This window comes from Camellia sinensis, chromosome 1 (assembly GCF_055761805.1).
Source record: "Camellia sinensis isolate YWXY chromosome 1, ASM5576180v1, whole genome shotgun sequence".
NCBI classification, from domain to species: domain Eukaryota; kingdom Viridiplantae; phylum Streptophyta; class Magnoliopsida; order Ericales; family Theaceae; genus Camellia; species Camellia sinensis.
Genome location: NC_138961.1, coordinates 29,375,340 through 29,447,428, shown reverse-complemented (window position 1 = coordinate 29,447,428; position 72,089 = coordinate 29,375,340). Strand labels below are relative to the sequence as shown.

Below are 72,089 nucleotides of genomic sequence, written 5' to 3'. Positions count from 1 at the left end.
ATAGAGCGTAGATCTGAGAGAGAAAATGGTCTAGGAAGGAGGAGAAGGTAGTTTCAGAGCTGAAGTTATGAGGAAAAGAGCTTTGGCTTTGTATATTTAAAGAAATGAGAGCAAAAAGACCAAACTGCCCCGGATTTGGGCTAGGTGGTCGGCCGACCACCTTTTCTGGTAGGCCGACCACCCCCTGCACTCAAACCTGGTCGGTGGCCTCCCCCTGGGACCAAACCTGGTCGGTGGTGTTTCCAAAGTGGTCTCCAAGGTCTCTGCAAATTTTGGTAGTCATCGGAGTCCCCAGCACCCGAGAAAGTACAAGAAAAGTGCACTTTTCGTCGCGAAATCCCTCCGCGGGAATTCCAACTCCAACTTTCGATGCGCGTTTCATCGTCACTCGTCAAGAGCAAGATGTATCCTTTTTGAGCACGTTGTGACCCTTCCGGGAGGTAAACTGGAGGTCGCGATTGAATTGCACTCGTCGAAACTTGCATTTCTTTGCTCGTTGTTTCGTGTCAAACACGCATTCGAATTTGCACTTATCCTGTATTGTTATGCACGTCACTTGCATTCTCATGCATACCACTTGCATTGTTGTGCACGTTTCATTGGTATTGTCATACCTCCATGCTTAACTTGCATTGTCATGCGCGTGTCTCTCGCATTGCAATGCAATCTCCCATCGGCACCCTGTTTGTCTACGTTCGATATAGCGTTGAACATGTGTTGCTAACTATGTTATGCTTGTTGAGTTTCTCTCTTTTGCAAGCACGATATTGTATGTACGGTTCATTCGAGGCTGGTGTGACCAGACGAATCGCACAGGTATTGTAGCTTCTCCGTGTGAGACGTGGCGAGAATTGAATAATTCTCCGCATTCTTAAACTGCATGAAATGTAGTTGTTGCTTTGCATTTTTGCTTAAAACTATTGCGTGTGCCCTTCGTTACAGCTTGCTTCTTTGCATGATCATGAGTTACGTCCGGCTTTGTGCATATCATTTTGCATCTTGCCCCCTGCCTGCGGTCATGCCTGCGGGCACATCTGTGATATCTTGCCTGTTTGTCTAAGTCTTCGGCCTTGTCAAAAATGGGTCGTCTCTGGGCTTTGACATTCACTCCCGTCACGAATGACTTCCGAGTTCTATCAAAGAGGGGCAACTGTAGACACCCCATTTTTGACCGACCTTAAGACTCAGACGTCACCAACTGGGCGCTCGGTGATGTTGCATATTGTGCTCGTTCTGAGATTTTAGAGTCTCGGCTGCGAGCCTTGCCTCCGGACTTCGGGGCTCTTTTGTGCTTTGCCTCGGTTTGCGAACCAGGTCTTGTTTTCTCTGTTTTCTCTTCCCGAAGGGAGGGAGAGGTCTCGTAGACCATCTCTCAGTGGCCGTAGGCTACGTTTCGTGGTCGTAGGCCATTTTTCCCGTTTGGAGCCCAGTTTCCGATTTTCAGAGCCGTCGGCCGTGTGCCTCGGTTCGGGACCGCTGAACTACCTCCGATTGCTCCGGTTTTTGGCACACATCTTATTTCCTCCCTTTAGAGGGACACTGTGGCCCGGGAGACCACCTTCATGGTCATACGCCACTTCCGGTGCCTAATAGCCTGTTTTCGGGGCCCCGAACCGCGCGTTTTGGCCCCCGAACCTTTGTTTTGCATCCGTTTTGGTCTATTTTTGGTAGGGACCCGATTTTCATTGCTAGGGAGGTGGTAGGATGATGGCCGGCCACCCTTTCCCCTGAAAAGCCAGTTTTCTCATTTTCTCTCTCCAAAAGTCAGTTTTTCTGACAGAAAGCTGGTTTTTCTCACTTTTGAGCCACATTTTCTGGCTTTTCATACCACCATTGTGTTGTACTCATCTGGGAGGCCACCAATATGGGTAGGCCGGCCAGAAATTCATCTTGACCCTTTTGAACCTTGCTTAAAAGCTAGCTTTTCTCTCTCCTGGGTCACATTTTCTAGTTTTTAACCACACAGCTGTATTCTACTCATCTGGGAGGCCACCTTTCTAAGTAGGTCAACCAGCAATTTTTGTTGACCTTTTGACCCCTGGTCGGCCGACCAGGGGGGGTGGCCAACCGGCCACTTGAACTGGCCGGCCTGCTTCTTGCTTTTTGCTTTTTCTGAGTGTAGTCCAACTGTGCCAGCTGGAGGCCATTTGGTACATCCTCCATACACGTGTATGGAGGATACTTGGGGACCTTTTTGGATATTTTGGAGCCTCTCCTCTATAAATGAGAGGCTTGGCTTCATATCAAGAGGTTGAACAAAATTTCTTAAGGCATATAACCTCCCTCCTCCATTGTCACTATTCCAAGCTCCAAAACCCTAATTTTCTTGGTCCATTTGCACTACAACCCTTAGCACCACACCTCCATCATCCATTCCAGCACCTTGGAAGTCATTTGCAGAGGTTAAAAGCTCACCAACTTGGTCCAAAAGCTGCTGGAGGTCGGCTCTTCAAGGGTAAGTGTCTATTTCCCTTAAACTTGCATTTTTTTGCTTCATTACTTAGCTTCACTTGCAAGTATTTTTGGGCTTTGTCATAAACTAGAAAGTGTCATATTTTGAGCTCCTCTTCAACTTTGTTTAAGGGCACTTTACTGTTTGAGGTCATCTACTTCCCCTTACCCTCTATCTCTCTTTTAGGGCCATTTTTGCATCATACTTTAGCCTTACTTGTGAACATTTTCGAGATTTTTTATAAACTAGAAAAAGCCTTATTTTGACCTCCTCTTTAAGTTTTCTTGAGGTCACTTTTCTGTTTGGAGTCATCTCCTTCTTTGCATGCTTCATTCCTTCATATTTAGGGCTATGCATTAGAGCATTTGCATTGGACTTGTTTTGGCCTCTTAGCCACTGAAATCCAGGAGATTTTCAGTGGCTTTGGTGAGGTTTTGAAATCATAGAGGGGTGACCCTCTCACCCCTCATTTTCTTTACTAGCATCATTGGCTTTCCAAAGGGGCTCTATTTTGCATGCATTGAAGTCAATTTTTGGGCCCAATTTTGTGGGTTTTAAGGTCTGCCATAGGTCTGTATGGGGCCCTTTTGGTCATATTTTATGTCTATATTGCATGTGTAGAACAATTCCATTCAAGGCCTTTTGAGGGGGCCTTTCATCGTATGCTTCATTGACTGATTTCAGGGCCAATTTTGTGAGTTTTAGGGCTGTCATAACTCATTTCCAGAGTTGGTTTGGCCGTGCTTCATGTCTATTTTGTATGTGCTTAACAATCCCTTAAATGGCCTTCCAAAAAAGCCCCTCATTTTTGCATGCATTGGCTGCATTTTAGTGATTATTTGGGCATATTTTGGCATGTTTTATTCACTGTTTTTGGCTGGTTTGATGAGTTCTCATTTGCTTCATATACATGCCATGTAAACCATGCTTGCTAGCCAATGTTGCATGCTATTTTAGTCCATCATGTTAGCATCTTTTGGCCATTCTCTAAACTAGAAATGTGCATGTTTTGTGACTGTCTTGGCTCTGTCTTTTGACTTCATGATCAAATAATGCTTGCTTTGTATACTTGTGATTCAATGCATGTGCCTAGTATTGAGTTTCGGGGCTTATTCCATGCATCGGGTGCCATATTTCCATGTTTCGGGATCATTTAGCATCATGTTTCAGGGCTAAAATTTACATGTTTGAATGCCATCTTGCATCCCTTGTCATGCTTTGGTAGAGTGGCATTTGATGCCTTAGGTTCGGTCCTCGGTATGCGTGCATGTGTGCACGCATTTCGGTTGTCTCATTTTCACCTAATGGCTGCTGATGTGAGTGTAGCTAAAGTCCACTCATGTTGGTGTAAGTCCATTATGCATTGTGTATGCCTTTTCAATTCATAGCATTGCGTATGCTAGGTTGCGTGTTAGTGCATTGTATATGCCATGTTACATCGAGCATTGTGTATGCCATCTCATAACATTGCGTATGCTAGGTTTTATGTTAATCGCATTGTGTATGCCATCTCATTTGCATTGTGTTTGGGATAGGAGTTAGCCCAAGCACGGGAAACAAGGGATGTTTCGTACTCCGAGTGACAGGACGTGTCTCAATTCCCCGTCGCCGACACTCCAGATTACCCATGATGAAGTTTAGGTCTTGTTGTGTTTTCATGTGCATTCATTTCATATTGAGTCGTGCAATTCGACTCCTCGGCCATCATGCATCGATATGCGTGATTGGTGGCACGAGGATCGAGGACTACACTCCCTGAAGAGTAGTCATGCATACATATGTGAAATACTTTGCCATGCCCCTTTGTTGCTCTCTATTGCAGTAAATCAGAAATCAGCAGCCTTCTGGAGCGTTGCGTAATATTCTGAAAACAATTGCAAACAGAGGCAAACCGGGGCATCGTGATTGATTTCTGCGCAAGGCAACTCAAGCATGCATTATTCATCATTTGGAACAGAGCTGAGGCGGTCTATGGATTTGCGTGCTAATTTACCTGCTTTTCTAGATTAATTTGTTAATTAATTAGGATTTTGTATTTATTTGGACTGTACTATTCATTCGGACTGTATTATTCTTTCGGACCCTCCGAGCGAGGGCAATGTTGTAATAAGTGTGCGTGAGTGTGATGTATGTCTTCCAACCCCACGTCTTTTCCCCTTTTATTTACCAGCTTATGATGGTTAGATTAGGGCATGTTTCAATTAGCATACAGTATGATAGCATGTCTGCATCCATTCATCTGTATTACATGCACCGGGCTCGGCGCATCATACTAAATGCATTTGTATTTCAATTCCAAATTGAATACGTGTTAGCTGTAGCATCATCACATGCCATCTTTAGAATAGCCGAGCCTATCTTAGTTGCATTTTGCATGTGTTGCATTAGGCATTTCTGTATAGTTAGGATCATGCATGGATTTCTAATATAGCTTCTGTTTTGGCTTGGAGTACTTGGTAAGTACTTCTGCTTTAGCATCCTTGCATGCGTGTGAGCGACTACCATGATAGCATGCTTACCATGAGGCTATTTGCTTATATGATATACCTGCCTGAATGCCTGCGGGTGAAGGTTGGGCTATTTGGATTAGAACAATTCATCGAATGTGAGTTTTAAGCCCACTTGAAAGTGGCAAATCATCTTGTTTTCTAAGCCCACCCGAGGGTGGCAAATCCACGTCTTAGCCTACTTACGAGTAGCACCATCAAACCATTTTCAAAACAAACATGAGATGTTTCGTTCCAATTCAGACGACCCAGTCTACACTTGTATGCTGTGCGCATCACGTAGTAAATCTAGGCTAATAACCGGAATAAGAATGCATAATGTTTTCAAAACTAGATATCATGGTTAGTAGAGGCCGATCTTTGATCGGCCGAGCGGGGGTGCTCACGAAGTGACCTTCCCCAATCGTACCCAAGTTCCCGAGCCGAGGCAACTTTGGTGATGACGGACACATGGCCTTAGGCAACGAGTCAGGGTTTCCTAAATTCTCCCAAAATAAAATATTTAGGTGGCAACTCTGTATCTGGCAAAGCAGTTCATGATTTGGCACTTCTTTCAAAAAATCTGTTTTCAAAAACGATTTACCAGATTTTGGACTCTTTGATGATTTCATTGGTCTTGCGTTGCACTCTGCGAGATTAGATACAGGACCGTGACATTGAGTCCTGAACTGTAGTGAGCCCAATGAACAAAACGGGATTTTCCTCCCGGGACGTTCGGGGACGTCTACAGCCACGAACATAACTACAAGTAAGGGCACATCATCAAACCAAGAGGGTGGCTGTAAGTTCATTTGGCAGTGTCATAATGGAACCCGAATGGATGGTCCACAGAATAACACAACCTATGTCGAAGGTCACGGATGTGTAGTGACCGAACCACGTAATGTTGATGTTAATGAAGTGAATCCCATTGTTGTTGACCAAAACGTAATGACGCGAAAAGTGGATGGATCTACAAATTAGCTTTCATCATCACATGAAAGTGCATGTATTTCCACAGAGGAAGAAGGTAAATGCAATTCTGCTGCCACAAGTAACGCAACCACAACAGCGAGCAATACGAACATTAAACATGTTCTGGATCGGCTAGGCAGTGATGTGGCGGACAGGGTAATAGACTTTGTGAATATTGAGATACCAAACATCACATCGTTGGTGCGGCGTGTGAAGAGCAAAGCTAGGCAGGAGTGGAGGTTAGACGATTACGAGTATCCTGGATTGGTAAAGCGTTGCAAACAGTCAAAAAATGAGGGCAACGTCGGCAGAAACACAAACGAGGGTGTAATTAACATTGAAGATGACAAGAGATAGGGTAAAACATGGGCTGGATTTGGAATGAAAAATCGATATGCGGTTTGGAAATTGTTGGCTGAAGATGAACATAAACTGTTAGAGGTGGTGTACACCTTTGATGGGGACAGGTAACGTACACGTTTGGTAGTTTTGTTGTTGTGGTTTTTATGATATTGTTTATTACATTTCAGTTGTACTTATGTGATTGTAATTTGGTGTAGAGCTGTGATATGGAGTGCAGCAGATCATGGTGTGCATGTTAATTTCAAAGACATCCAGGCACTTGTACAGGGGGGTGCGACCACCGGGAATGTAAGTATGCTGTGTTAGTGTCGATATGAGAACGGCACGACTGGCACCATGGTTATGGGTTACGTAAAATATAAGCTTATGCGCATCATTGTGTACGACTAATGTAGTTAGAAATGTGTGCAATTTGTATTGTTAGGTTATTGACGCATATGCTGAAATTTTAAAAAGTGAACAAGACCTAGCAGCTAGTAATTCTATTAATTTCAACAAATCTTACTTCCACAGCAGTGTGTGCTCGATATGCAAATGATATTATGAGTAGTGTTACATTGTTCTTGAACTTATTTAATTGTTTTCTGACAATGGGGCATTAGAATTGTGGGTTTTGATTGGTTTGTCAATGTTTGTAGGATATGATGAGGAACCCAAGCGTAACGTCTAAGAACCGCTACCTTAACATACACGTGACTGCTGCATCTGGGTTCAGATACGTCCACTACCCTATATACCATGCGAATCATTGGACGAACATGGTGTACGATTCAGACTCGGGGACATGGATGCACTACAATTCAATCAAATCGCGTAGAGGCGGACAGGATGATCATTTTGCTGAGGCAGTGAAAGTGGTAAGTACAAGTGTATGTGAATTACATGAATGTGTGGGGTGTATGTGCGTTACGTAGATGGTGGTAGTGTGTGTTAAGTGTAGCTGTTTGGGTTATGTTATGTAACATAGAAACAGTGGATCATGGATTACACAAAACGAATAGCCAAAGAAGTGCAGTTGTTTGTGGGTGTGACATCATAAAATATCGACGGACCCTTGGAGGCTTTGGGTGATTGCCATCAACAACACCCGTAATCATATGTGAAAATTTAAACTCTGGCTTAAATTTGTTCTATTATCTGTTTCGTAATATATTTATTTTGGTAATGTTGATTACCGTTTTTCCAACTAGCAGATCGGATTGCGGTGTTATGGTCTGCTTCATCATGCGGCAGTACGCAAATAACGTGGAGGTGGAAGGTTCAATGAATGGCATGTCAGCCAGGGTGTGTAGAGCAGAATTGGTTAAGGCATTCATCAATGGTCTGCAAAGAGGGCTCCGAAATCGGCCTTTGCCCTGACTGATTTGGTAGAATGCATAAATTAGCTTATTTTGTTTTTTTGGTTTTATGTGTTGAACATGGTACTGTTTGGTTTTGATGGCAGTGATTTTTTGATGGTGCACTAGGTATGTGACTGTTATTGGAGAACAAAAAATGTGTAAGTACAACAAAATTACAGATGGTTAGTTTTTGACAGAACCTATATGGTTAGTTTTTGGCAGGGTAGTGTGTGGTATGAATTTTGTGCGTTTTTGGTTACAGTGTGTTTGTAAATGATGGTAATGTGGTTATATTGTGTTTGTGGTGTGAATTTTGTGGGTTTTTGGTTACAGTGTGTTTGTGAATGATGGTAATGTGGTTACAGTGTGTTTGTGGTGTGAATTTTGTGGTTTTTTGGTTACAATGTGTTTGTGACAGATATTAATTTGTGGTTTGACATATTTAAATGTGTATGGGTTGGATATGGTTAAGAATCAATAGTGTCGTTGGCGTTGGGTTAATGTGTGTAGTTGTGTTAGGGAAAAATTGTACGTTGGATGTAATGGAAACGGTTTGTTGGTTGTGTAGTAATTAATGCAGTCATAGGATGGTTAGGTTTGATTTTGTAGTTGAATGTATTTAAGTGTTTGAATTGGTCGACATGATCAGTGTCGTCGTTAGAAGTATCGTCGTTCATATTGTTTTACGTAATTGTGAATGTGCGTAACGTAATGTATGACAATTCAAGCGTACGTATTATTATGTTCATGAGGTTCACATCTTGGGCATCGTGGTTAGTAAGAGGATGGTGGTGAACTCTGTAATTATAGTATAGGATGTTAACTTGAAATTGTGAGATTTGTATTTTCAAATGTAACAAAATCTGTGTTTGCAAAATGTATTTCAGAAACATTGAAATTGTTACTTTGATGACGGATTCGTTGTGTGAATATTACACTGCATAGTACATATACATACCATATGATCTGAAAAGCACCACTAACAACCACAAAATTTTTGTACATCAAAATTAATGTATTAAAATTGGCTGTAACAGAACAGGCACAACACACATCTGAGCTATTAGTAAACAAACAAAATGGTGTTGGCTAATGTGGGTTATGTTAGTTCAGTTGGTGTGGGGTAAAGGAAATTATGAGCACTTGTATTTGTGGAAATGAGCAATAGTTTTTGTGCAAAAATTAATGCAACCGTTAAATGTAATGGGAGGTGTTATCGCCAATGCATTTGAGACAATAAGATAAAATGTGAAAACAAATCCGCATGCGCCATCATATTAATTTATCACATCATATAAACGTTAAGTTGTCCGCGTTTAAATGAACGGGGAAAAATGTTATGAAAAGGGAAGTTGTATGAAGTTGCAATGAATTGGGAACGAACCCACAATCCGACACAGAAAACAAACATGTTCTAGCATGACTAAATCGACTCCTTGCATGTCTTCCTATTGTGGTTGCCAATTTTTCCACACCGACCACAACGAATCCATTGCACAACCTCACCCTTTGATGGAATTTGTTTACGTTTTGGCCTACCAGGGGGACGCTTCACCTTTGAGGGAGCAATCATAAAATCATTAGGCGTAAATGCCAGCTTCTCAACAGTTGGAATCAGATATATTGTTCCGCTATACGAAGCTTGGAATTCATCAATATGATAATACCTTTCAATAGAATCGTATATATTTCGTCTGCTATTACGGAAAGTGACAACAGCATGGGAACATGGAAACCCATTCAGCTGCCACTGGAAACATGAACATGATCCCATTATCACATCAACCAAAACAGATGGTTGAGAGTGCACCTCGTAAACATTGTCATTAGCCTAGCTAACACTCGAAGCCCTACTGTCATTATATGTCGTAACAAATTTTTTCTCCATTTTGGGGCATAATACGCCGGTCCATTTCCTTGACTTGACTCTACGCTCCACCATTTGTTCCATTTTTTGACCCCTAACCATATCGACCAACCTAGTAATTGGAAGATGATGGGCCTCCCGTATCCAGTTGTTAAATGATTCAGCTACGCTTGACCACATCTCACCATAACGTTGGCCCTTGAAAAGGTATAGGAAAGTTCATCTCGAATTTGAAAACAAAAAACCAAATTGCAATTATGTTAACGTATAAAGTGAATTTTAAAAAATGAACCCATTAAACTACTACGCGGACCGAGTTTAATCAAATTTACATGAAGTACGCGTTAGCCCAGTGGGATGGATGCAAGCCTTTCAAAAAGTTTTCAATCACAGCCGGGCTAGACTCCTTTAACACCTCTATTTTTTTATTAAAACATGGTATAGTAGGCGCATAAGCACATTCTCGGAGCTTGCGCATCAACCCAACTTTGTGCGATGCGTTAACATATTTCATTCAATCTCTCAAATTCATTTGAAGATGTAGCAAACAAAATGCTTGATGTGCCGAAGGGAAAATAATCGGCATGGATTGCAAAAGACCCGCGTAACGATCAAATGCAAATGTCAACGTACGCTCGTCACCCACGACTTCTTTAAGATTCCATTAAAACCACTCCCAATTTTGTTGATTTTCAGAGTCAACAATTGCGAAGGCCAACGGAAACAACCCTGCAAAAATAAGTAGACCAACCATATTTGGAGTACACATCATGGAAATGCTGCAAATGCTAGTGTATCTGAAATCTTGTGTACAGTACATATATGTATAAAGGATTTATAAAAAAGAATCAAATGACAGAAATTTAAAAATATTTTTCAAGTACAAAATAAGGAAAGAAAATTGGTACATCACCTAATTCCCGTCCTTCGCGGTAGCAGTTAGCAAATTCCTCTTGAATCTGTCTTTCAAGAATGTCCCATCCAAAAAAAGTAACGGCTGACAATGGTTGAATCCATCTATACATGCACGGAATGATATAAAATACCGAACAAACCTCCCAGTTTGTTGGTGAAATTCAAGGTTAATGTAACTGTTTGGGTTCTTTTCCATAACAGAATCGCTATACCACTTAAGTTGGTCGAATGACATAACATGATCTCCATAGACTTCACGCCTCGCTTTCTCAACCCCTAACCATGCAACTCGATAACTAATATCCAACCCGTAGTCATTTTTCAAGTCAAAAACAATGTTCGTAGGATACGTCAATGGCTGATCACGCACTCGATATACGACAACACTTAAAACCAAATCGGACCCTGTACGTGGGTTTCTCTGTGTTCGTACAGCAGCTCCACAATTGTGCACACTATCCAACTTCTTAACGCATAAAATCTCATTTGATGGCGACACCCTCGCATGCACCGACCATGTGCATGCTGTGGACTCTGCAAACTTACACACTGCCGTAATGCGAATTGAATCATTTTTCACATACTTGAATTGAAACCTGCGTTCCACGGCGTACTTGCATAATATTTCCCAAAATTCATTGGCATCATCGACGAAACATTGTCCAACATGGGTAATCCCGAATGCCTATTGAGCAGACAAGAATGTCTTTGATTTATTAGGGCAATATGTTGGTAATAGATCCGTCTGATCGTCCATATCAAATGTCCGATTACCAAATTCCGACTTTCGACCTTCATTGCAATACGCATCCCCGTAATTACCACCCATCGGAACATCTCGGATCTGAATAAGAACATCAACATGGTTCATCCCCAATGACTTCGCAAGGGACAACATGTTTCAGATATCGTCATCACTTACAACCTTAAATTTCTTACACCTGGGAACATCCCACAACATATACACCGCATCCCGTACCAAGTCGTCGAACTTCCCACAAATATCATCGACCAGCTGTGCGAATGTCATCGCGTTATGCAACCGAACAACAACATATATTTGCCCATAAGTGCACAACAACAACAACAAGACGTCATCCATATCTGTCACGCAACCCATAATCGAACCATTAGGCCGGTAACACATACAACAATGCATGAATAACAAAAAAACATTTGGCATTACATAACAGCGATTGCTGCTGATGTTGCAAAACAGTGGACTAAAATGAGCACATCACATCCATGAGATACACTACACATACATACTTCACATTTAAAAAAACCCTTACACATTGAAACAATTCAAAAATCAAAATAACAAACACACATTGGCAATGAAAGCACCCAAATAAAAAAAATGGAAACAAAATAACAACAATAGCGCATACGTGGTTGTTAACAGAACCAACAATGAAGCCGTGTGTCAACCGAAAAATGCAAAAAACAGGGACAGAAACGCACCCATATTCACTGCTGATTTTGCAAAATAGTGGACTAAAATCAGCTCGTAACATCCATGAGATACACAACACACCTAAATAACATCAACAACATCAAATGACAACCAAAAAACATCAACAACATTGCAACCAAATAACATCAAATGACATCAAATAACATCAACTTCCATTGCACTGAAAGTAACAAAAAAACACAAACAGCGCATACGTGGATGTTACCAGAACCCACAATGAAGCCTTGTGGTCAGCCGAAAAACGCCAAAATAAGCGACAGAAAACTATGTGCCAACACCGAGTTTTCTTATGCACCAATGGAACAACCTAATGAACATCCACCACTCCCCTCAAAATGTGTTTCCAAACCCTTGCAGACGTTAACATTACCAAACCCCCAACCCAACACACTGAACCCCCTCCCCCCCCCCCCCCAAAAAAAAAAAAAATTTAGGAAACAAAAAAGGGTATTATTGTAACCTACAAAATGCCCAAAAATTAACTAAGCAACATTACCAAATAAAAAGGGGACTAAATGGTGCATAAGAAAACTCTTAGGACTAAATGGTTCAACTTTCCAAAAAATAGGATTTATGGGTAAATTTTCCATATAAAAATGGTAACAATATTTTGGCGGTATATAGCATATTTTTTGGGATTGTGATAATTTTCATTTCATATATGTAATGAAGGATTTCTTTTATGTGTCTAATAACTATGTAATAGGAATGCAATTTTATAATTAGTTTGAATTTTAAAAAAAAAAAATCATTGCACTAATATACAATATGATCACAATCCAACTTTTTGTTTTTGTTTTGCATTTTCACTTTTTAAGTGCTGAAAAGCTTCTCTAACTAGTGCTCTTCAATACTTTTGTCAATCAATCTTGATTTCTCTCTTTTTCCCGTTTGTCCGGCCATGTGCCTCCATCATTATCAACAATCCATACATTTTTTTTCTCATAAAAACTAGTATTTTAGTATCAGATCTTGATGAAACTTTGTTTGTTTGTTTTTTTATTTTTTTTAATAAAAAAATCATTAAAAATAACAATTTTGAATATGAACAAACACCATCAAATCAAATTCATTACTGCCTAACCTCTTAGCAGACCCTCCCTCTGTTGTCTCTTTAATTACATTCGCCTCGGCTGATGAAAAGTGCTTTAACTCCATGGTAGAATACCCATATAGATTGCCTTTTTCAGATTGTCCCTTTCTTGTCAAAAAATTATTAAATATTCTTGAAATACCATGTGAACGGTACTACTCATCATCAAAGTCTCTCTAAGGAGGTGGTGGCTAGTAGGATGGAAGAAAAGCATACTTTGGGGTTGTCCTCCTATTCAATGGGAGCTCCAACTTCGAAGTTTTTTGTTGTTGAACTGAAAATCAACTTCAAAGGAATTGAGTACATGATCAAGCACGTGTTACTAAAAATTGATAAGGTGGAGTCAATTTCTATGGATGCAAAACAAGGGAAGGTCACCATTAAAGGTTCTGCAGACCCTCACCATGCCATAAAAGAGCTCAAAAAAGATTTAACAGAAGCAGTTTTTGTGGAAAAAAAAGGCCACAAATGAAGCAATTTGCATGGGATGGTTGTTGTGGTGGTGGCAATGTTGGTGTTGCCTCGCCAGAGCAGGCGCCTCCATTACCAAGGGACTTCCCACCACCAAAGCGGCCACCGAGATATAATTATGTTCCATCAGCACCTCCACTTGTTGTTGTTGGTGGTAGTGATGGTTATCATTGTCGTGGTGGTATTGATGGTCATAGTGGTGGTTGTGATATTGGTGATAGTGATGGTCATTGTCATCGTGGTTCTGATGGTGGTAGTGGTGGTCGTGGTAATAGCCGTAGTGACAGTTATCGCCATCGTAATAGTACTAATGGTCGTAGTGGTGGTTATGGTGGTAGTAGAAACATGGTTTTAAATATCGGCCGATATGCTACGTATCGGCCGATACGTATCAGAAAAATGGGGTGCCGCAACAGATACAGGCCGGTATACCGCTGAGATTGAAAATCGTAGGAGTATCAGCCGAGTCCCGGTACGTATCAGCCTATAACCGTTACACAAGCCACGATGGGCAGATATTCATCGATTCCGACCGGTACGGGAAAGAAAAAGCTGAAAAACCTGTAAAATGATTTTTAAAATTTCACCGTCGCGGCACCTGATTCCCGATACGTACCAATCGATATTGCCGATATTGATACTCCGTGATCGATATCGTTACGTTACCCAATACCGCAATTTAGAACCTTGAGTAGAAATGGTTATCGTCGTCGTGGTATCGATGGTCATGATAGTGGTGATAGTGATGGTTATTGTCATTGTTATCGTCATGGTATTGATAATGGAGGTGAGCGTGTTGGTGGTGGTCATGACATGAGCAACAGCTGTTGTGGAATTGGTGCAAGTACTGGTAGGCCACCTCCATTTGGTATGAGCCACTTTTTCCTTTTGTGGTTCATATTTACATTACTTGTTGTTTCAGACGGTTCTAAGTTCACAATTTACTACCAAAATGTTATAAAAACTCCGTTGAGGTGTTGTACTATTGCTACTTATTTTTGATGGAAAAAGATTGTGACCCTCTTTGGGGAATTCTCACCACCCTCAGTACATTGTGATTGGCTAATTTTTTTATTTTATTTTTTTCCTCTTATCTCTGGTTGACATGTGTCTATGAGAGTTGTGGGGGTTAAAAAAAAAGAAGGTAAGTATCATTTTTTATTTTTGATTGTGGTTGATAACTGTTGCTGCTTATTTTTGTTGTTGGTTATAGATTTGGTTTGTTTCCTTTATCCCTTGTTGTGGTTGGTGTCTCTCCAACCTTTGGCGGTTGTGCTAGCAAATGATAGGGTAATACATTCGATGCCAACCTAGTTGGGATTGCGGTTATTTTGCTTTGATACTTTTTACACTCTACTTTCTTTTATTGATGTAATATCATATATTTGTATTTTTTTATTAATAAAATTCTTTTTTCTTGATAAAAAAAAACTCTATTGAGGTGTGGATATTATTCTTCGTGTGTATTTTTTTTTATCCTACACCAACAGTTACTGAACTTTGTAATGGCGATACATGGATATTATTCTCCTTATTTGGGTTTTTTTTTTTTAATCCACTTTAAGTGCTACTTTGTAATAACAATACATTCTATGTCATCATTATGGTAATTATGATTCATTGGACTTTATTATGAGATCTTTTCTCGTTGTTGCTTATTTAGATTATATATGGGTGCTGTTATGGTGTGCAACCTCTTAAGGTAGCACACCATATGCAACCAACACAAAATGTGTAAATGGAATGTATAAACATAAAACAGGACAGTAAACAGAAAGGCGTAAGTGTAAGGTGTAAGTTGCACACTTAAGAAAAGTCCATTATATATATAATAAAATATTACATACAAATTAAAGTATGAAAATTTTTTATGAAATATTTTATAATATTTTTTTTATAATTCCTATCATTATTCTTCTTTTTTCTCATTATAATTATTTTTGTGTTGGTGTTGTATTGGGTTTGTAATTTTGTATTATTGAATTACTCAGTTTGAAGTATTTCAAAGTGTGTAACTACATGAGAATAATAATTTAAATAAATTCAAAAAAATGAATTAAGGATGATAGTTGACACATACTAGTTTGAAAACAAATTATTTTAATAATTTTTAAAATTTTTGATTATAATATGAGGTAAAAAAATTAATATATTTGAAATGATCTTTTAACTTTTTATGGCAAGATACATAAAAAATAGAGAGAGAAAAAAAATCTTTTAATTTTTTATATAATTTATTAATTTTTAATTTTTTAAAATAATGATTTAATTTTTAAATTAAAATTTAATGTTACCAAACCAGACAAACTGAAAAAATAATAATAATAATAAAATTATCCCAATACCGTCACATAATTATTTCCGCCGCATTCTTAAACTTGATTGTCAATATCAAACCAAACTTGAATTGATGGCAGTGAAACCCACTCACCTTGGCCAAACCGTCCTTGCAACCTTGCATTTTAGCAGCAAATTATCCTTTGTTTCAAATCTGAAAACAATTTTGCTTTCACAGTTCTGTAAGTTTTTTATATGCAACTTTGGACAGTCACAAAATTTTGTATCCATGTTTGTGTTTTCTTTTTTTTTTTTTTTGGTAAATGGTGATAGTATTAATAAATTAATAAGTTAGATTACAACAAAAAGGTCATAATCGTTTCATCGACTCGAATCTTGAATCTCTTGGACTATTGGACAAACTATCCTATCCATCCAAGTCTTGTTTACAGACTGAAATTGCATGAGTTTCGAGATCAGAAGTGGATAATGGAAAGTGGGTTTTCTTGCATGAAGTTCCGACAAAGTGTTTTTTTTGCAAGTATTTGGGATTTTTTTTTTTTTTGACTAAAACAATTAATTAAGAGGTTAAAATAATTAATAAGAAAACATATCACATCCAAATTATAATCATTTTATTTTTTCTCTTACAACTATCAAATCAATTACAAAAAAAAAAAAAATCAACTTTCTAAATACAACTTTTTTATTCAAGCTAAAATAAGAAAAATACGGCAGACCCCCACCAAAACCGACCCCCAGTGACCCCAGTGCCACGTGGCACTGGGTGATTGGAAGGAAAGAAAAAAAAAAAAAAAAAAAAAAGGAAACTGGCCAATGGGGTTGAGCTAGGGTGCTGGGGGTGCCCCCAGCTGGGGGTCCCTAGCACTTCTGCTAAAATAATTAATAAAACCAAACTACTAACTAAAATGGTCAACTCTCTGAACGAGGCCAGTATGAGGGTGCATTTATCTAAAATGAGTTTTTACCAATCCAAACAAATAAAAATAAAAATAAAAATAAAAATAAAAATTATCTTCCGTTACAATACCAAAGTTATTGGACTCTAACCCTCCGTTTGGGAAGTGGGTTAGCTTTTTGACTTTTTGACTTTTTTACTATTTTAGCCTGGGCTATTTTAGCCTGGTTTGGGAAGGGCTTTTTGGCTTTTTTGGCTTTTTTTGTAAGAAAAGATTGTAATGATTATGGGTTGGATTAGATGTTTTATTTTTTGTGGCTAAAATAGCCTTTTTTTTTTTGGTGACTATTTTAGTCAAAAAAACCTGACTTTTTTCTTTCCAAACGGAGCCTAAAATTGCTATTGACAACAATATTGTCCAAAATTTTAACTAAACTGGCCTCACACTGGCCTCACACTGATGGCCATTTTTTAAGGCCCAATTCTGGGCTTAAAAGTTGAGGTAAATTATGAGTTAGTTCTATGTGAGAGACTTAATTATTTATAAATTTTGTATATTTTTTTAATATATGAATACGTCCTAAAATGCTTATTTTTGTCTAATACTTTTTATATAGATACATGAAAAATAGTGGTGTTACATGTACCAATAAGTATACTAACTAGTGTATCACCACTAGTTATGATATTATTATTAACTCCACTCATTAATTACATTACAAATACTAAAAACCTCTTAAATTATGCCATATTATCAATTAATACACTAGTTAGCGTATTAATTGATACATATAATATTATTCCATAAAAAAAAAGAACATAACTTATAAATAAATAAGTCTGATAAATAGGATCGACCAATAACTTAAAAAAAAAAATTCCAAAGTAACAGCCTTAATTTTTCTCTTGAAGGCTCGGAATGAAAATTATTATGTAACAAAAACTATGCAGAAAACTCGAAAGCTCGATTAAAATTTGTGGCCAAAAATAAAAGGTTCATTTCATAAGGCCTTAATATATTCAGCCCACTAAATCAACAATTTCAGCCCGCTAAATGGTTGCCCAGTATATATGGACCTCCACAAATGGACTTCCATTGTAGCCCACGAAAAGGAGAACACAAAGCGCAGGTGTATAATAGGCCGATTGTTGCCCACTCTACAAATGGACTTCCATGGTCTTTCTTATTATATTTTTTCTAAATGTGTTTAATATTTCGATGTATTATACATAAAAAATTTCTTAATATATTTTTTTTAAACGTAATATTTCAATATAACACTCAAAAAAAAAAGATGTGACATTCTTCAAACCATTTCAAAAGGAGTACAAAAATTCTTTAGTAAGTTTTGGATAATTGTATAATTTTAAACTGTGAGTGTTACGTTTGAAAAAAGTACACTAGGTAGTTTTTTTAATGTTTTTATTAGTGTTGCATTAAAGTGTTACGTTTGGAATTATATTGATTGGAGTGTTATATTTAGAAAAAGTACACCAAAGAGTTTTTGTATGTTACATCAAAGTGTTACGTTTGAGAAAAGTTTAGAGTATTACGTTGTTACGTTTAAGAAAAGTACACTAAAAAGTTTTTTAGTATATTACATTAAAATGTTACGTTATTAGAGTGTTATATTAAAGTATTATGTTCTTATTCGTAATGTGAGATTTGTTTCAGAATGAAAGAAAATCCAAAATCTCTATAATGCATATTTGGAGAAACCAACTTTTATTTCTCAAAAATTAAACCAAAACGTGTAAATGACTATCCTTTTTGTGTAATTTTCACTTTGATAGGATCATTGGGTTCATAAGAAAAAAGAGAGACTAAACAATTCAGAAGATCACATTTTGAGATGTATTGATAGTTCACCCATTTATTATTCGACCTGGCTACGTAGCTCAAAAACATAGAGCTCGAATGGCCCCATTTTTTTTAATTTATTTTTTATTCTTTTTCCTTCTCATTCCTTCTTTCTCTTCTTTCTTCTCTCTCTTTTTTCTTTTCCTTCTCCTTCAATTTTCAATTCTTTGAAATCTAGTGTTTGGATTTGTTGAAAAAGCCACACAGCCACCCCTCTCTCTCTCTCTCTCTCTCTCTCTCTCTCTCTCTCTCTCTCTCTCTCTTCTCAAACCCAAGCAAAAAGAAGAAGAGATCAAAAAAATAATGGTTCAACCGAAAATCCACATCCAAAATTAGCACACACAAAATCAACACAGCTTGCAAAATCAAAATCAAAATTAGCACAGTTTGTAAAATAACCCAAAAAATACACACGCACACACACACAAAAAAAAAAAAAAAAAAAAAATCAAAACAAAATCAAAACAACCATAGTCGAAAATATCAAAATCAAAACAGTTAAGTCAAAGACCCACAGTCAAAGATCAAGCTTTGGCCTCTCCGTCCATGGTGGTAGGTTGGGTCTCCGTCTATGGTGGATTAAGCTTCAGCATCTCTGCCCATGGCAGTGAGTTGGGTTGTGGTTGTAACAACCCTCGTCACTGTTTACCGATTAACCACTGATTACCGTTAAACTGAAATTGATTATGAATGATAAGTGAACTGAATAAACTACTGAACTGACTGACTGAAATTAAAACTGAATTGACTGAGTATACCTGTTTAATTGTAATTCTATCTGTTTGGTTATTTGATTATCTGTTCGTGTTTTTATGGTTAAATTGTGAATTGAAGACCTTATCGGCGACCGAACCGGAAACCGATTAGTGTTTTATGATCATCGTGATTTATGTGATTTTATGGTGTAATTACCTGAAAACTGATTAGGTATGATTAAATTAGATTAAAATGAGTTAAATTGCACAACTTAGACTTAATTACCATTTTGACATCCTTAGTGGCTACTATCTCAACATGCTGAGCCTTATTACACTTAGACACATATTTGTTCAGCCACATTTGAGAAGCCAACCGACCAAGATAGAGAGTGAGAGAGAGTTGATTTATTCTTGAGAGAATTGCTTGGAAATTTGGAAGATTAAGGAGTTCTTACAACATTGAGCCTCCATACCTCTAATTCAAGACTTAGGTAAGGAAATTCAACCTTTTATTGTTGTGTTTATGAATGTTCATCCATGGTTCTTGTGTTCTTAGTGACCCAAGCCTAGAACTAGCTCAAGTTGTTGAATTAAGAGTTCATTTGATGCATGCATGCCAATATTGTTGAATTTTGAGTTGATTCCATGGAGAATTGTCTCATGCATGCTCATGGTTATGTTAAGTCCATGTTTTCATCTTGTTTTTGGAACAATTGGCTCCTTAGAGCATCAAATTGAAGCTACGAAATGGTTTTAATTCATGCATGTTTGCACGTTCTTCATATTTATGGAAATTGGTTTGAATTGGATTTATTTGAAACACCCTTGGGCTTTGGTTTTACAAATTGAGCTTTGAATCATGTTAAAGTATGAGTTTTGATGTGTTTTCTGGAAAATTGGCCAAAGAGGATCGAAATTTATGGTTTAAAACTTGGTTTTGAGCTTGAGGTTCAAATCTGGAATTTCCAGAATTTGGACTCACGCTCGAGCGGGGTGACTGGCGCTCGAGCGTGGAAATCGTGCTCCCAGCATTTTGTTCTGTTTTGAAGTCTGCTCGAGCGGAATAACTGACGCTCGAGCGGGACATTGTGTCTCATGCTCGAGCGGGTGTTGAGCGCCTAATCGAGCGTGATTTTCGCCTATCCAGTACTTTTGACTGTTTTGCAGAACGCTCGAGTGGGTAAGGATACGCTCGAGCGGAAACCTTTGTCTGCATGTCCGCTTAAGCGGAGTAACCTACGCTCGAGCGTGACCCCTACTTTCTGAAAGTTTGAAAATGCTTTAAAAGTGCATCTTTGCATCCTCATCTCATTCTAGGCATTCCTAGGCCTAGTTTAAGACATCTTATTGAGGATATAGATGTAGAACCACACCGAGGCAAATTAGGGATTATGTTGTTATCTTTCCCAACTGTGTAGCTTAGTGTGTGTGTTCAATCTGTAACTGTGTAGGGTTGGCGCCTGGGAACGTGCTCTAGCTTTACTGTAGCCCAGAACTCTGTGAGTAACAACTGTGTAAAGATATGTTCAAAATGATTATCTTCTGAACAATTGAACCGTACTGCTTTCTGAACTGATACTGTTAATTGAATGAATGTATGTCCTGTATTCTGAACTGTATTGTGGCATCCTTAGCACCCACTGTTTACTGTTACTGTTACAGAGATCTCTGTCGGTTCCCTTGTTGGAACCACTACTGTTTACTGATAGATGGGCATCATTTACTGCTCGGTCTTTTAAGACCTACTGTTTACTGTACTGTTATGCTAATGGATATACCACATATGACTGTATCGACTGAACGACTGAAATACTGATTTAATGAACTGTTTTCATCACTGTAAGGACATTCATTCTTAACCCCTTTATGCATTGTGTTATTCACTGGGCTTTAGCTCACTGCTCATATATATATGTAGGTGTACCGGCACCAGACCGCAGCTAGAAGCGTCGGGGTAAACTCCAGTTTTGTCGAGCCAACCTATGTGCCTCAATGCGAGGTTCCGAGCCTGTCAAAGTTATGGCTTAGGGGTGTTTTAGTCCCCCTCCCCTTTTGTCTTTGTAACTGTTTTGTTTACTGTACTGTTTAATAGGGATTAGGTCCCTGACTGAATGACTGTATATATGTACATACTGTTTTGGTCTGACTGTATATATTTGAATGAAAAGTCTTTTTGCATACAGATTATCACAGCTCATTGGACATTGTTTATTTACTGTATTGGCTTCCGCCAGCCCCTGTACTTTGTATTACTATATTACTATTAAGCAGGCCTTCGGTAATCTCGGATTACTGGCCGGTTACAGTGCTAAACCCATAGGGGCGGGTTTGGGTCGTGACAGTGGTTCAACCGAAGATCAAGCTTCAGCTTCTCATCTCTTCATCATTCTCTCATTCTCTCACCTATCTGTTTCTCTCTCGTCTTTCTCTTCCACTCTTCTTCCTCCTCTCTTTCTCTCGCATCTCTGTTTCTTTCTCGCCTCTATCTTTCTGTCAAACCAGTTCAAGGAAGAAGGAAAAAGAAAAAAAAAATAGAGAGTGTCAAAACAACGTCATTTTGACACTCAGGGCATTCGAGCCGCTCAACTTTCGAACTATTAAGCATTTCTCTTTATGATTTATATATTATATTTATTCGTTAAAGTATTGAAAATGATTTTTTTCCTTTTCAAAAAAAAAAAAAAAGAAGAAGAAAAAAACGGCACAACAGGCCCAAACATAAGCCCTTATTTTTTTAACCCAAAAAAAAGAAAAGAAAAAAAAGGAAAGGGTTCAAAGAACGCCCAAATCAAAAAAGAAAATGATAAAATAAGCGTAAAAAGCCCAAAATAGTATGGTCCAAATCGGCAAAGCCAATATGTATCCACCCTCTAATCCGCTTAACCTACACGGTCGATTTCGAAACCATAAGTAATAAAATATGGATAGAATTTTCTCAATCTGATCCATTAAGTTGGGTGGTAGTTGACATGCAACCTGACTCGACTCTACTTGTGAGCACCCCTAGCCCAAAGTTTCATTACCAAATTAATTTTGAGTTCTTAAATCTTGTATTTTTAGAATACGCTTTTCACATTTTTTGATATTTGATATGATAAAAAATGAAGGGCAACAAAAATAATTTTCTATAATTAATGAAAACAAGCTCTATTTTAAAAAAAAAAAAAATTAAAATCTTGCTAATGCCATCACACTATCACCACCTCTGCCACCCCACCAGTACTGCCACTAACACCACTATTAACACATTATTTTTAAGATAACAATTAATTTTTTTTTAAAAATCTATAAAAAATTGTTTGGCCAAAATTAACAATTTATAGTTGAGGTGTGCACAGATGAGTTTGAACACCCTGTTTAAAAATATATATCTATATACAAATATTGGTTGAGGCTTGCTTTTTCATTTTTCCATTTTATACTTTTATTTTGTATTATTTACTCATTTTGGCTTATATTTTAGATTTTTTCATTTTGTCCTTTTTTGTAATATTTACCATTATTGGTAATTCTAATTTATATGTAGGTTTTATCATAATTATGCACAAAATCTTAGTCAGTTATGAAATATGAATACTTTATTTTTGGAAAAATTACAAACACACTTCTGAGTTTTCTTTAAAATATGAATATCCCTATAATATTAGAAATTACAACTACTCGTTAAAATTTTTAATTTAACTAAACAAACAGAAAAAAAATTCTAACATCTCTTATGCAATAATAAAATTATCAAAATTGTTTATTGAAAATTATTTTTTATATCATTAAAATAATTAATTGACTTAAATATTTATTTAGAAAAATTTAATTATTAATATTACATAAAAAATTTAATTATTAATATTACATATAAATTAAAAAACAAGTTTTAAATTAAAATATTAAAATGAATAAAGTGATAGTTTGAAAAACGTTTCGTATTATAATTCTAGAACCACGTGAAATAAAATACAACAATGATTCATCCCCCTTTTTCTCTCACCTCCTTTGACCCTCCTCTCTCTCATTGGTTACATTTTCTTTTTCTTTTCCTTTTTTTTCCTGCTCCTCCAATCATCACCCGCCACGTGACAAGAAGGTGAGGGGTGAGCCCAAAAAGGGGTCCCAAGCATTATTCAATAAAATATTCAGATTGAGTAATTGTCCATCAACCGAATTCTGCAAAGCCCGAGTCACCCGAATCTCATGTGGAGCATACACGTCAATCATTTTCAAATCTTATATATTATACGTTTGACTCTAAAAGTTTGAAAAATTACAAAGAATTAATTAAAGGAGAAATAAAAATAAAAGACAAATATTATAATGATTCCGATGAAAAATTGAATTTATGATAATAGAAGGAATAATTATAGATAATTTAAGAAAAGAACAATTTATCATAGAAATTTTCTAAAAAAAGAAATGCAAAAAGATTGGATATTACCAATAATATGAAAAAACAAAATATATCAAAAATTAATATTAATATATATATATATATATATATATATGTGTGTGTGTGTGTGTGTGTGTGTGAAAGAATGGAAGGAGATATTGAAATTAAAGATTGTGAATATGATGTAAGAGAAATAAATTTAATAATATATAAAAATATATTAAAAAATAATAAAGATAATAAGTGTAAATATATAAATATGGGGAGTATACAAATACAAATTATAAAAAAAATCCAATCCTTTCTAATTCAGTAGTTTCGTGGAATATTATGAAAATCTATTTTGGAAGCATAGTAAGTCTAAAGTCAAAACATATTATTATTATTATTATTATTATTATTATTATTATATGTGAGTGTTTATTAGATGGTAATCAACTAATAGTATTGATAACAAACGGTCAGTAACATCATAATTTTTTTACAAAATCAACTAAATGTTGGTGTGCCTAAAGATACATAATTTATTAGAAAAATAATTGATAAAATTTGACAAGAAATCATATATTATCAACAAAAATTAGATTTAATATCATAAAATAAATAAATAAATAAAAATAATAATTCAAATTATTTCCACGTCGTCACATCACCAAATCCACATCACATGGGTAAAGTTGAACTAGTAGAAACCTAATGGATCCAGCACCACCCTTTGAGATTTCTACGAAAATGAAAATGATAGTTTAAAAGAAGTTTCATATTTTAATTTTGAACTTGTCAAAAAAAGTATTTCAATTTTGGAACCACACGCCAATAAATTTTTGAGGTTAGCAATGACCACATCACTATAATGTAATGGAAGTTGCGTATAAATTAATCTAAAAAACGAAAGATTATTATTATTATTTATTTATTTATTTAATGGAGAGGACATAATTTATAAATATTTTGAAGGATTTATAAATTAGATAAAAATTAAGAATAAAACAATTTATTCAATAAGGAATTGACAATTTTAAATTGTACAATAAAACTTTTGCCTATTGATTTAAGTTTAACTTTAAAATTAGTGTAATGTGAAAAATTAGAAAATAAAAATTGATAGAAAATACAACGGTGGTAACTGTGGTGGTGGACGCAATAGCGGCGACAATGATGAGGCTTATTTTGGCAATTACGTTAAAAGTTAGGAAGGTAGTTTTTTGATTTTTTTAAATCATATTATCTCTCTATTTTTTTTACACATTTTTTTTCATAAAAAAAATTAAAAAAAGCCAAAAAAAATTAACTTTTAACTTACTTTGTAAAATAGGTCAAAGGAGGTGGGTTTAGAGACAGACAGGTACCTGTCACGACCCAAACCCGGCCCTATGGGTTTAGCACCGTAACCGGCCAGTAATCCGAGATTACCAAAGGCCTGCTTAACAGTAGCACAGTAAAACAGAGTCCAGGGCCTAGCGGAAGCCAAAACAGTAAAGAAACAATATCCAATGTGCTGTGACAGTCTGTATGCCAAAAAGATTTTTCATGCATTCACATATACAAGCAGTACAGTCTATACAAAATTTACAGTTACACAGTACAGGGACCTAATCCCTTGGTAACAGTACAGTTAGTAGCTGACAGTCTATACAGTAATCCCAACAGTATGGAGACAGACGGGGGAAAGACAAAACACCCCAAAGCCATAGCATGGCAACTCGGAACCTCGCAGTGAGGCACAAAGGCTGGCTTGACAAAACTGGAGTCTAACCCTCGCTCCTAGCTCCGATCTGGTGGCTGAGCACCTACATATATATATAAACAGTGAGCTAAAGCCTAGTGAATAACATAATGCGTAAAGAGGTTAAGAATGAAATGTCCTTATAGTAATGAAAGCAGTTCATTAAACAATACTTCAGTCTTTCAGTCAGAACAGTTATTCAGTCATATGTGGTACATCCATTAGCATAGCAGTAAACAGTAGGTCTTAACGACCGAACAATAATGATGGCCATCAATCAGTAAACAGTAGTGGTTCCACGAGGGAACCGACAGAGATCTCTGTAACAGTAACAGTCAGTAACAGCAGTTGCTAAGGATGGCACAATACAGTTCAGAATAGAGGACATTCATTCATTCAATTAACAGTAACAGTTCAGAAAGCAGTACAGTTCAATTGTTCAGAAGATAATCATTTTTGAACATATCTTTACACAGTTGTTACTCACAGAGTTTGGGCTACAGTATGCTAAAGCGTGTCTCCCCAGTCGCCAACCCTACACAGTTCACAGGTTGAACACACACTAAGCTACACAGTTGGGAAATATAAAAACTTAATCCCTAATGCCTCGGTGTGTTCTGCACATGTATCCTCAATAAGATGCCTTAAACTAGGCCTAAGAATGCCTAGGATGGGATGAGGATGCAAAGATACACTTTTAAAAGCATTTTCAGAATTTTTCAGAAAACAGAGTCCCGCTCGAGCGCAGGTTTCCCCGCTCGAGCGGTCATGCAACAAAGGTACACGCTCGAGCATCAACTTTCCCGCTCGAGCGTACTGTAAAAGTACTGGATGAGTGAAATCTCCGCTCGACGTCCGCTCGAGCTTGAGACACAAGACTCCGCTCGAGCGCCTAATCCTCCGCTCGAGCGAACTGTAAAACAGTGCAAGATGCTGGATGCTCGGATTCCACGCTTGAGCGGCACTTCCCCCGCTCGAGCGGAAGTGCAAAATCTGGAAAACCCAGATTGCACCTCCAAGCTCAAACTCAAGTTTAAATGCATCAAAACTCGATCTCTTGGGCTGAATTTCCAGAAAACATTTGTGAACACATAGAATAACATGCTTCAAAGCTCAATTTTGAGAAATCAAGGCCCAAGGGTGTTTAATTCAAACCCAATTTCAAACCAATTTCATGAACATGGAGAGCATGCAAACATGCATGAATTCAAATCAATTCAAAGCTTCAATTTGATGCTCTAAGGAGCCAATTGTTTCCAAAACATGATGAAATCATGGACTTAAACATAATTGTGAACATGCATGTAACATTTAGCCATAAAAACGACTCAACATCTACAATACAAACATGCATGCAAGGAAAGAGCTTCAATTCACCATTAATGAACCAATTCATGACTTAGCTCTACAATTAGACATGAACCATGCAAGAACAACTCAAAGACACAATTAAGAAGATGAATGATCTACCTTAGGTGTAGAATTAGGAGTGAGGGAGCTCAAATATGCAAATACACTTCAATTTCCTTCAAGTCTCTCAAGCCAATTCACAAACATGAACTCAATTCTCTCTTAAAGCTCTCATCTCTCTCTCTACTCGGTGGAACTCAAGGAAAAGGCTGATCAAATGTTGCTCCTAGGTGAAATCAAGTCTCAAGAAGGTCCAAGTAGTGGGCCACTAGAGTGGCATTTGTGTAATTACGGCAACCATTGCAATTTAACTCATTTTAATCTAACTTAATCATACCTAATCAGTTTTCAGGTAATTATACCATGAAATCACATTAATTATGATGATCATAAAACATCAATCAATTCCCGGTTCGGCCACCGATAAGGCCTTCAATTAGCAGTTTAAACACTAAAACACGAACAGATCAAATAATCAATCAAACAGATAGATGCACAATTAAACAGATAGACTCAGTCAATTCAGTTCCAGTTTTCAGTCAGTCAGTTCAGTACTTTAATCAGTTCAATTATCAGTCATAATCAGTTCAGTTTAACAGTAATCAACGTTTATCGGTAAGCAGTGGTGAGGGTCATTACAGTACCGATATTCAATTCAATTAAATTTTTATTAGATATTTAAGATGTAATTTATTTACTTTTATTTATTATTTTAAGTGAATTTAAATAAAATTTAAATGAATTTACAATTTTGAGTTAAGTTTATCACCTTTAATAATTGGTCAAGTTATTGCCAGGTCGAATGGCAAAAAATTTCACATGGTGATTCCATGAAATTTTTGGTCCAACTAATCCACATGATTAACTTATAATTCAACATTGCTTTCGGTTCAAGTAATTCAAATAAAAATGAAAAAATATAGGTGCATAGAATTAGTCATAGAATGAGATACACAGGACCGACTTTAGCCATAAGCCATCGAAGCCATTGTTTTGGGCACTGGAAAATTAACTAAAACAAAGGCTCCAAAGTTTTGTCAACTGTTATATTATCCTATAAAAAAAAATTCACTGGAATTTAAAAGGTATCAACAAAATCCAGTTATGATTTAAAACTAACAAATAGTTGATGTGGTAAATTATTAAAACTAATAGATAGTTGTTTTTAACCGAAAGAAACTAAAAAACTTATTGATGTGGTGAATTGTTTGAAATTATTTAATGATTATTTTCTAAATATATAGGTTATGTATAGAATACGATTGACTATATTACTTACAGTTGCTTTTTTTCAAATTAAAGTTGATTAAATCTTACATTTTCTCAACTATATCAAATGAAATATTAAATAGATTAACAATTTTATCCATCGAAAATGATTTAGCTTATAATTTGAATTATGCGAACTAGATCAGTAATCTTATAGCTAAAAATGTGAGAATAATGATATTTAAGTGATTTTTGTTACAATTTGTTTAATTTTTATTTGATACTTGAGTTTAAGTTATTTTGGTCATTTTTCTTATTGTAGACTTTAATGTATATTTACGTAAATTTTAATAGATGTATATTGGAAGTAACCTTTTCACGAGTGCTATCAAATATCCAAAAAGAAAAATTAGACATATAATATATATATTTTTTAAATATATGTGAAAGGGCTCGTATTGAAAGTTCTCTTTGGGTCTCGAAAAAGTTAGAGCTGGCCCTGCAAATTCAATACTAGGAAAAAAAAAATTAGCTTAAATTTTATTCGCATTAGTTTTATATTTTTCTTTCTCTTTTTTTGAATTTTCAAATCAAAAAAAAAAAAAAAAGTTCTTATAATCTAAATCCAAAATATTTTTAAATATCACCCAATGTGAAAGAGTTATGTCCAATCATAAGGTCATGTAACAAAGCTTAAAAAAAAACATATACCATTCAGCAACTTTATTGAATGCCTTATTAGTTGCATAGATAAGAGATAAGTGTAATTTTTAATTTTTATTTTTCTAAAATACATTGTCAATCGTAGTTTGGAAAAGAAGGAATTGAACATTTAACTCTAGTGGAATTTTAAGACTTATAAAAATAAGATTTGACATTGATTTTCTATATATTTATATTTTTAGAGAAAACTGTTGAAAGACTATTCCAAATGGGTATAAGTCATTAAATTCAAGGTAAAATCTTAATTGGTGATAAGAATGCCCAAGAAAGATCGCCGGAAAAAGTCACCAACAATGGAAAACTTGATGGTACCAAAAAAGTTGTCGGGAAATTCGCTAGAAAAGTCACTGGTGGCAGCAGGTGGTGGTGGTGGTGGTGGTGAGGTAGATAAATGTGTAATATGCAACAGATAAAATGTTGAATGAGTGATATGTGCCACATTTTAATAGATAGTTAGTTTGATGAATTTTAATAGATAGATAGATAAATTAATTTCAACAAATAATTATTATTTTGGATAAATTATATTTTTTTGACCCAAAAAATTAAAACCTGGCCTAATGACCCAAAAAGATTGAGAGTAGACTTACAGACTGAGGCCCCTTTTTTTTTATATGCATACTTTGTTTGCCTTGTGGGATTGAGAAACAGGGGACATTCTAAAATAAATAAATATTTTTTATTTATCAAAACGACAATCAACAAACATATGCATAAAATAATAATTGCCTAACCGTTATATATTTAACAAAAAAAATATAATTAGGATTAAAATATTATTATAAAAAATTTAAACATAACTTGTCATGAAAATGATGTAATAATGACATTTTCTTCATCAACAATCAACTTAGTGAGAGTTTTTTTTTTTTTTGTTGTTGGTAAGTGATAGAACTACATAGCAACCACGTCATTTTGCATTGATTTTATGTATATTGTGTCTGAGATATTAATTGATCACATTCAAAAATAATAATGCTATACATAACAATAGTAAGACCAATAAATGCATGTGAGACATTACTTTTATGTTTAGTGATAAAAAAAAATTAAAAACATTTCAGTTTATAAATAACATTTAAAAAAAATTCAAAATTCTTGAAAGCTATATCTAATTACGAGCAAGGGGAAATTACCACCCTAGTTCACAGGAAATTATAATACTTAATTAATATTTTGTGGTTTCCTTATCAATTAAGAATAAGACTTTGAATGAATTTCTTTTATGTTACCGTGTAACTTCGTGGTTGATTTTATGTATATAAAAAAGGATTTAGCTTCCTAACTTGTCATGAAAACGATGTAATAATCACATTTTCTTCATCAACAATAAACTTAGTGAGGTTTTTTTTTTTTTTTTTCTTTTGTTCTTGTTTTTGTAAGCGATAGAACTACATAACAACCAGGTCATTTTGTATTGATTTTCTGCATACCGTGTCTGAGATATTAATTGATCACGTTTAAAAGTAATAATGCTATACATAACGAGACCCAAATTAATAAATGCATGTGAGACATTACTTTTATGTTTAGTGATAAAAAAATTGAATACTTTTTCATAAATTCCTTTTCACCTACTTATGTTCCTTGTAGTTTAGATTATTTTCTTATATTCTAATAAATCCTATGAATGACATAGTTACTAAAATATCCCTAATAATATTTACATTTACAGTGTGGATGTTCGGTGATGTGAATGTTCAAATTTCAATGTGAATGTTCACATTGTAAAATATGAATGTTTACATCACCAAATTGCTAACCATTCAAAAACTATTTGTAAGGGTATAAATGTCCATAAAATACTTTAAATATGAGAATTAGGATTTGGTAGATCAAATATTTAAATAATAGGACTTATTGAAATACAAGAATATCTTATGGACTGATTGAGATACAAACATTTGAAAAAGGAGTTTCTAATAAATCTCCCTAAAAAAATTTAAAAACATTTCAGTTTATATATAACATTAGCTAATTACGAACAAGGGGAAATTACCACCCAAGTTCACAGGAAATTATAATACTTTATCAATATTTTGTGGTTTTCTTATCAATTAAGAATAAGTCTTCGAATGAGTTTCTTTTATGTTTCCGTGTAACTTCGTGGTTGATTTTATGTATATAAAAAAAGCTTTGGCTTCATATATTGCACTATGCTATTCGTACACCAATCTAGAGCAACGTTTGTTAGAGTAAAAGTTTCTTCTTTAACTTTGTGATCATCAATATTGGGCCAAGTTTGTCATCTCCCCAATAATATTTATGCCATATATTTATTGACATATTATTCTATACCAAAACAAATTTGATACGCACATTAATTTTGAATTATACATATTTTTTTTTTTGGTATAATTTTATTTTTCTCACAATGAAATCTAATTGTTTTCATTTTTTTTTTTTTTTTTTTTTTTGGGTTCAGCACTGGTGATTTATTCAATCTCCAATATACAGAAGGCTAGAAATTTTTTTTATTTTTTTTATTTTTGGTAATAAAAAGTTTAGAAGTTAAAGAAAAGATCAAGAAAAGTTCTACTATTTTTTTGGAGGAATAGTTTTTCAGAGACCCCAAGGAGAGGAGGAAGCAAGACAGAAGAAAAAGCATATACCACAAAGGAGTATTCAATGGCAGCTACAAAGACTTTTGTCCTCAAACTGACCATGCAGTGCCAATGCCAAGGATGTCAGAGAAAGCTCAAGAATGTATTGCAGAAAATTGATGGGGTACACTCAACTTCCATAGATCCCAACCAAGGGATGGTCACCATTACAGGTACTGTAGACCCACAAAGAGTCGTAAACAACCTTGAAAAGCAATACAGAACAGAAGTCTTGTTGTTCTCGGAACAAAGCCCACAAATGGACAATCAACACAACAACAACAAGCAAATCACTGTACAACCACAATCACAAAAACCAGTTGTTGAAGAGTTTGATGACCAAAACTTGGTGGCTCAAATGCATCAATTTGGTGGAATTCGAGGATTGAAACATGCGGAGGTGACCTATTCCAAGACTACAAAGTTCACATTCAATGATAACAAAGATGATGAGCTGCAGCATGGTGGTGGTGTAAACAATTCATACAGCAGTGGGAGCTTTCCACCACCACCGGAGCTGCCGCCACAGGAATCCGATTATGGTCCATCGGCACCTCCATCTGTATACGGATATCCTTACACATTTGAGGAAAATCCGAACAGATGCACATTGAATGCACTTCTTCTTTCGCTTAATTTGGGTTTTGCAATTTTTTTATTCTTTTTTTTCAGGCAGTTTTAAGTTCTGAAAATTTGTGCTTTGTAAATTGTTGTTCTCTCCATTTTTCTTTTTTAATGACCTTCATCTGTAAATGGGTATTATTCCCTTATATATGTTTAAGTTTTGTTTTTGTTTTTTTTTGTGGATTCCACTTTGAAAGTTACGTTGTAATAATAACGCTCTTCGTTGTATTAAATTATTTATTTTTTCTCATTATGGTTATTTCCTATGTTAGTATTGGACTCGTAGATTTGTGTTATTGGATTATGATTATTCTCATAATATTTGTAGAGATATCTTACCGAGTGATAAAAAATAAATTAAGAGAAGTTCTTCCACAACTTGATCAATTCTTTATTTCAAAGTGGTATCCTCGTGTAAGAAAATTATGAGTCAGTTTTGTTTTGTACATCTTTCTTTTCCTTTTTAATAATTCTCATTCGCTACAATTTATTGGGATTACGTATAGAGATTTTTTTTTTCTTTTTTTTTAAAATTTAATTTTAAGAATATGTGTCTGGTTACTGCAACTTACTGTTTACAATTTACAAAACAAAAATAATTTAAATAAATTAAAATTAATTATTTAGAAGTTAAGGAAGAAATAGTTTTAACTTTAAAGTCATACATTATCAATTTTATGTGATTTATTTTTATATATTCTAAGTAATACAACAATTTATTTTGTGCTTTTAATTCACACAAAATGCACCAGTTGTCTTTGATTTATTCATGTATATATTAAGTCCGCAAACAAAATGGTTAGCACGGAACCAAGAATTCATTTGCGGGGGGCCAAGACATAAATAATTTTTTTTATATGAATTGATATAAATTACTATTTTTTTGAATTGAAAAAGTAAACTAAAATTTAATATTAAATTAGTACATAAAAAATAAAACCATATATTTTGTAAATTTAATATATGAATAAAAGCAAAGTCATGTATTAAAAAATTATTTATACAAATCAACTCAATCATCTATCAAAGTAGAACTCGACGTTCTTTCATACCTCGAATGTCTTCAATGATTGATTATGTGGTAAAATTTTCAGCAATTTCTTTTTCAATGTACATAAGCAAAGAGTCTGTAAGAAATTCATCTTCCATTTTGTTGCGAAGTGTACTTTTGACAATTTTCATGGCTGAAAATGATTGCTCCGTAGTTGCAGTAGAAATTGGAAGAGTAAGAACAAGTGTAATCACTCTAAAAACAAATTGATAGATCGTAGATTTGTTTGTCCTTACCAATTACTGACATAATTCAAAAATAGTAGACAATTTTTTGTAATCTGCATGCTGAACTACATTATGCTCGTAATGGTGAAGTTGCATTCTCAGCTGTATTTTCTCTTGATCTTTGAAGTCTTGCAGATAAAACTTTTTCTACTAACCGACAAATATCATCGATTCTAAAAGTTTCAGACACATCTTGAGGATCTAGAGCTGAGTTAAGATTAAGCAACTCTACTGTATGTTCACTGAACCGTCCATTTAATTCTTGTAGTTGAGAATCTATTGCAGCATAAAAAATATCTACTCGATAATAATGCTCAACTGTAAAGTCATCTTGATGATTATGAGCTCGACCTCTTCTCTTAATATAAGGAGCATTTATATTCAGGACATTTATGTTACGTACCTCGCAAAATGATTGCACATCGGCTAGTAAAACATCCCATTTGTCATCTCTAAACTCTTGCAGAAGTGCCTTGGTAGATGAAATTAGATTCATAGCATTTAAGGTGTCTTGAGATCGGCATCGCAAAGCTTGACAAAGTAAATCAGTGATCTCCAACATTTCTTTCATGAGATGCAAAATAAAGACAAATTTAAATGAAGTCAATGTTTCATAAGCTGAGTCAACATCTCCTCATTGGGAAGAAGTTGTTCCTTCATTAATGATGTTAAGAAGAACTTCACATGTTAGACTGAATATTTTTATTAAGCTTGAAGCTGACTTGAAGTGAGAACTTCAACGAGTATCTCCAATTCGTTGTAAAGTGCCAATCTGGTTAAGTCGCTTTCCAGTCTCGAGCTCATCAATGTCAATCATATGTTCAATTTCAACAGCTTGCGCAACCTTCAATTCATTATTGCTCTTGCATGAGGCACCAACAATATTGACAACAAAAGTCAATTTAGGAAAAAATTTATGAATTGGGATAATATCTTTCAATGTTGCCACTAAAGCCAACTACAAACGATTTACAAAATAATAAATATAATATGCATATGGACAATCATTCAAAACTAATGCTTATAATCCTTTTGACTCACCTCGCATATTGCTTGCAGCATCGTATCCTTGTCTTCGAATATTCTGAATATCTACATTGTGATGAGATAATACAAAATATATTTCATCTTTAAGGGTTGATGCAACAGTGTTAGAAACATGAATAAGCCCAAAAAAACGCTTTCTCACAAAACTATCTTTGTCAACAAATTTCAAAACTATAGCCATTTTCTCATTCTTTGACTTATCACGAGCTTCATCAACAATTATACAATATTTGCATCAGCAATTTCTTCACGAATTGCATTATTCACTTTGGTTGAAAAAATATGTAAAATTTCTTTTTCAATCTTTGGTGATGTGTAAGAGGCATTTTTTGGAGCTTTATCCAATACTTTAGCAACATTATCATTATATGATCCCAACAATTTCACTATTTGAAGAAAATTTCCACGATTGATTGAATTTGGCCTTTCATCGCGACCTCTAAAAGCACAACCTTGAAATCCAAGCAATTAGATTGCATCAATTGAGACCTTCAATCTTAGTCGATTATCTACAATTTGTTCAGAAGTGAAATTGTCTAATACCTTTTGTATATGTTGCAATTGATTCATCAAGTCCTCACATGATCTCTCGGCAACATTGTGAAAAGAATTATGATCTTTTCCTATATGATTTAAAAAAGCACATTTTGCGCCATCCCTAACTTTCTTCCCATTCTGAAATTCATCAACAGTGAATGCTTGCTGCCCATAATATCTAGATCCACATGGTTTATAAAAAAGAAGGCATGGTAAACAAAAAGCTGTATCTTTTGCAGGTGAATATTCCAACCATGACGGAAATAGTTTGAACCATGACGGTTGAAAGCTACGAAGATGAGTTGTTGATCCAGATTTTGGATACTTTGAAAGAATAGGTTGGTATGGACCAGCCTTAATATAAGCTCGTCGAATTTCATCACGTTGATTAACATGATAATCCTAAATCTGTATACGTAATCCAGGATCACGCTCCAATGAACCAATATCAATTTCTTTAACATCAATTTTTTGAGATTTTGTGGGAGGATTTTCTGGGATATCAACATTGGAAGTTGGCAATGATGTATTGTTAGCATTGATTTCGGAGGAACTTGCATTTTTTTTTTAAAAAAAAAATCTATCAATTGTACATGCCTTTCCCATAATAATCTACAAATCAAAATAGAATTCATTACATACATGGTTAATATTCTATTAGAAATTAGAACCAATTGCTAATGTAATATATATATATATATATATCACAGGATATAGAAAATTTTTGTGCTTAGAATAACAAATGTAATTAAAACAAATTTCGTATAAATTTAAAAATTCAGAATTCAGATTCAACACATGAATTTTATACAAGTCTCAATTCATTTTAATTTTGAATTTATAACACTTAATCTGAATAAAATTAATTTTTTTCAAATATGATTAAAAAAAACCCTAGTAATTGAAATCATACATCCTAATTTATGATTTTTTTTCTTAATATGTAAAATTAAAAAAATTGCAATTGTATCAACATGACATTAAAAAAAAAAAGTATTACAAATTGAAAACAACAATAAAATAGAATATGAATCACATACCTATAATAATGAGAAGATTAATAGTAGAAGCAAGACTTTTTTCTTTTTTCTTAAGTTGATTTAACTCCAAAAAAAAAAAAAAAAAAATCCTATGCTTGCTTTCAATAAATTGAGACAGCGTAGAGCAAGTCATACCAATTAGGTTTTCTTTCTTTCTTCTTTTTGTCTTTTTCTGTTTCTATTCAGCCTTTTTTTTTTTTTAAAAAAAAAGAAGACACATGGCCTGGCCATCTAATGAATAGATTGAGCCCAGCCCACAAAACAAAGCAGGGGTCATTTTACTATATTATTAATACTTTATTGAAAAAATATATATATATTAATAAATTTTTTTTTTTTAAGCGGGGGGCTGTAGCCCCTTACAGCCCCTTCGTCAGTTCGTCCTTGGTTAGCAAGTCCCGAACAAACAACATCCATTAAACTAAAAAAAATTAAAATAATAAAAAATAAAAAATTACATTAATAGCCCTATAGTTTGAGTTTGTGTCATTTTAATTCTTAACTTTACAAATATAATATAATCTATTTTGAATTTTGAAAACAGTATCAATCAAAGCTAATCTCTGCAGTTGTTTTGCAGAGATTTAGGGGTGTTAGGTGGTAGTGCGAATGTTGCCTGTCCCTTCTGTTTAGCTGCGGAAGAATCTGTAGATCATCTTTTTGTGCAGTGTCCTGAAATATGGAAGGTTTGGGGAAGGTTGTTGCAATGGTGGAATTTATGCTGGGTATCTCCTGCTACAGTGGATGGACTGCTTTCTTTGGAAACTAAGCATAGCAAATTAGTAAAGAAAATTTGGGTGATGGTCTCAGTGGCAATGTTGTGGTCAACGTGGAGGCTTAGGAATGAGGTTGTGTTCAATGGTCATCTACTAGGTATGATAGAGCTTGGTGAGTTAGTAAAAGTGAGGGTGGGGTTGTGGGTTGGAGCTTCTTTGCCTATTGTCCATTACTCAGTGCATCACATAGTGGAGATCTTGAGTCGAGTGCTGCTAAGCATTTGAGATGTTTGGGTATGGATGCCAGCTGTGTTCTGCTGATGGATGAAGGGCGGTGATCTGTTATTCATCTTTGTTGCAAGTTATGCAGATGGATGGGGGGTGGTGATCTGTTATCTGTTATTCCTCTTATTTGCTGATGCCTGCTGTGTTCTGCAGATAGATGGGGGGGTGGTGATCTGTTATTCCCCTTATAAAGGTTCTGTGTCAAGGAGCTTGAGATCTGCTGTGTATTCTGTGTCAAGGTGCTTGGGGTTTGCTTCAGAGTATTGCCTCAGAGCTGCTATTGCTTCAGAGCTGTTTAGAGGTGTAGACTGCTGCTTTGGGGTGACAGATTGTTGCAGTTCTATGGGATGTTCTGGACAGGTTCTATGGGGAGATAAATTGTTGATTTGCTGATAAAATCTCAATGCAACAGAGGTTTCTTTGGTGTCTAGCATCAGAGGTCTCTTCAGAGGTGTCCATCATCAGATGTTGTTTTGGTTTCTTCATGCTGCAAATTTGCACCGTGTGTGATCTTTGGTGTCCAACCACTGGTGTCTTTCTTGGAGCCCATCAACAAATGCTGCTGATATTTTGTTGTTGTTATTTCTTTTGTAGTTGTTCTGTATTTTTTCTTTGGGTCCTTTTGTCTTGGATTGGTTTCTCACAAATCTTGGGTCAAATGCTAGCATATGATTGTGCCTCCTTTGCGGTGCCATCTTAGTTGGGATCGTTGAGGGTAGCTATGATGCTCTTTGCGTTTTCCTGCTTTGTTGTTGTATTTTTGCATGTATTGTGTTTAATTTTTTTTTCTTTCAATAAAGCTCTTATTTTGCTGATAAAAAAAGAAGAAGAGCTAATTGATGACACTTGTGTCTTTTGTGGACAAAAGACTTGTCATATGCTCTCCACTTAAGCATTTTTCAAAGGTAAATTAGTTATTTTGCCCAATTTAAAAATAAAAAAATAGAAAAAAAAAAAGTCACTTTGCCCCATTTTATTCCTAATAAAACCATGCGCACATGGCCATTTTTGGTCAAATAATCAAACGTCCATTAGCAAATAGACTTATTTAGAATGAAATGAAAAAATAAATAAAAAGGCAAATTTCTCGTAATTGGAATTAAAAATAATTTTTCCAAAAGCAGAGAAGTCCGAGTCACTTCACCAACTGCAAGCATTGTTTTATTAAAAAAGACAATAATGATAGGTGGCTCAACAAATCATGACTCGAATAGCTTGAAACACCAAAAATGATGTTGTTTTAACACATTCGAACCATTTAAGTCACAAAAATACAGGCCACCAAACATTTTCTTAAAAGAGAATACTTCCACGAAAGCATGAAAGAAGCCTCCCTCATTTGCCATTCCTTAGAAATATATATACATATATATATTTTGGACAATTACAAATTTAAAAGTTGAACACAAAGACATAGAAAAGTCCCTTTTACTCTTTTGGAACAGTTCTTTTTTAAAGTCAATAGGGATATTCAAATGGTAGCTCCAAAGACTTTTGTCTTGAAGAAAGGACATAAAAGAAGAAGAAGAAAAAGAAAAAGAAAGAGTTACTTATATTTCACCTCCTTATAACCCAAAAATATATTATTTATTTGCAATTTAGAAATGTACATTAAACCTTTGTTGTAGTTCATGTGTTCTCAATTAAGCAAATCGGACATAGCAGAAAGAAAATGCCCCAAAATAAATTGATAAAATGACATTTTTTTTTTAAAATCTTTATTTATTTATTTATTTATTTTTTTCCCTTCCTCTGTCGTTTAATAAGTATATTGCAACAACTGACTCAGTCCATCCTTCCTACAACTTCTTGCACTACCCATTATCTCCCTCTCATTTCCATTTATCTTTTACATATATATTAGGTATATGTATGTATGTATGTATGTATATGTGGGTCTTCTGCCTAGATTGGCGAAAAGCCATGACTGTGTCCATGTGGAAAAAAAGAAGTGGTGGATAGAAAACTGTCACCAACTGGAAGAAAGAATGGTGGTTGGTTTCAATCATACTTATATGATATATATACAGATACATATTAATTAATATATATTTATACATACATTGCTGATCAAAATATATATATATATATATATATATTTATACATACATAGAATAGGAGTATTTGTGTGGGGTTTTAATTTAGAAAATTTCTTTGATTATGATTTGCAACATGGAGGCAGTGGGTGTGTGAGTTGAAAATGGAGAATCCTTTTGGGTTCATAAATCCTTTTCTCTTAGTTAAAAGAAACGAGTAAAAACGTGGTTATGAGAATGTGATCACAAACGAAAATTTGAAGTATAATTAATGGTAATATAGACTTTTTACAAATATTTTTAGCAGAGTTAATCTTTACGTTTTACTCCAAATCACAAGAGGGTTAAATGTATATTTCAAAATTATAGGGAAATAATGTGTTTTTGGATCAAACTAAGGAGGTAAAATTTAATTAACCATTAATTATTAACCATTATGAGGTGATATTTCAACATAGGGCCTTGAATTTTTTACCATTAATTTATTTAAAAATTACTATCAAATTTAAGTATGATTATTTTTAGATGGGGAGATTTAAATATAATTTATAAAACTCAATACTGAATCCACATAAATAATTGAGATTATAATATAATAATGTATTCCAATAGTGAAAGTTAACACAAGAAAAAAAAAAAAAAAATCTCTGGGTAATAGAAAATAAATTTATTTATGCAAAAAATAATTTTCACTTTTGAAAGTGGGATAGTGGAAAAAAATTTTTGAATAAAAATTTTGTCAATGCCACAAAACTACCACCGCCACCACACGACAACCACCACCATTGGTATCATCATCATGAATATAACCGGTAACACATAAATTTTGGTATTACAATCGAATATTTAAAAAATTAAAATTTTTGGTAGAAATTTTTTTTCATTCAAAGAAATGTAGCATAACATATCATTCATTAAAATTTTTACGAAAATGATAATTTGAAAGAAGTTTCATATTCCAATTTTGATAACCACATGAAGTAGATTTGTGGGATTACATTCATATCAATCTAAAAAAGAGTCAAGGTTTTTGTTTTTATTTTTTTATTTATAAACACTTTGAACGATTTACATCATTTTAGATAATTAATTATCAAAAAAAAGTTGAATACATTATCTCAAACATCTAATAAAGGTCAAACTCACAAGGCCAGCGCACCATGGTGGTTTTATTTTGTTGATTTAAATAATTTATTTTTTCAGCTTCTTGAATACATTAATTCATGTGGCTCTAATTATTAATTACTCTATTTTATTTATTTATTTTTATATATACATAAATGATCAATACATGAAATTCATTAAAATGAACTATTCAAATCTTGGCCAATCTTTCACTATCCAAAGAAGTCCCCCTCAATTCTTTCCCTATCTGAGAAAAAATCAAGTTTGTTGATTGATTTGTCAAGTGAACAAACTCCATGCTGCGACAGCAAAGGGCCCACTATTTGGGTAATTGATTTGTAATTTAAAAAAAAAAATGTGTGGGAAGTTGGAAACATATGCTGCTAAAACCAAGCCAAACATCAATATTTTGCTCTGAAAGTAAAATTGAGTGGTTTCACATTTAAAAAAAAAAAAAAATGCAATCCCCATTGCCACTACATCATTTTTTTAATTTAGTGACATTTAAAAGTGTAACAAAACTATTTTTCTAATAACATTTTTTAGTCTTGTGGATTTTAAACAAGTGTCATTTATACCCGTGCCACGATAGCTACTAGTGGCACCTCAGTGACACTTACAAGTGTCACTACACCATCATGGCTAAAGACTTTCAATGACACTTTGATGTCATGATAGATATTATTTGTGACACTATCAAGTACCATTAAAAAAATACTTAGTGGCACTTCAGTGACAGAATTAAGGCTAAAAACTTTTAGTGACACTTTAGTGTCATGGTAGACACTATTCATAACGCTGTCAAGTGCCATTAAAGAAAATTTACAATCTAAAAAATGCTACTATATGAATTTTTAATGGCGCTTGTTATGCCACAATTGATATTTTTAACAACTTCATAAATGCTACTAAATCCAATTCATTTGTGCCATTAAATGGATATAAGTACCATTGGAGCTTATTTTAGTGACACTTTGCAAAGCTACTACCACTACTACAAAATGCCACTTTTTTTTTTTTTGATCGGCAAAGAAAAAACTTTATTGATGATAACAAACATACATTACATATGAGCAAACATCAATAAAGAGAAGACAATGAGCAACAATAATCAAGCACCTCATCCTAATCCCAACTAGGTTGTCACCAAGAGGGACACCCGAACAAATGAAAGCTCAAAACAAGATGTTGATGAAAAACCAACAAACCAAAAATACTAGACAGCAAAACAGAGCAAGATCATCCAGACAAACAAATGAAGCTCCCACAAAACAAACAAACAAATCACCCACTAAACAAACTGTGTGGGTGAAAATCTGACCACACTGCCCGCCTAGTAATCAGCTGGAGAGCACCGGCAGAATAGATAGCTTTAGTAAACCTGTAACAGAAAGAAAAGGCTCCGGCGGTAGCTCTTCCACCCGGGGGCACTCCGACGATCAAGTCAGTATATCTCTCAAAGATAATCAAGTGCTAAACTCACAAGCTTAAGCATAAAACTGCGACCCACGGGGGTGCCTCTCTTTTATAGCCAACTTAATCCTAGTCCCACTAGAAGCATGACTTCTATGGACTCCCATTCAGTGCTTACTTTGGATTCCTCAAAAGATAAAGATAAACTCCCTTAGAGCTTTATCCTTATCTTAGCAAAGTCTTCTCTTTACTCTATGACTCCTGTCCCTTATCTTTTATCCATTTATCTCGAATTCCGATATCTTCGGAGATAACCTCGGCCTTGCCGAGATCACCTCGGCGTCACGACCAGGACATGTGGCACCTCGGCCAACACGTTGGCGTCACCATGCCACGTGTTGGTACTCAGAAAATATATCCCCACAACTGCCCCCTAGGTTCTATTACCTCGGCATTCTGAGGTGATGGAACCTATATCGATATCTCTTTCTATATATTGGTTTACAAACTCTTCAGCCGAGATCATTTATTTCAAGCCGACATGTTCTCTTCAGAGAACAAGAATTCTAGTGAACTTTCCTACGCGCATGAGCTGTCATGCATCACTTCTCAACCGTTTCTTTTACGCGTCTTTACCTTATTGGTCCGTGTTTGTGACGCGCTTATAAACCACGTTTTTCTTGCGTACGCCGCCTGATGTATGCGCTGCTCCAGGAGCATTGATTATCTTTTGCCGCCGTTTTTGGTTTTTGAAAAAAACTCTTCCTTTTTCTTTCATTTTTTCACCATTGCATTTGCTGTTTCTCTCTCTAAACTCGTTCTTTCGAATCCGCCATTGCTGAAGCTTCCAAGCTTTGTGTTTGTCTTCCTGGTGAAACTTTCGTCGTTCTGCCACATCTGTAACTATCGATTGATTTCGGCGGTCCTCACATCGGCTTCATTTTTTCTGGTAAGCAACTGTTCCTTCTGGTTTCAATTCTTGATCATTTCTAGAATCTCCTGTTATTACTGCCTTGCTCAAATATCTATCTTGTGAATCATTCATCTGAATGTGTTTACTCTTTGATTTGGCCCTTGCCTATATCTTGAACACACGCACTATTGCACCATTTCACTGTATTTTTGCCACTGATCTTGGTCCTTTATTTCTCGTATTCTTCATGTTCTTGATAGCCCATCCCTGTTCTTGTTTCTGAAATTTCGCCTTTGTTTTCTGTTTTTTGTTTCTTTGCCAGATCTTTACCTTCAATTTTTGCTTTCAATCTTTGCCTTCATAGATTTAGGTTTGGGATTTGTCTATAGAACCTGTCAATTCTTAGGAAAAAATTGAAACGATCCTTATCAGTATATACCTAGGGTTTCGCCGAGGTCCTGATAACCCCTTAAGAGCATCTTCTTTCTGAAACCTAGCCCTCTGATTTTAGGCCGACGTTATGGGTATGTGGAGACATAGGGTACACACCCCGACCAAACTTGAGTACTTTAGGCAAGAGTTTTCTATTCCTGCCGATGTCCATCTGAGGCTGGCTGAAGATAACGACTCCATCATGCCCACAGATGATTCAATGCCCTTTCCCATAGTAGCTTTTACTGAGTGCGGACTCCGGCTCCCACTTAACATTCTCTTTCGCGAAATTCTTCATTATTATAAGTTGAACCCCATGCAACTGACAATCAACTCTTATCGAGTGATTTTTGGTATTATCGTCTTAGTTAAACAAGAAAACGTTAGGATCACCTTAGCCGACATGCAATACTGTTATACCATGTGCCCCTTAACCTGAAGGAAAAAGGCTTCGTCTATTATTTTAAGCTGAGGTCCACTGAATTCAAAGTCGTAGCCGACCTCCCAGACTCCAACAAGGGGGCTGGAGATGACTATGTTATTGCTTCGGGAAATTGGGAGTTTGGCGTAGACGAGGACGCCCATCTCTACCTTCTTTCCCGATCAGTTAAAGAGCGCAAGGGTAAGAGCCCAGTGTCAATACTCAGTCGTTTCTGTTCAAGTCTTCAATATTTTATCTGTTTCTAATGTATGTTTCTTCTTGCAAACGTTCGCAAGCCAGCGAAAGACTTTCGCCAATCTTACGTTCCTAGCAAGGACCTGAGAAAGCTCCTAGACTTGCCTGTCCACAAAAGAAAAGCACCTCTTCTTCTAAACTTTATTCCCATATACAAATCCACTCTGCCCGACGTCCCGAAGAAGAAGAAGAAGAGTCTTTCTCCACCTTCTGCCACAACTCTTCCCACTGTTTCCACATCACGAGCAGACCAAGGATCCACTTCTGACCCAGCTGATCTGCCATCTACTTCAGCCCCATACTTAATCCCAATACCAGAAAGAAAGCGTCGGCAACGACTTGTCAAAACTGCTGAAATGGGTCGCCCGAAGCCTGTTGCTGTAGATCTCTTAGCCGACCTACCTGTCGACGTTGATGCTGTTCCGAATCAATCCATGCCCCCACCAAAGCCAAAAAGAATAAAAAAGGCTCAGCCCAAGGCCAAAGCCACTGAGGTTAAGGCTGAGGATGCTCTGCCCATCTCACAATTGGTTGAGAGTAAAAAGAGTGCTTCTGCTTCTGCCAAAAGGTCTGCCGAGGCCCAACCATCAGAGTCCACCCAATCAAAGAAGCCGAGGTCATCGTATGCGACGACCTCGGGTTCCAGAATACCAAAAGTCCATTGGACACCAGAGATCACTCTAGAGGATAAGCCTGTCCTTGCCAGCGACAGCGCCGATGATATAAACGTCGGCGTGGCACTCAGTACTGCTCTACTCCTCCCAGGCGATCTTGAGCGAAATGCCAAGATGAGTGAGTATGAGAACTACGCCTTTATGCTGCAACGCTCTGTCCAAGTAAGTGCCTTTATGCTGAAATTTGTTTTCTCTCTTACTTTGTAAAATTTTGTAACAATTTGTGCCTTGTGTTCTTTCAGGCCATCCAACATGCCCACTCTCTCTCCATGCAAGCTTTTGAAAATAGGCAAAGATTGGCCGACATGAAGAGGGAGGTTTCTGCCCTAAAAAAGGAGAACAAAACTCTTGAATCAAAGATGAAAAAACTGGAGGACCAAGCTGAGGCCGCCACCAAAGCCCAAAGTCTAGCCGAGGAAAAAGCCGAGTCTGCCGAGGCCATTAAGAAGGTTGCTGAGGCCGAGAAGAGAGAGGCCGAGGTAAAAAAAGCCCAAGCCGAAAAAGAGCCTCAGGGGGCCTTAGTTACCAAAGATGCTGAGATTAAGGAGGCTGACGAGAAGACTTATGCTCAAGGAATGGCCGACGTCACTGAGGAGTATAAACTGCAAGTTAGGCAGGCATGCAACAGGGGCTTCTCCCTTGGTTGGATGGCCCTTGCCAAAAAGCTCAACATCCCAGATGACTCGCCATTGCGCAAGGCTGATGATATCCCTCTGTCATTCCCTCCCCCTCCTCCTCCAAGTCATCCTGAAGAAGAATCCGAATCTGAGTCTGAAGATGTGGAGGGAGGTGAGGAGGAGGGTTTAATAAGAAAATCCAAGGAGGCTCTTGGGGCTAAATCTCCTTCTCTGAATGAGCAGGTCCTGGACCTGACTCAAGATGATGATGGCGATGAAGTTATCAAGGAGGCTACCCCGGAGCAGGGTTCATCCGACATTCCTCAAATCGGCAAGAGCGTTGATGAAACCCTTGCCGAGATTGACGCCGAGATTGCTGCAGATAAGGAAGCCGAGGTATCTTTTCAAGAAACTTCTGAGGTTCAGATCCAGCCAGTTGCTGATGCTGAAAAGTCTTAACTTTCATGTCTTTTCTTTTGCACCCTTGTACTTTGTTTTGTTTTCTGGACAATGTAAGCTTCCTTTCATGGCCGATGTGCCTTTCTTTGTTATTTCAAAATAATTTACTTCTGTAGTGCCTTCTTTTGTACACAACTACAGCTGTTTTTCTATGGATGCTTTAATCTTTTTAATTTCTCTTGATTTGCTTCTGCATGGTTCTATACTTAGAATATTTTGTATGCCTTTCATATTTTGCCACCTTTGTGCAATCTTCTCGGGGTTACATATCTCGGGTAAAATAACTACAAGCTTTACTTCGGCAAGATACTGACCTGCAAACTTTTCATAAATTTCAACAAGTGTAAGACATATACTATTCAATGTCAACTTTGCGAACGTTTCTCAATGTTTCAATCAAGTGTAATGATCTTAGTCTAACCTACTTGTAAATTGCTACCAATTTCAACAAGTGTTATCATATACTGTAAACTTTTCTCAAGTTATAACAAGTGTTTAAGCAATGATCTACTTGTAAATTGCTACAAATTTCAACAAGTGTTTAAACAATATACTTAGCTTTTACCTCAACTTGCAAATTGTTGCAAATTTTAACAGATGATCACATGTCGGCTTAACATTATCTTGTAAATTGCTACAAATTTCAACAAATGTTAAGCATCTTCTTTGGTTGGACCAACCTGTAGATTGCTATAAGTGTGTAAACTATAACCTCGGCTTCACTTCGACTTGTAAATTGCTACAAATTTCAACAAGTGAAGAGAAACAGTAATCTCGGCTTAACTTCAATTTGTAAATTGCTACAAATTTCAACAACTGAAGATAAAGAACCATCTCAGCTTAACTTCAACTTGTAAATTGCTATAAATTTCAACAAGTGAAGATAATGAATAATCTCGGCTTAACTTCAACTTGTAAATTGCTACAAATTTCAACAAGTGAAGATAAGGAATCAGCGTAACTCCAACTTGTAAATTGCTACAAATTTTACCAAGTGAAGATAAGGAACAATCTCGGCTTAACTTCAACTTGTAAATTGCTACAAATTTCAACAAGTGAAGATAAAGAATAATCTCGGCTTAACTCCAACTTGTAAATTGCTACAAATTTCAACAAGTGAAGATAAGGAATCAGCTTAACTCCAACTTATAAATTTCAACAAGTGAAGATAAGGAATAATCTCGGCTTAATTTCGACTTGTAAATTGCTACAAATTTCAACAAGTGAATTAAGTGTCTCTGTCTTCTCTCTGCCCCCAATGTGAACCTGAGTTCTACTTGGGCTCTCATTGTTCATGTTTCCAAAAACACCAATATGTAATTTTATCAATCATATGCGTTTTAAAGAAAAGGGAAAAGATTTTATTGATGACATCGGCCAAAAATACTTCACATCTAATGGTAGAAGAATTTCAAATTACAAGTGTTCCAAGGTCTTGGCAGTGCTTTGCCCTCGTTATCTTCAAGCCGATAAGCTCCATTGCCTAATACTGAAGTAATTCTGTAAGGTCCTTCCCAGTTTGGGCCAAGCTTGCCCTCTCTGGGATCTTTCTTGTTGCCGAAGACTTTTCTCAAGACTAGGTCGCTGACTTGAAAATCTCTTGGATTGACCTTCTTGTTGTAAGCTCTAGCAAGCTGTTGCTGGTACACTGCGAGCTGAATTGCAGCTTTCTCTCTTCGTTCTTCCAAAAGATCCAGATCTCGGGCTAAGAGTATGTCATTGGTGCCATTCTCTACTCCCTGGGTTCTAATCCCTGGGATGCCGATCTCCAATGGGATGACTGCTTCTGTGCCATAAGCCATGGCAAAGGGGGATTCCCCTGTTGATCTTCTCGGCGTAGTCCGATACGCCCAAAGCACGTTGGGCAATTCGTCTACCCACTTTCCTTTTGCTGCCTGCAGCCTCTTTTTTATTCCATCCAAAATTACTTTGTTGGATGCTTCCGCTTGCCCATTACTTTGGGGAAAACTTGGTGTTGAAAAGTAATTCTTGATCTTGAATTTCGCACAAAAGTTCTTGATGAGTTTGCTGTCAAACTGTGTTCCGTTGTCGGCAACTATTGCTCTTGGAATCCTAAATCTGGTGATGATGTTTCCCCATATAAAGTTCTTGACGTCCACATCTCGGATTTTGGCAAGAGGTTCTGCCTCTATCCACTTTGTAAAGTAATTTGTTGCTACCAGCAAGTATTTTCTCTGCCCAGTTGCCTGGGGAAGTTGCCCAACAAGATCCATGCCCCATTGGGCAAACGACCAAGGGCTGGATATTGGGTTTAGGTCAGCAGCTGGCTGATGTATCAAAGGTGAAAACTTTTGACATTGTTTACACTTCTTCATGTAGGCTTCATCATCCTTTTGCATGTAGGGCCACCAATACCCCTAGGTAATGGCCCTGTGGGCTAAAGATCTGCCTCCAGCATGGCTTCCACAAATTCCTTCATGAATTTCATATAGGAAATCTTCAACCTGCAAAGGGTGTACGCACCTTAAAAAGGGTCCAGTGAAGGACCTTCTGTAGAGGTGTCCATCTTCTGTCAAACTGAATCTTGCAGATTTCAATCTGACTTTGTGTGTCTCCCTACAATCTTCTGGCAGCTTTCCTTCTTTCAGGAATGCAATAATTGCATCTATCCAGCTTGGCCCCATGTCCACACACATTGCTTGCTGCTTTGTGCTCTCTGGTTCTATGCTCGGGCTCGACATATATTCGATCATAATTGTTCTTGTTTTTCCAGTCTGTATTGAACTTGCTAGGTTAGCCAACGCATCGGCGTGGGTGTTGTCATCTCGGCTAACTTGGAGTAGTCGGCAGTTCTGAAATAGGGCGGCCAATCTGATGACCTCTTTTGCATATGCCGACATTCTTTCGTCTCTGGCTGCAAATTCTCCTGTTGACTGGTTAACAATAAGTTGTGAATCACAAAAAACAATTACCTCATCTGTTTCTGCTGCTGCTGCCAGTTTTAGCCCTGCAATTAATGCTTCGTATTCCGTTTCATTGTTTAAGGCCTTGAACCCTAAACGGATGGATTGTTCTATAATTTCTCTATCTGGAGATATCAGCAGTACTCCTGCCCCCGCTCCTTGTCGGTTCGAACTTCCATCGACAAACAGTCTGAATGAGTCGCCGATATAGATGCTGCAGGGTCTGAGTTTTTCCTTCCTTTGCTCTTTTGCCTTTGGCTGGGATTCTCCTTGCTTGCTGGGACAATGCTCATCCTGGCTCAACGGAGCTCGATGTTCGGTGGCTTCGGGCGTGAATTCTGCCACGAAGTCGGCCAAAACTTGGCCTTTAATTGCTGTTCTCGGCCTGAACTCTAGGTCATACTGACCCAGGGCTACTACCCATCTTGCTATCTTTCCTGTTAAGTCTTCTTGTTGCAACAAGGACTTCAGTGGATGCTCTATTAGGATCATAATCTTGTGCGCTTGAAAGTAATGGTTCAACTTCTTTGAAGCCGTTACTAAGGCTAGCATTAATTTCTCCAGTGGTAGATACCTTGTTTCTGCACTGGCCAAGGTTTTGCTTACATAGTAAACAGCCTTTTGCTCCCCTTTTTCTTCTCGGATTAGTACTGCACTGACTGCGTGTTCTGAAACTACCAAGTACAAAAACAGTTCTTCCCCTGGTTCTGGATTGGAAAGAACCGAAGTTGTGGTCAAGTACTTCTTCAGGTCGGTCAAAGCGGCTTCGCATTCTTCTGTCCACAGAAAGTCTGTGGCTTTTTTCAGTTCTAGGATGGCCTTGATTTGGTCTGGGCTGGCCTCAATGCCCTTTCGTGTTACCAGATACCCTAAAAACTTACCTGATCCAACTCCAAACGCGCACTTTGATGCGTTGAGTCGGAGCCGATATGTTTTGAGTATATCAAAGACCTCTTTTAGGTCGGCAAGATGACCCTTGGATTCCTTGGTCATCACGACCATGTCATCGATGTAGACTTCTACCGTTTTGCCAATCAGGTGCTTGAACATCTTTGTTACTAACCTTTGGTAAGTTGCTCCTGCGTTTTTCAACCCAAAAGGCATTACCTTGTAACAGTACAGGCCTTTAGGGGTGATAAACGCGGTCTTCTCCTCGTCTGGAGGGTACATGGCAATCTGGTGGTACCCCCTGTATGCATCCAGAAAACTCATCCTTTCATGCCCTGAAGTAGCATCTACTAGCTGGTCAATCTTGGGCAAAGGAAAGCTGTCTTTGGGGCAGGCTTTGTTGAGGTTGGTAAAGTCTACACAGACCCTCCATTTGTCGTTCTTCTTCTTCACCACTACTGTGTTGGACAACCATGTTGGGTAGTGAACTTCTCGGATGGCCCTGGCCTCCAGAAGTGTATCTACTTCTTCTTTTACTGCTTCGACGTGCATCAACATCGGTCTTCTGGCTCGTTGAATCACAGGTTTTGCCGACCTGTCGACATTCAGTCTGTGGCAAGTGACCTCGGGGTCAATGCCAGGCATTTCGTAAGGTGTCCAGGTGAACACCTCTATGTTTGTTCTAAAAAAATCTTCCAGTTCTCTTTCCTCTTCTTCGGCTAAACCTGAGCCGAGAAGAAAGAAGCGTTCTTCGTCGCCCTCTTGGACAAGGATTTTCTTTAGCGTCTCTTCACTCTTTTTGGCTGGCTCCTTGCCGACATCATCTAGGACCTCCATGTCCTCGTCTTCAATCTCTGCCTCTTTTGGCTCTCGAATGCTGCAAGTAGACTTCATTGCTACCATGGAGCAACTTTTTGCCTGCAGTTGATCTCCTCTGACTTCTTCAATCCCATGCTCTGTTGGGAACCGTAGTAGTTGATGTAATGTTGAGGGAACTGCCCCTATTGCATGCAACCAAGGTCTTCCCAAGATGATGTTATATGGCGAGGGTGTGTCAATCACCATAAATTCTGACTAGTTCTTCTTAGTACCAGCTTGTACTTCCACGCTTGCTGCGCCTAGTGGCTACGTCGGCATTCCATTGAAGCCGACCATAGGGTTGCTGGATTGTTCTAGGTCGTCAGGATGAAGGCCCAGCTCCTTGTAACATCTGACGTACATGATGTCACAAGAGCTGCCTTGATCTATTAGGATGCGTTTTACTTGGCACTCCCCGACCTGGAGGGATACTACCAAGGCATCATTATGCGGATGCTGGACCATCTCTAGGTCGCCTTCAGTGAAGGTTATCATCGGTCCTTGGCATTCTTCGAGCCGAGGTCTTTTGTGTCCGACCTGGTTTATGTGCTGCAGGTGTTTTACTCTTTGGGTTTCTCCCCGTATGTCGCTTTCGCTCACTTTTGAGTGGATTACATTAACCACCCGTGGTCCTCCTGCCTGTGGTTGCTGTGCTGGGGGTGGCGGTGCTGCTGGTGCTTGAGGCAATCTTGCTTGTTCTTCCCTTGTCCTGGCTTCATCGACCAGGTCCCTCAGGTGGCCTTGTCTTACCAGGTCTTCTAAGTGTGCTTTTAAGGCGCTGCAACCCTGAGTTGGGTGTCGTTCTTCATTGTGGTAAGCACAGCGCCTACCAACGTTTCTTCCCATAAATTCCCTTGGTGCTCTTGCCGGTGTCCTGAAATAGGGTTGGTTTCGTATTTGATCCAGGACTTTATGGATAGGGATTTGGAACATCGTCGTCACTGCCTGTTTACCCTTCAATTCTATTTCTTGTTTGGTCGGCCCGTTGTTACCTCGTCCTCGCTTCGGCGAGCCGTTTCCCTTCTCCTGCTTTATCTCTTTGTTTCCCGACGTATCTTCCTCGGCTCTGGCATACTTCTCGATTCTCGCCATGAGTTCTTCCATGCTTTTTGGCAATGTTTTTGCCAAAGATTTCCGTAGTGGGCAGTCATCTTTCAGGCCGTTCTTGAAAGACACGACCGCCACTTCTTGGTTGCATTCAGGTATTCGATTGAACACCTCGTAGTACCTCTTCGCGTAGGGCCTAAGGCCTTTTTCCTTGGTGATTCTTAAAGCCATCAGGGCGTCGACCCTCAAGGGTTGTAGTTTGTTCGTCATAAACCTGGCCACAAACATCTCGGCCAGGCCTTCCCATGTCTTTATGCTTCCCTTCGGTAGTTTATGGAACCAATCAGATGCAATTTTCCTAAAGGATGAGGGGAATACTTTGCAGAGCAATGGCTCGTTCCCACTATATAATGCCATTGAGTTTAGGTATAGTCCAACATGAAAGTTGGGATCTGACTTACCATCATAAATTTGGAACCTCGGCATACTGAATCTCTTTGGCGCTTCAAATTTGTCTAGTTCTACCGAGAATGGTGTCCTCGGCTTAACTGGGGAAGTTACCTCGGCTTCAACATTCTGTTGCCTCCTCTTGAGGTAATCTCTCAAGTCTTCTTTACTCCTTCCTGGAGCTTGGCTATCTTTTGATTTCAATCTCTTCGGCACACTACTTTCGGCCTCGTGGTGGGCTCGTTTTGATCTCTTTCCATGTGTTATGTCAAAGCAAAGTGCCTGCCCTTGAGTATGGCGATGTTCTTTGGGCTCTGGATCCTTCGTGTGATACGTCCTTCGGGACTCTTCTCGTCTCAGCTCCTCTCGTCCGCCTTCCCTGGATGGTTGGTGAGAGTGCCTTTCGCTCCTGGTGTGCTGAGGGACTTCGGGGATTGTTCTTCTTCCTCCCTTCTGGGCATTGGTTGCTGGCATCGGTGTGTCCTGCAGCGAGTATGGTGGCTGCATGACATTATTTTGCATCATGAAGTTGACGACCGACTGTAGGTCCACCAACTTGTTTGCCAAGTCTTTTACTTCCCCATCCCTCCGTAAGCACCTATCCCTCCATACCTGAAGGTTATCTTCGTTATAGTACTTGCCTTGGTCTGTCTTCTTTGAAGTGTTGCCCTCCTGGCCGACGTCTTTCTCGACGTGGCCTTGGTCATGAGTTTCTGCATTGTGGTTGTCTCCTTCAACATCAAGGTCAATTGGTCTGCCACTCCCAGCAAGAGTGTCGCCCCCAATGTTTTCCTTCTGTCCGTTACTGGCCATCTATTCTTCTAAGATTCCCACAGACGGCGCCAAATTGTGTGGGTGAAAATCTGACCACACTGCCCGCCTAGTAATCAGCTGGAGAGCACCAGCAGAATAGATGGCTTTAGCAAACCTGTAACAGAAAGAAAAGGCTCCGGTGGTGGCTCTTCCACCCGGGGGCACTCCGACGATCAAGTCAGTATATCTCTCAAAGATAATCAAGTGCTAAACTCACAAGCTTAAGCATAAAACTGCGTGCCTTAGACCCACGGGGGTGCCTCTCTTTTATAGCCAACTTAATCCTAGTCCCACTAGAAGCATGACTTCTATGGACTCCTATTCAGTGCTTACTTTAGATTTCTCAAGAGATAAAGATAAACTCCCTTAGAGCTTTATCCTTATCTTAGCAAAGTTTTCTCTTTACTCTAGGACTCCTGTCCCTTATCTTTTATTCATTTATCTCGGATTCTGATATCTTCGGAGATAACCTCGGGCTTGCCGAGATGACCTCGGCGTCATGACCAGGACACGCGGCACCTTGGCCAACACGTCGGCGTCACCATGCCACGTGTTGGTACTCAGAAAATATATCCCCACACAAACAAACAAAGCACCCACTAAACAAAGCACCCAAACAAACAAACAAATCAGCCCAGACCTCTGCAACTTCTCAGCTATCTTGAACAAAATCTCAATTGCTGCAAATTAAAGACCACATCATTGACAGAAAACGACAACCCAACTGTGTTATATTTCAACCATGAAGCAATTCTAATTTCAATAATCTCCCTAAGTCCCTTGAAATCTGGATGAACTCCTTGGAACAGACACTCATTTTTTATCTTCCACACGAACTACGTGAAAGTAAAAGGAACAGACTTTCATATCCTCCTTTCAAATCTGTTTAAACTCATACTAGACCACCACTCCAAAAGGCCTCCAATAGACCCAGGGATAACCCAAGACACATTCCACAAATCCAGAATTTTAGACCACAACTTCCATACCAAATGACAGTGAAGGATTATGTGATTAATAGATTCCACTTCGTTCCTACAAAATGGATGAAGATTGTTAGCATTAGAATCTAGAACTCAAATTCTCTGATGGTATGCTGTTGTTTTCACTCTTCCTTTCCAAGCCAACCAACCAAAAAACTTAACTTTTGGTGGTGCACCATTACCCCATAGCAGTTTTGTAATACTAATAGATGGACCATGATTAAACTCACACCTTCTCCTAGCAGATGAAACTGAGAAAGATCCAGACGAATCAACAGTCTACCTAACCTAATCATCTATATTGACCTTTAAATTGGGAGCACCATTCAACACCTCATTAAGTCTTTTGGCATCCTCCTCTTCCCAAGCTCTTAAAGGTCTTCTGAATGAGAAATTCCACTCCCCTACTACTTCTCTGGTTTGAACCAAAAGCTTTATTGTCCCATCTTTAGTCTTAGATAAACTAAAATGCCTAGGAAAGACATCCTTCAACTTTGCATTCATCAACCATGTATCCCACCAAAAATGAATCCTCCATCCATTACCTATCATAATTTTTGAATTATAAACAAAAAAGGAATACAAATCAGAATTTTCTAACACAGAGGATAATATATCTTGCCAAACTATGGACATCGAACTAGAGATCACCAAACATGGACTCCTGCCACCACCTTCATGACCATATTTACTACACACAACATTTTTCCATAATGAACCATTTTCAGAACCATATCTCCACCACCATTTTAATAACAAACTCCCTTTCAAATCCTTGATTCTTCCTAAATCCAGCTCTTCTTGCTTTTTAGACTTGGTAACTTCCATCCATTTCACTAGGTGAACCTTTCTCTTTAACTCTGAATCCCCCCATAGAAAAGCAGCTTGCAACCTCTCAATACTCTTTACCACTCCCTTTGGCATTTTGAAAATAGATAAATAATAGATAGACAAGCTTGATAGAATAGACTTGATGAGTGTCAATCTACCAACAAAAGATAATAACTTCCTTTTCCATGATGATAGTTTCATCTTCACCTTATCCACGATAGGTTGCCATGTCTTCTTCCTTCTCAGATTGGCCCCCAAAGGTAGCCCCAAATATTTTAATGAAAATTTTTGCCAACCACAGTTGAGTAATGAGGCATAACACTGAACAATCTCATTTTCTACCCCAATCCCACAGACAACATTCTTATGGAAATTAATTTGTAAACCTGATAATATTTCAAAACATCTTAAGATCCTTTTTATTGAGAGAATTTCTTCTTTAACAGCCTTACAAAGAATTATTGTATCATCAGCAAATTGAATATGAGAAATACTAATCTCTTGGCTGCCTGCCAAAGCCCCTTGAATCAGACCCTTATCTTTTGCCTTGACAACAGTAAGTTTAAACCTTCTGCTATAATTGAAAAGAAAAAGTGTGAAAGCGGATCCCCTTACCTAAGCCTTTTCTCAAGTGAAAACTCCTCCTTAGGTGACCCATTTACCAACACAGATAGTCTTGTTGATGAGATACAAGTTTTAATCCAATTTAACCACTTCTCAACAAATCCAAAATTAGACATCATAGACAGTAGAAATTCCCAATTGACTGAGTCAAAGGCTTTTTGAAAGTCCAAAATTATACCTTTCTTCTTTGATTTCCTCCAACCATCCACCACCTCATTAACTATTAAGACTCCATCCATAATATATCTGTCCTCTAAAAAGGCAATTTGAACCTAACCAATGATCTCAGGAAGAACCATCTTGATCCTTCGTGCAAGCACTTTTGCCAACACCTTGTAAGTTAAATTGATAAGACTAATAGGCCTTTAATCTGTTAAATCAGACGGGTTATCTTTTTTAGGAATCAGGGCTATGAAGGAATTATTAATGCCTTTAACTAGTTTTCCATTCAAATGAAACTCCTTTAGGAATTGGACAAAATCTTTCTTCATGAATTTCCAACACTTTTGGATGCATGCCATATTAAAACCATCTGGTCCCGGCTCTTTGTTCCCACTACACTCCTTTATAGCTAACCAAATTTCATCCTCAGAAAACTTAGCCTCTAACACCTCTTCAACCTTAATCTTGCTGATAGTTTTGAAGTCCCCTAAGAGTTTAGGTCTAGTCACCCAAGTTTTAGAAAACAGCTTGGAAAAGTACCTATATACTTCATGTTTGATTGCAATTGGATCTTCAATTTTGACGACATTCACATGTACAGAGTCTAGTATGTTTTTACATCTCCTCCTATTGGCGCAGATGTGAAAAAATCTAGTGTTCTTATCCCCCATCTGAGTCCAATCCAATCTGGATTTCTGAAACCATAATGAGTCCTTCCTCTTCCTTAATTTCCACACTAAGTCCTTGACCTCACATCTTCTTTTATGTTCAGATTTATCTAATTCCCTTTTTTCTGCCTCTAAATCAAAGCTATGTAAATCCTCCTCAGCTTGTTTAAGTTGATGATCCACATTCCCAAAAACCTCCTTATTCCATAGTTTTAGTTTGTGCTTCAAGACTATGAACTTTTTTCTCAATGTGTACCCAGCCCATCCCTGTTCGTGGACCTCAAACCATACTGCTACTGCTGTTTGCTTGAAATTAGGATGTATAGACCAAGCATTAATGAATCAGAATGGTTGTGGACCCCAGTCCCTAGTATCTTCTCTAACCACTAGTGGACAATGATCGGAGACAAACTGTAGACGCACCCGAACGCCCCGGGAGGAATGAGGTCCCGTTCTGTTCATTTGGGCTCACTACAAGTTCAGACTCTCAAATTGTCACGTTCTTAATCTGAACCAAAGAGTCCAAATCCGGCAAATCGTTTTGAGAAAATAGATTTTTTTTTTGAAAGAAGTGCCAAACGTGGACTGCTTTGCCAGATACAAAGTCGCCACCTAAATATTTTATTTTGGGAAATTTAGGAAACCCTGACTCGTTGCCTAAGGCTACGTGTCTGTCATCACCAAAGTTGCCTCGGCTCGGGAACTTGGGTACGATTGGGGAAGGTCACTTTGTGAGCACTCCCGCTTGCCCGATCAAAGATCGGCCTCTACTAACCATGATATCTAGTTTTGAAAACTTTATGTGTTCTTATTCCGGTTATTAGCCTAGATTTACTATGTGATGTGCACAGTATACAAGTATAGACTGGATCGTCTGAATTGGAACAAAACATTTCATGTTTGTTTTTGAAAGTGGTTTGATGGTGCTACCCGCAAGTAGGCTAAGACGTGGATTTGCCACCCTCGGGTGGGTTTAGAAAAACATGATTTTGCCACTATCTAGTGGACTTAAAACTCAGAGTCAATGCATTTATTCCAATTCGAATAATCCAACCTTCACCCACAGGCATTCAGGCAGTTATATCATATAAGCATATAGCCTCATGGTAAGCATGCTATCATGGCAGTCACTCACACGCATGCAAGGATGCTAAAGCATAAAACTTACCGAGCACTCCAAGCCAAAACAGAAGCTATGTTAGAAATCCATGCAAGATCCTAACTATACAGAAATACCTAATGCAACACATGCAAAATGCAACTAAGATAGGCTCGGCTATTCTAAAGATGGCATGTGAAATGCTACAACTAACATGTATTCAACTTGGAATTGAGATACAAATGCAGTTAGTATGATGCGCCGAGCCCGGTGCATACAAGACAGATGAATGAATGCAAACATGCTATCATACTGTATGCTAATTGAAACATGCCCTAATCTAACCATCATAAGCGAGTAAATAAAAGGGAGAAAGACGTGGGGTTGGAAGACATACATCACACACACGCACACTTATTACAGTTGTGCCCTCGCGCAGAGGGTCCGAATAAATAATACAGTCCCAAATGAATAAATAATACAGTCCCGAATAAATACAAAATCCTAATTAATTAACACATTAATCTAGAAAAGTAATAAATTGGCACGCAAATCCATGGACTGCCTCAGCTCTGTTCCAAATGATGAATGATGCATGCTCGGGTTGCCTTGTGCGGAGAATCCCTTGCGATGCCCCGGTTTGCCTCTGTTTGCAATTATTCTTGAAATACGTGCCAAGCTCCGGAAGGTTGCTGATTTTTGATTTGTGCAACAGAGAGCAACAAAGGGGCATAGCAAAGTATTTTCACATATGAATGCATGACTACTCTTCAGGGAGTGTAGTCCTCGATCCTCGTGCTACCAATCACGCATCTCGATGCATGATGGCCGAGGAGTCAAATTGCATGACTTAATATTAAATTAAAGCACATATGGACACAACAAGGCCTAGGCTCCATCATGGATGATTCGGAGTGTCGGCGACCGGGAATTGAGACACGTTCCGTCACTCGGAGTACGAAACGTCCCTCGTTTCCCATGCTTGGGCTAACTCCTATCCCAAACACTATACAATATGCATGATATGCATGAATGCAATCCTAATATGCAACCTAGCATACACAATTCTATGGAATGGCATACACGATGCACGATGTAACGAGGCATACACAATGCTCTAATATACAACATAGCATACGCAATGCTATGAAATGAAATGGCATACACAATGCCTAATGGGCTTACACTAACATGAGTGGACCTCAGCCACACTCACATCAATAGCCAATAGATGAAAATGAGACTCTCAAAATGCGTGCACGCATGCACGCAAACCGAGGACCGAACCTAAGGTATAGTATGCAACTCTAACAAGGCATGGCAAGGCATGAAATATGGCATACAAGCATGTAATTCCAGCACTGAAATATGATGCTAAACAGCCCCGAAACATGGAAAGATGGCACCCGATGCAGGAGATGAAACCCGAAACTCGAAACTAGGCACATGGAATGACTTATAGCTATACAAAGCATGCATTATTTGATCATGAAGCATGAAGACAGAGCCAAGGAAATCCCAAAACGTGAACATTTCCAGTTCAAAGCATGGCCAAAAAGTGCTAGCAAGATGGACTAAAGTAGCATGCAACTTTGACTAGCAAACATGGTTTACATGGCAAGTGTGTGAAGCATATGGAATCTCACCAAACCAGCAAAAATCAGTGAACAAAACATGTGAAAATAGGCCCAAATAACCACTGATATGCAACCACGGTATGCAAAAATAATGAGTTACTTTGGAGGGCCATGCAAGGAGTTATTAAGCACATGCAAGGTAGACATTTAGCATGGCATAAAAAACTATGAAAATCAAATATGGTAGTCCTAAAACTCACCAAATTGACCCTGGAAAGTGACTTCGAAGCATGCAAGATAGGGTCTCTTTGGAAGGCCAAAATGACCACCAAACAAGTCAAGGAGAGAGGGGGTCACCCCCCTCTGGTTTGGAGGTTCAAAACAGTGTGCTAGCCACTGAAAATCCATTGGATTTCAGTGGCTAGAAGGCCAAACAAAGCATGCAACAAGAGCTTAGGTGTAAGGTTCAAAACAAGGGACAATCAAGCTTAAAAGGAAGCATGAGACCTCAAATAAGAAAATTCCCTTAATAAAATATGAAGATGATGATTTCAAAACAAGCCTTTTTCTAGTTTATAAAAAATATCAAAAAAGAACATAAATAGGGCTAATCTATCATGCAAAAATGGCCCTAAAAGAGAGAATAGAGACAAGGGACAGAAGCTGGCCCCAAACAGTGAAGAGTCCTTCAACAAAGTTGAATAGGGGCTCAAAATGAAGCACTTTATAGTTTACATCAATCCACGAAAATGATCACAAATAGGGCTAAACTATCATGCAAGAAAAAGGCCCAAAAGAGGGATAAAGAGACAAGTGGTAGCAGCTGACCTCAAATGGAAAAGATCCCTTCAAGAAAGTTGAACAGGGTCTCAATAAAAGACATTTTACAGTTTATGACCAAGTCCAAAACAGCTCACAAATAAGCCTAAAATATCATGCAAAGAATAGGCCTAAAAGAGAGATAAAGAGGCAAGTGGCAGTAGGAGACCTCAAACAGTAAGAGGTCCTTGATCAAACATGAAAAGAAGCTCAAAATATGACTATTTTCAGTTTGGGTCGGAGCCCAAAAATGCAAGAAATAAAGGCTAAGAAAGCATGCAAAATAGGACAAGAAAAGAGGAAATAGGGACTCACCCTTGTAGCCTAAGTCTCCAGCAGCTTTTGGTCCAAATTTCTGAGCTTCCAACCTCTGCAAATGGCCTCCAAGTTTCTGGAATGGAGTGTGGAGGTGTGGTGCTATGAGTTGGTGTGTAAATGATGCAAGACTCTTAGGGCTTTGAGGGTTGAATGAGAGAGATAGGGAGTATATGTATCAATGGTGCCTTAGCTGATTTTCTAACCCTTCAAATGGAGCTGGGGCGCTGGTTTTATAGAGGGAGAGAGGCCAAGGAAAGGGGGGGAAAAACCAATTCAAATTTCCCCCCCAAAAGGCACCCCCCCGGATACAAAATCTGGGAGGAAATAGAGGGTACAGCTGGAAGGCATTTGGAGAGGGGATTCTGGCCGGCCAGGTTCAAAAGGTTCAGCTGGTCGGTCAGCCACCCCCCCTAGCTGGCCGGCCAGGGGTCAAAAGGGTCAATGAAAATTGCTGGTCGGCCACCCCAAAAAGGTGGCTCCCATGTGTGCACAACACAAATATGTGGTCAAAACCCAGAAAATGTGAACCAGGAGAGAGAAAAGCCAACTTTTAAGAGGGGTTCAAAAGGGTCAAGGACAATTACTGGCCGGCCTATACATATTGGTGGCCTCCCAGGTGTGTACAGCACAAATATGGGGTTTATGGCTAAAGAAAGTGGCCCCGGGGTGGTCAACATTAGCTTTTTAGTGAGGAAAACGGGCGACGGAGAGCGATGAAGAAATAAAGCTGGCTTTTCAAAACAATTGCTGGCCTCCCACCCTCCTATAAGTGTCCTAACAATGAAAATAAGGTCTCTACCAAAAATGAACCAAAACGGATGCAAGGCGAAGGTTCGGGGACTGAAACACGCGGCCCGGGGCCTCGAAAATGGGTTGTTAGGCACCGGAAATGGCGTTCGACTACGAAGTTGGTCTTTCAGACCACAGTGTCCCTCTAAAGGGAGGAAATAAGGTTTATGCCAAAACCGGAGCAAACGGAGGTAGTTAGGCGGTCCCGAACCAAGGCACACGGTCGTCGGCTCCGAAAAATCAGAAACTGGGCTCCAAACGGAAAAAATGGCCTACGATCGTGAAACGTAGCCTACGGCCACTGAGAGATGATCTACGAGACCTCTCCCTCCCTTCGGGAAGAGAAAATAGAGAAAACAGAGCCTGGTTCGCAAACCGAGGCAAGGCACGAAAGAGTCCGAAAGTCCGGAGGCAAGGCTTGCAGCCGGGACTATGAAACTTCTGAACGAGCACAATATGCAATATCACTGAGCGCTCAATCAGTGACGTCTGAGTCTTAAGGTCGGTCAAAAATGGGGTGTCTACAGTTGCCCCTCTTTGACAGAACTCGGAAGTCATAAGTGACAGGAGTGAATGTCAAAGCCCAGAGACGACCCATTTTTGACAAGGCCGAAGACTTAGACAAATAGGCAAGACAAACAGAGATGTGCCCGCAGGCATGCCCGCAGGCAGGGGGGGCAAAATGCAACTGGCAATTCAAGAAACCGAAGGTAACTCAATGATCATGCAAATGCAGCAAGCTGTAATGAAGCACATATTCACAATAGATGCAACAGTTTTAAGCAAGAATGCAAAACAACAACTACATTTCATGTAGTTAAGAATGCGGAGAATTATTCAATTCTCGCCACGTCTCACACGGAGAAGATACAATACCTGCGCGGTTCGTCTGGTCGTACCAGCCTCAAATGAACCGTACATACAATATCGTGCCCTGAAAAGAGAGACTCAACAAGCACAACATTGTTAACAACATGTTTTCAAAACGATATTGAATGCAGACAATCGCGGCGTCGATAGAACAGTGCATCGCAATGCGAGGAGTAACGCGTGTGACAACGCGGGTTAAGCATGAGGGTATGACAACACCCGTGAAACATGCACAATAGTATGGGTGGTGTGCATGAGAATGCAAGTGATGTGCATATCAATGCAGAACAAGTGTGAACTCGAATACGAATTTGTCGTAAAACGACGAGCAAAGAAATGCAAGTTTTTGATGAGGGCGACTCAATCGCGACCTCCGGTTTACCTCCCGGAGGGGTCGCAACATGTTCAAAAAGGATACATCTCACTTTTGACGAGTAACGATGGGAAACGCATCGAAAGTTGAAGTTGAAATTCCGGTAGAGCGGTTTCGCGACGGAAAGTGCACTTCTCTTGTACTTTTTCAGGTCCCGGGGACTCCAATCCTCCCCAAAATTTTCAGATAGCTTGGTGGGCACCTGGGGAACACCACCGGCTAGCTTTATTTCCAAGGGGAGGCCACCAGCCAGGGTTGAGGGAGAGGGGTGGTTGGCTTGCCCGAAAAGGTGGCTGGCCGGCCACTTTTCCAAAACCGTGGGCAGTTTAGTCTTTTTGCCCTCATTTCTTTAAATCCATTCGGCCAAACACTTTTTCCTCATAACTCCAGCTCCGAAATTGCCTCCTCTACCTTCCTAGAGCATTTTCTCTCTCAGATCTGTGCTCTATACGCGTTTTCCAACGCCCCACGCAAGTTGTTTTCGCGAAATCTTTCAGTTTTCGTCACTTTGGACCGATTAAATTTTGATTTCGGTGCTTCTTTTCTCATTTTCACCACTTGAGGTGAGTTTGTCTCAACATTTGGAAGATTTCCTCAGGGGTTGACTTTTGTTGACTTTTTCATTTCCTGAGAGTTGGCTTTTGTTGACTTTTTTCAATTTTGGCTCATTTTGCTCATTTTTTGCTCCTTTTTGCAGATTTTCTGAAATGGCTGGTCATTTCCCTCATGGTGGAGGTCCTCCGGGCGCCGGAGATGATCCCGATATCATGGCTTTGCCTCCGAGTGTTCGACCCTTCATACCCGAGAGGTACGACCCTCCGACACATGTGCTTCCCCATGCAGTTTTCTACCATTTTACCGATTTCGATGATCAAGCACCCGGTGATCTTTTATTGCGGGAGCCGGAGTCCCACCTCTCCCATCAGGCACGAGAGGTATTTACTTCGCCTTTTTTACATTTCTGCAATGTATCCCGCATTTTTGTACGTTTCATGCCTCTTGCTATGTATGTCTACTCTTTTTAGCATGTAGCTTATTCTGACACTTAGCCCATGATACAGTATTCTGTTTGCATTTTGAACACTTGAATTTCCGATCACGTAGCCCATAACTTGATGGTGAACACACAGTACACACATATGTTGACAGTTGAACACTCAGCCCAAACTTCGAATTTCCAAACACACAGCCTGAATGGAGGGTGCACACACAGCACACACTAGACAGAAGGTTGAACACGCAGCCCAAACTTTGAATTTCTGAACACACAGCCCAGATTAAGGTGAACACGCAGCCCACTGATTTTGAAATTTGAACACACAGCCCAAACACTTGACTTTCTGAACACACAGCCCAGATTGAGGGTGAACACGCAGCCCACTGATTTTAAAATTTGAACACACAGCCCAAACACTTGACGTCAAACACGCCGCTCGAACTTTGAGATGAACACGCAGCCCACTGATTTTGAAATCTGAGCACACAGCCCAAACACTTGACTTTCTGAACACACAGCCCAGATTGAGGGTGAACACGCAGCCCACTGATTTTAAAATTTGAACACACAACCCAAACACTTGACGTCGAACACGCAGCCCACTGATTTTGAAATCTGAGTACACAGCCCAAACACTTGATGTTGAACACACAGCTTGATCTTTGAGATGAACACGCAGCCCACTGATTTTGAAATCTTAGCACACAGCCCAAACACTTGATGTTGAACATACAGCTCGATCCTTGAGATGAACACGCAGCCCACTGATTTTGAAATCTGAGCACACAGCCCAAATATTCAATTTGCACGCAGCTCATTGCATTGTATCTGTTTTAGTTTGCACACTGCTCATACATTTCATTTGCACACAGCTCATTTATTTCATTTTGAGACTGAATGTATGTATTCATTTTGAATACAGGTGACCTCCCGTATAGCACGAGGATATGGCTCTGGTACGGCTAGAAAGTGGCATGCTGAGCTTCCGGAGGCTGTCTGGGATTTGGTTGACTTGGCAGGGTTTGGGCCTTTCTGCTCCGGGATATCTCGTTGTCCGGCTAGCAGGACACTGATGGGTGCTTTAGTGGAGAGATGGTGGGACACCACCAACTCCTTTCATTTCTCTGCCACTGGGGACATGACTATAACCCCATTTGACTTTGCTGTATTGACCGGCCTTGATATGGGAGGCTGGGCGATCCCATATGATGAGGACATGGGCCAGTGGGAGGCCGCCTGGATCTATTTGTTTGGGAGCTCGCCCGTCCGTTGATAGATCTTCGGGCAGGGTCTGGTATACTTGGATTTCCTCTAATTTCCGGAGGGTGGAGATGGAGCTTGAGACTCTTGAGGAGGTAGCCCAGTATGCCCGCGGATTCTTGATGTTCCTCTTCGAGACTACTCTGTTCGCCGATAGGGGGAACACTGTCGGACTTTATCTGTTGGGTGCCCTAGTGGACCTATCACAGGCCCAGCGGTATGATTGGGGTGGCGCCAGCCTGGCCACTCTTTATTGCTATATGAGCGCGACCTCCCGCGGACGGGGGAACATACTTGGCGGTTATTGGAGAGCCTGGGAGGTACTTTCTGCCCCCTTTGATTTAGATTTCTTCTTTCATTCTCTGTACACTGCACACACGGTACACTTTACATTTTGTATCTCTGTACCCTGCCTTCAGCATTTTGTATTTACAATTTGCACTCAGCATTTTGTATTCTGATGGCTACTGCCCTGTTTTCCACAGTTATGGATCTATGCGTACTTCCCGACACTAGCCCCGGAGCTCGAGGTGGCGATGCCTCCCATGACCCCTTACTCGCTGGTATTTGAGGGCCTGTACCGGCCGAGACCTCGGGAGTCTCTTCTCTATCTACGGCAGTACTTTGACACAGTACGGCCATCAGAGGTATTGCAGAACTCTCAGTTCTTCATGTTTCCAATCTTTGATTTATCTTGCGCATTTACGATTTCTGATCAGCTTATGCGTTGGTTACCCGCAGATCGCATGGCAGCCTTGGGCGCCTTTCGGTAGTGACCTCCGATTCCAGTTTGCCAGAGCCTAGGGTTCCTCTCGGTACAGGATCCTGTTAGAGGGGCCGGTTGGCAGGGCCTGGTTTTTAGGGGAACGCTTCCTGCGCCAGACATGGGGCTACCCCGTTCAGGACGTTCCCTCAGCACCCCCAGACGACATGCGGACTGCTGATAGGCTCCCTCCCCAAGGTGTTGTTGACGCCAGGTTGGGTACTGATGCATTTGTTTATCTGGAGCAGGGAGAGTATGCGACTTATCGTCACACATACTTGGTGCCTTCGTTGACGGGAGTCCGTACCCCGACGAGGAGATCCGCTGGTATGCCCTCATCGGGCCGGGCTCGGGCCGCGGACGTCCCTTCCACTAGCAGGGCTGGTACATCCAGAGGTGGGGGTGGATTGGTTCCCTCGATTCCTCCGACTCATCATCATCCTGGGTGGCCAGACATGCCGACCGAGCTGACAGGATGGCGATTCGGGACTCCCTACTCGATTCCGATAGAGCCTCCCATGTCTGACCACCGATATGTCAGAGATCCTGATTCGCCGCCGGTATGCTTTACAGCTTTGATTTATCACTCAGATACTTGGACATTCATTCCTTTACTGATATTTTGCATTTGTATCTGCAGCCTCCGGTCGAGTATATGGATGAGATGCTCGGGATGATGGCCGCACTCGAGGGCATGGTCTTACGGAGAGAGGCACAGCTGTCCATCATGGGTGTCCAGGTACTCTTTAATTTTCTCGCATTTATCATACTTCCGATGACATGCTGAACTTGATCATTTCACTGCATTGGTAGGTTGCCTGTGTAGAGCACATCTGACATACACCACATTCATATATTGTATCTACATGCACCCTCATTTCATGTAGTTTGCTTGCATCCGTATCTGATACACACATTTGAGCTGATGTATTCAAACTGCACTTTTTATTTTCAGATGCCTCCGGTATATCAGCCACGGACCAGGCCATCCAGGCCTTCTCGGGGAGCCGGGCCATCTCGACCTTCTCAGGGAGCCAGGCCATCTAGGCCTTCTCGCGGGGCCGGGAGAGGGGAGTCGTCCCGTAGACGCAAAGCACATATCGTAGAGGAGGAGCCCGATGAGGACGAGGAGGAAGAGGAGGCTGCAGATCGTCAGTCAAAGACATCTGCTGACAGAAAGGAGGGTTCCGACCCTGGTTCCGGGAGTGGAGGGGAGGCTGAGGAGGATCCTGAGGATGACAGTTCCGACTCAGATGGTGCTGGTGGTGCAGAGCCTGTTCTGCAGAAGAGGACGAAGAGGGCCTCTTATTCCTGCTCTTAAGAGCAATGGTGTAGCTGTTTCCTGCTTTATTTACCTTTTTACTAGTAGTTGTAGCACATTGTACATTATAAGGCAGTTTTATTCTCTGTAAAACTTGTACCTTTGTTGTAAAATGTTGTAACAAAAGAAGCATGATGGAATGAAACAACTTTTTAAAAAAGTGTTGTACTTTATATTCTCAGCATCACATCGCGTCATTTTGCACAAAAATGAGATTGAACGGTAAATGTGCATTGTGTATTTGCCAAGTCAGGTAGCGAACCGACACGACAAACTAAACAACCTAACTTACTAAGAAACAACAAAACCTTAGCAAGTTTACAACTCGATAAGTAAAACACAACAAAATTGATAAACAAAGAGTAACAACTCAAATGCACAAAACTCGGTGACTCGATAAACAAGATTCGGTAAACGAAATAGCTCGACCAAGAAAACAACAACTCGATAAGAAAAACAACAACTCGATAAGCAAGACTAAACACCAACTCTATAAACAAAGTACATTTCGGATGATCTGGGTGACGGAACGCATCCGAAACAGAGGGAAATGGAGGCCTTCGACACTCCCGATGCATGGAAATGCTAGGGACTTTCTTCCAAAGGGCAGAGCAGGACCAAATACACAGATTGCAGCATGGCCGGCCACCTTTGGGGGCTGGCCGACCAGCTTTTTGCATTTGAGGGGAGAGGGGTGGCCGGCCTACCAGAAAAGGTGGCCGGCTGGCCAGTTAGCTCAGCAACCACCAGTTTTTCGACACGTGTCCCCCCGAACAGTGCGTTATCCCCTTTAAAGGCCCTAGCTCCGTGGCTCATTCATTTCATCTCAGTTTTGCACCAAAATGGAAGCGTTTCTCGTCGAAAATCTCACAGCTTGGATTGCTTCTTTAGATGGCTCGGAAAAGTTGAATTTCCGGGGCTTTGGCTTGAATGCACTATTCACGCTGAGCCGTACTCCGCTACACCTTCCCTTCCTTTATGCCGCGGCAAGGTTTTGGAACCCGGTAACACATGTCTTTAGCTTCGGCGGGCAAGAGGTATGTCCAACTTTCAAAGATTTTCAAGCTTTGATGGAATCTGAAAGTTATGAAGAGACCTTGCCTCAGTTTCGCTTTGGTCACGCCCAAGCTTTAGGGCGGATGTGTGGACTCACCACGCATGACGCTCGGTCTCTGATCTGTAATGGGGAACTGGACATCCTCGGATTGATTTATCGCTTTTCTGACGCCGGTGACCGTGGCGACGATCATTGGCAAGGTTTCCGACAACATGCCCTTTGCTTGTGCATGCTATCTCACTTTCTGCTTGCGTCGGGCTTTGGTGGATCTAGCATTCGCCTGATTGAAGTTGCCCAAGGCTTGAAGGATGGAAAGAGTTGTATTGCAATGACACTGGCTGAGACGCTGATGGGCTTGGATGCTTTCCATCGCCGGGAGACGACCAGATTTGCGGGGAGTCCGCTACTGCTACAGGTAATGTTTCCCACCCAATCTCACATATGTATTGCTCACATCACTCGGCCCTCAGGCTCGGTTTTTCTCACAAAACCCTTGTCTTACTTTTCTCTCATCGTACATCTCTCTATTCTTCATTCTCTCATTTTTCATCCCTCCCCAGGTATGGTTGATGGATAAATTACAGGTTGTGGACTCTTGCCCAGCCTACTCAGCTCGCGGCTACTTCTTTCGACAACGCCTAGTCGATGCCTTGATGAGGGATGGTGGTTCAACTGGATGTGCAATTTTCTGCAGACCGCATCGCCTGGCGCTGCCCTTGGCTCAATCTCCCGGCAATGAGCTATAGCATGTTCCGGCAGGCCGGGATCCAGTTGGTTGGTCTGACTCACTGTGTATTCTACTTTTCGTTCCGATTCCAACGCTAGTTCGGTCATGATCAGACTTGCCCGCCAGAGGGGATAGAGTATCCGGCTGCCTTCCCAGTTCGAGGTGCACAGCTTGCCCGATATGCCACAGCATGGAGGACGAGAGAACTCCTGGCCCCCGCTCCCACTTTCAGTTATACTTTGTCTGACGAGTGCTTGGATTGGCTCAATGAAGAGGCACAGATTAGGCCCAGCTCGGTATCAAAAGCTTCGACCAGCTCTGGGAGGGGGCGCAGGAACACCTGACTTGACTATGCCCCGGATTTATTGCTTTATAAGTACTTCTAAGTTTTCTTTATGAATGTAATAAAAAGCAACTTCGATTTTATGCAAGAGCAGGAGAACTCTGTTTTGAAATCAATGAAATTGAAGGTTGTGGTACTGAAAATTTTCCGCTTTGGTCCAAAAAAGGTCTTAGTTGTAAGAAGATTATTTGAACGAAGTCAACTTTTAGTAAAACTTTTCAAAACCATTTTCGATATGGATCAGAACTGGACACGCCTAAGATCTGTCACTGAGATGCACAACCCCAGATCCCTGCAACTGGAAAGTTGCCCCTAGTCTGAAGAGTACCGCGGCATTGCACGGCAACGGAAAGTTGCCCCTAGTCTGAATAGCACTGCACCAGAGATTACAATCGATGCCCTTAAATGCTGATAGACAAAGATGACTGAGATGATCAAATGGACAGAGTTGATCGGGGAAAAGTTTATGGCTAAACTTCAAGATGAAGTTGCCTACGTATCCCGATGATGGGAATCAAGCCTTACATAGTTCAGGCTTAGGTTCACTCGAGTATTTTCACTCTCCTTTTACGCTCTAACTTTTGCCAAGGTCGCCCTTTGCGGGTTTTCAACCTTGCGAGCTCAGTTTTTATATTTTTCCAATTTTTTATGCTCTAACTTTTGCCTAGGTCGCCCTTTCGGGTTTTCGGCCTGGCGAGCCTCTCAGGGGTAATATTTCTTCAACTTGTCCATGTTGATCGGTTGGGAGAACTCTAGGCCATCTAGATCCATCAGAACCACAGCTCCACCTGACCAGATAGACTGGATGATGTAGGGACCAGTCCAATTGGGTCTGAACTTGCCCCTTGGGTCGTGGATAGGAGCTCGGTTGTCTTTGAGCACCAAATCTCATTCCTTTAGATTTTTGAACTTGACTTTCTTGTTGAAAGCCCGGGCAATTCTGCGCTGATAACCTTGAACATGGTACAGTGCTTTCAGTCTTCTCTCATCAAAGAGCATGAGTTCCTCAAACCTGCTCTGCTGCCAATCTGCTTCGGCTATTTGACACTCAACCAATACTCGCAATGACGGAACCTCAATCTCGATAGGTAGAACGGCCTCCATCCCATAAACCAATGAATACGGAGTCGCTCCGGTAGAAGTTCTAATTGAAGTCCTGTAGCCCCACAGAACAAATGGCAGCTTATCTGGCCAATTCCGGTAGGTTTCCACCATCTTCTGCAGTATGTGTTTGATATTCTTGTTGGCGGCCTCGACCGCTCCGTTGGTTTGCGGCCAGTATGTGGATGACTTATGAAAAGCCATGTTGTATTTCTCCAACAAGTCAATCACTTCCTTCTTGAAGTGGGAACCGTTATCTGAAATAATCTCGTTTGGGACCCCGTAGCGGCAGATGATGTTGTTTCTGATAAACTTTGCAATGTGCGACGCCTTCAACACGGCATATGATTGGGCCTCGACCCACTTTGTCAAGTAATTTATCGCGACTAAGATGAATTCATGCCCATTCGACCCCTTCGGAGTGACGGGCCCGATCACATCAATTCCCCAAACTGAAAATGGCCATGGCGAAGTCATGTTGTACAGCTTCGACGGTGGGATGTTCATGCGGTTTCCATGGATCTGACACTTGTGGCATCGCCGAACAAAGCCGATACAATCCCCCTCCATGGTGGACCAGTAGTAACCCTGTCTGAGGATCTTTCGTGCTAGTATTACTCCGTTCATATGCGCACCGCATTCTCCTCCATGGATGGCCTCCATTAGGCGCTTCAATTCTTCGACATCGGCACACAGCTTATGCATTCCTAGATGACCTCTCTTATATAGCTTACCCCCACAGATGATGAACTGAACGGCCATTCTTCTGATTGCCGTTTTGTCCTTGGCATTTACCCCTGGCGGGTATGCTTCATTCTCCAAGAAATTCCAAATGTCGTAATACCAGGGGTTTTCGTCTTGAACCTCATCTATAGCAGCGATCGACTCATAGGCTGGCGCAAATTTCTGGTCAATGATGACTGAACGCATCCGGATTCCGAACGGGATGTCTATCATGGAAGATAGAGTTGCTAAAGAATCTGCGAACCTGTTGTGTTCTCTTGGAAAATGAGAAAAGTTTAGCTTTTCAAACTGAGGAATTAACAAGTCCAAGGTCTGGTGATACATCATCATCTTTTCTTCTTTGACTTTCCAGTCTCCTTTTGCTTGAGACACAACAAGGTTCGAGTCACCGATGACGTCCAACCGTCTTGCCCCTAATTCCAGGGCAGCTTCTAGGCCGGCAATGCATGCCTCATATTCTGCTTCGTTGTTCGAGACTATGAACCGGAGTTTGAAGGCTAGAGGGATACGGGAATTATCAGGTGCTATCAGCAACACTCTTATCCCATACCCGTATTGATTTAACGCTCCGTCAAAGTACATCGTCCAATATTCGTCGTTGATGTGCAAAATGGCTTCATCTGGGAATAAGTACTCAACTGCTTCACCTCCTTCGACTGGATGATTGGCTAAGAACTCTGCCACTGCTCTTCCCTTGACTGACTTGCGTGTTACATATTTCAGATCGAATTCGGAGAGCAACAGCAGCCAACGAGCTAGCCTACCCGTAAGTGCCGGTTTCTCGAAAAGATATTTGATGGGATCGAGTCGTGAGACCAACATTACGGAGTGAGCTAACAGGTAGTGCCGCAGCTTCTTGGTAGCCCATACCAAAGCTAAGCAAGCCTTCTCCACTGGTGTGTAGCGAGTCTCATGCCCTAGCATCTTCTTGCTCAGATAGTAGATGGCTCTCTCCATTTTGTCCTCTGATTCTTGCGCGAGCATGCAGCCCATTGTGGTCTCGGTCACTGAAAGGTACAATATCAAAGGTCTCCCCAGCTCTGGCGGTGACAACACGGGTGGGTTCTGCAAGTATTTTTTGATCTTTTCAAAAGCAGCTTGGCATCGGCCGTCCCATTGGAATTTCTTTCCTTTCTTCAGGAGACCAAAAAGTGGTTCACAAGTCAAGGTTAATTTTGAGATAAACCGTCTTATGAATTGCACTTTACCCAGAAAGCCTCGCGCCTCCTTTTCAGTCCTTGGTGGTGGCATTTCTAAGATGGCCTTGATTTTTTAAAGGTCAACCTCGATACCCCTTTGTGTAATCAGAAACCCCAGCATTTTTCCCGCTGTAACACCGAACGTACACTTCTGAGGATTTAGCCGCAACCGAAATTCTCTGATCCTTTGAAAGAACTTTTGCAAGGCGGTGTAATGGCCCTCTCTTTCTTTGGACTTGAAAATCATGTCGTCCACGTACACCTCAACCTCTTTGTGGATCATATCATGCAATATTGTAGTCGCGGCCCGTTGATATGTAGCTCCAACATTCTTTAACCCAAACGGCATCACTCTGTAGCAGTAGGTCCCCCACAGGGTGGTGAAAGCAGTCTTTTCCCTGTCTTCGGGTGCCATCACTATCTGATTATAGCCTGAGAAGCCATCCATGAACGAGAGCAAAGCATGCCCCGCTGTGAAGTCCACTAACTCGTCAATATGCAGCAAGGGAAAGTCATCCTTCGGACTAGCTCTGTTCAAATCCCTGAAATCCACGCATACCCTGATCCTGCCATCTTTCTTCGGCACTGGGACGATGTTGGCCAACCAAGTCGGGTATTTAGATACCAGCAGGAAGCCTGCATCGATTTGCTTGGTGACCTCTTCCTTAATCTTGAGAGCCCAGTCGGGGCGGATCCTCCTGAGTTTCTGCTTAACGGGTCGGGCTTCAGGGTCAAGAGGGATCCGGTGCTGTACTATCTCAGGATCGATTCCAGGCATGTCTTCGTAGGACCACGCGAAAACATCTTTGAAATCTTTTGATAAAGCGACTAAGCGCTCGCGTTCCTCTGAAGACAATGTGGACCCGATCTGGACCAGCCGCGGGTCCTCCTCAGTACCAATATTCACTGTAGTGATTTCATCAACTAGGGGTTTAACAAATCTTTCATGCTCATGTTCAATTAAGCGTTGCAAAATCGGAGGAATTTCGTCCTCGTCGTTTTCATCAAAATTTTGAAAGTCTGAGTTAATGCAATAAATCAAGGGCACAGAAAAGTACTCAGAAACCACAGCTACTTGATTCTCATTAAGCACATCCAAATCGTCCGATTCTTCGGTTACAACAGACTCAAAAGAGAAAGAAAAAGACGACCTGAACAAGACTGTGGCATCTGGGTTATCATCCCCAGGATTACCAGACTCAGACTCAGTCGAGCTGGAACCTGATTCCGACTCACAAGACTCGGTGGAATCAGATTCCGGCTCACTACCTGACTCGGTGCTGCTGGACAAAAATCCCTCTTCATACTGCCAAATGAGAGAGGGTGCGATAGATGCATCCAAAATAGTTACTGGCGGGCCCGCAGCCGT

The 72,089-nt window shown here is 39.2% G+C and overlaps 2 protein-coding genes and 1 non-coding gene across 3 annotated transcripts; 1 reads left to right on the top strand and 2 right to left on the bottom strand.

The window, feature by feature from the left end:
- The first annotated feature begins 30,755 nt into the window (after positions 1-30,755).
- Positions 30,756-32,120, top strand: LOC114270106 (uncharacterized). The gene is made up of 2 exons (XR_014333462.1): positions 30,756-30,838; positions 31,069-32,120. It is a non-coding gene; the product is annotated as an uncharacterized LOC114270106 (transcript).
- A 1,098-nt stretch (positions 32,121-33,218) lies between these two features.
- Positions 33,219-33,710, bottom strand: LOC114258767 (uncharacterized). The gene has a single exon (XM_028198766.2). The coding sequence runs from the start codon at positions 33,708-33,710 to the stop codon at positions 33,219-33,221; it is 492 nt and encodes a 163-aa protein (XP_028054567.2).
- A 174-nt stretch (positions 33,711-33,884) lies between these two features.
- On the bottom strand, positions 33,885-34,376 carry LOC145789543 (uncharacterized). Its single transcript, XM_082866337.1, has 2 exons — positions 34,190-34,376; positions 33,885-34,096 (listed from the first exon to the last, which is right to left on the bottom strand). The coding sequence occupies exons 1-2, from the start codon at positions 34,374-34,376 to the stop codon at positions 33,885-33,887; spliced, it is 399 nt and encodes a 132-aa protein (XP_082722463.1).
- Between the last annotated feature and the right edge of the window lie 37,713 nt (positions 34,377-72,089).

What these genes read in the sequence shown, in the direction of transcription:
- LOC114258767 (XM_028198766.2), bottom strand. Translation starts at nt 33,710, where the DNA reads ATGTTGGAGATCACTGATTTACTTTGTCAAGCTTTGCGATGCCGATCT.
- LOC145789543 (XM_082866337.1), bottom strand. Translation starts at nt 34,376, where the DNA reads ATGGCTATAGTTTTGAAATTTGTTGACAAAGATAGTTTTGTGAGAAAG. An exon ending in TGCTGCAAGCAATATGCGAG is followed by an intron (nt 34,097 to 34,189) that starts GTGAGTCAAAAG and finishes AGTTGGCTTTAG; the next exon opens with TGGCAACATTGAAAGATATT.